This window comes from Cetorhinus maximus, chromosome 9 (genome assembly GCF_964194155.1).
Source record: "Cetorhinus maximus chromosome 9, sCetMax3.hap1.1, whole genome shotgun sequence".
Taxonomy (NCBI): Eukaryota; Metazoa; Chordata; class Chondrichthyes; order Lamniformes; family Cetorhinidae; genus Cetorhinus; species Cetorhinus maximus.
Window position 1 is genome coordinate 34657522 of NC_135887.1, and position 72089 is coordinate 34729610.

Genomic DNA, 72089 nt, shown 5'->3' on the forward strand with positions numbered 1-72089 from the left:
GTGCAGAATGACCTCAACCTCAAAAAGAGAGCAGAACAAGATCAGGTAGATTGGTTAAGATACTAACCCTGTGAAGTCTGAGATTTTGGAGGGAGATGTAGGAGGATGTAAATGTGATAGGGATAAAGACTTGGGGGGAGATGTAGAGTGAAGGGTTAACAGCAGAAGCATACATGGTGCTGATATAATAATGTCAGGTCACATGACTGAGAAGAGATTTGGAAGGAGAAGCTTCAACCTCATGTAGAGGTCCAAATGTGTAAATATTTGCTGTAAATAGTGTATTGGTTTTGAGAAACTACAGACTCGAGCAGCATACTTGGGAAGAATAGACAATCCCCAAAACCCCCATCGAGACCCCGATCACACAACAAAATGGAAGTATGCTCTGTTCTGCACAACTATGCTGGTGTTAGAGGAGGAGTCAATTGAACCTCAATTACAGGAGCCAGAGACAGGGATGTGGGAGATCTGCAGGATGCATCACTGAAAGAGCAGGAAAATCAGAATGCGTATCCTGCCTTTTACTCACGAGCCCTGGTAGGGGGCCAGACGTGGCCCTCCCTAACTTCAAATCTGCTGTTGTATTTCAGTTTATCATTAAATGTAACTTTTTTTTTTAAATTACTGACTGTTGCAAGAATGTTGCCTGAAATAATTAACTATATTTAGACATTTTAATAGCAATTTTTTAAAAAACTAGATCCTGAGAATTGTATTTTAATTACCAATGTTGAACTCTTTAGAGCTATATTTACAAAAACAAATTTTACTGAACATTACATGCAGTTTCCAATGGTACCTAACTTTGATTAATGTAAACTTAATCAAATGCTACAATTAAACATTTAACCTTTTGGATCAAAGATTTTATTTTGTGTAACAGCAGCAAGTGAAAGACCAAGATAGCTGAAGAAACAGGACATAACTGTGACAGTCATACTCTTCCCTCTTCTCCACTCCAACCCCTGCAATGGAGGAGGAAGAGAAAGGTTCCAGAGATGAGAATTATTTTCCCACTACTCCCTCGTGTTTACACTTAACAATTCGATAATCTCCTCTTCCCAACAGCCTGCAGCACAGATGTTTGTAAGAAGGGAATGTCGGAGCAAATGAAATTAATTAATTTTAATTACTTTGTAAGACCATAAGACGTAGGAGCAGAAGTAGGCCATTCGGCCCATCGAGTCTGTTCTGCCATTCAATGAGGTCATGGCTGATCTGATAATCCTCAATTCCATTTTTCTGCCTTTTCCCCAAAACCCTTGATTCCCTTACTGATTAAATATCTATCCATATCTATCTGAGCTAGCTAGCTATCTGAGCTATCTATCACTTATCTTGCATTTCCTAGCCTCACTCCAACGGAATTACCACCCTCCCATCCTTTGCCTCTCTACCCCACTTTTAGAGTCCTCCACTTTACCAATTTTGCCTTAAGGTGTTAATGTTCCAATATATTCAAAACACTCTGGCCTTATATAGTGATTTAACCCCTTTTATGTTCAAGTGTACGTTAATAAGGTTGATATAGGTGTAATCTCAGGTCCAACTTCTAGTGTGTGCCACTGCAGGAAATTGAGGACATTGAGCACTATTTTATACAGAATGTGAAGTCCTCTTGGATATCCTGGCCAGTAGTCCATCCCCAAATAACACCACCAATAAAAACCGATTGTTAATTGAATTGTTGTATGTACAGATTGATGTTTGTGGGATCCTACTTAAGTGACTGCAAAGTAATTCATTATATGTTGTGTATTTTGAGGCATTTGAATATAATGCACTGTATAAACGGAAAGACTATTTCTAATAAAAGACTTGCACAATGGGCTCCCAATTGCTATTGATCCTTAGGCAAAGTGGGGACAGGGAGTGGAAACACTTGTAGAGGAGCTGGAGTGTGCAGACCCTGGTTTTCTTGATGAAAAGCCACTTTCTAATGATACTTTGCCACAGGAGACTCACAGTTTCTGTTAATCCTCACTACAGCAGAGGTGCCTGTGAATGAACTGTGCTGTCTCGGTTGCAGCTTCATCTGATGAATGAAGATTACAGAACCGAAAGATGAATGAGTTGCTTTTATCTTCTGCCAGAACTGCTATTGTGACGGCAGGACGATTGGGAACAGTAATGAAAGGTATAAATTTTCTTTAATCTGTAATCTAATGGTAGTGATGATGTGAGAAGGTTTGAGCTTGTCTTAGTTTGAATATATCCAGTGCTGTTTTTAGTGCCTGGCTTCGCTTCCTGCCAAGATTTTTTTTCTCAGTATAAGAGAGCCTGCAATAGGAACACTGCTCCACGTTTGGTATTTCTGATTGTAAATTGATGGCTTTTGGGTTCTTTAAATCCACTGACTAAACTCAATCTTACTCACAACTGAGGCACTGAGCACTCAACAAGTGGCAATTCAGTGATACGCCAACCTACATTGGGAGGGGAGAAGTGTGACTACTTCAGTATTGTGTTTTCCTGTGTCTTTGTTGTGTTGGGACCAAGACTCATTGTACCATCTGTTGCCCCAGCCCACTCTTCACCTCAAAATTTCCTCCATCTTCCTGTTCTTTAGTTTGCTTAATTTACTCCAACGCAAAGAAGTCTCTTCTTCTTCCCCATTTACTACATCCTCCCATTCTCCAACAGCCTATTGATCTTAAAGGTGGAAGCTCAGTGTCTATCTCTTCAATGTTATCTGCTGCTTGGCAGTTTCCTAGTTTGGTCTTTTTTTTTTTTGCACTGTGAGCCTGGACTTTTCTCCTCGATTTCTCAGTCAGACGTATCCAGGCTGGTACATTTTATACTCTGTTGTTCATCCAGTAATATACAGAGGAGTAAAAGACAATGGGTAGAATTTTTTGTTTGGCGTGCGGGCACGTACCTGACACACTCAAGCTTGAAACAGCACGTGATGACATCGGGCAAGCGTCCCAACATCTTCGCGCACTTGTGTGATATTTTGGTCGGCAGGTGCACGCAAGAGTCAGCAGTTCCCCTGCCGACAATTAAGGGGCCTATTAGGCGGGCGGGCGAATCGGACAGTTGGCCTTTGCCTTTTCGAGGAAGCCTCATCCAAGGGTGGGATGAGGTTTCTGAGATTAATTTTAAAAAAGATTAAAATGTTTGGACAGAATTTTCAGCATCCATATGTTTAGGTGACTCATTCTGATGCGTGATCATTTTTTCGGCATTTTAAAATCTTTATCTATGGCTTTTGAATTCTTCAGCCTCCTGAGGCAGCTCTCTGCCTTCAGGGAGCTTTCTGTGAGTGCTCGCCCGCGCTGACTTCAACGCTCGCCCTCCTCCCGTCCCCACCCCGGCAGCGCTGAGTTTTTCAGCGGGCCTTTCATGCTCACTGGCCGTTAATAGGCCAGCCAGTGTGAAATCGTGGTCGAGGGCCGATTGCGGGTGGCGGCCCGGTTTCCCGGCTGCTCCCAGGCCCGCTGACCGCGCCAGCACACCGAACTCAAAATCCTGCCCAATGTTCAAATTGCACAGTGCAATTCAAGATTGAGTGCAGTGACTCCGTTTCGGAAGCATTTGGTCTTTTGCTGTTCTCGATGACACCAACCCCAATAACAGTGGAAAAAAAAAAATCTCAAGCTCAAAGCAGAGTTGTCTGGAGGAGCCCTAAATCCCTAAAAAGGGATTTCAACAATAGGAAAGAATTTAAATCTATCTTGTACAGCACAGTGCACACTTATAGCACGCCCTGTGAAAGTGTCTCAGTGGTCGTAATAAACAATTTCTTTATCTAGTATGGCACAGTAATTGCTTAACGTTTAGAGGATTTTCAATTGTATGTCACAATGTTCTATGCAAGCAGTAGTGAGTGACTTGTGTATTGATGAGTACAACTGATTTATCCTTTGAGTAACAGTTTCAGGAGGGACAATGCTTCTTAATCCTTAATTTATGGTGGGATATGGTGCTATGGGTGTGACAGCTCTCCAACAGTGTACACTGTATCTATCTATCGATTCTTCATCTTAAAGCTCAGGCAGTGAATGTTGGCAGGCTGTACAACTATGGAGGACATCGTAACCAATTACCCACCTTCCACACACACATTTTTCAGTGGGGGTAAGAACAGTAATGAGGAGTGGGAACGATGTTATTTCCCCGATCAAGAACAGTGTCACCCCTGGGCTGAAATCAGCTGCCCCAGCTCAGAGTACAGACAGCACATGAGATTTGGTTAGCTGAGCTGTGGCTTGCCTTATTTGGTATTGCTCCTGTCTCTCTCCATTGAGCCCAAAGCCAAAACTTAAGCACGTGCCTGGGATCTACATAGAGGTTCTCTGGCAGCAGATGGGTGAACCTCTGGAAATAATGGCATAAACGGCTTTGCCACATCAAATGTTATTGCAGAAAATAATAGCTCATGGTGTAGGGGTAACATATTGACATGGATAGTAGATTGGCTAGCTAAGAGGAAACAGAGTAGGCATAAATGGGTCATTTTCTGGTTGGCAAGATGTAACGAGTGGTGTGTCACATGGCTGGGACCTCAACTTTTTACAATTTATATAAATTACTTGGATGAAGGGACTGAAGGTATGGTTGCTAAATTTGCTGATGATACAAAGATAGGTAGGAAAGTAAGTTGTGAGGAGGACATGAGGCTACAAAGGGATATAGAGAGGTTTTGAGTGGGCAAAGATCTAGCAAATGGAGTATAATGTGGGAAAATGTGAAACTGTCCATTTTTGTAGGAAGAATAGAACTGAAGCATATTATCCAAATGGTGAGAAATTGCAGTGCTCTGAGACTCTGGGTGTCCTAGTGCATGAATCGCAAAAGGTTAGACTGCAGGTATAGCAAATAATTAGGAAAGCTAATAGAATGTTACCATTTATTACGAAGGCAAATGAATACAAAAGTAGAGAGGCTATGCTTCAGTTATACAGGGCATTGGTGAGATCACTGTGTACAGTATTGGTCTCCTTATTTAAGGAAGGATGCAAGTACATTGGAAGCAGTTCAGAGAAGGTTTGTTTTTATTCATTCATAGGATGTGGGCATCGCTGGCTAGGCCAGCATTTATTGCCCTTGTTCAGAGGGCACTTAAAGAGTCAACCACTTTGCTCTGGGTCTGGAGTCACATGTAGGCCAGACCAGGTAAGGACAGCAGATTTGCTTCCCTAAAGGACATTAGTGAGCCAGATGGGTTTTTACTACAATGGTGATCACTCCAGATTTTTATTGAATTCAAATTCCACCATCTGCCATGGTGGGATTCAAACCTAGGTCCCCAGAGCATTGCGCTGGGTCTCAGGATTACTAGTCCAGTGACAATACTACTATGGCACCACCTCCCCCATTTACTAGACCAATACCTGGAATGGGCGGGTTGTCTTATGAGGAAAGGTTGGACAGGCTAGGCTTGTATCTGCTGGAATTTAGAAGAATTAGAGACGACTTGATTGAAACATATAAGATCCTGAGGGGTCTTGACAGGGTGGATGTGGAAAGGATGTTTTTCCCTCATGAGAGAATCTAGAACCAGGCGTCACTAAAATAAGGGGGTCGCTCATTTAAGACCGAGATGAGGATAATTCTTTTCTGAGGGTCATGAGTCTTTGGAACTCTCTTCCTGAAAAGGCAGTGGAAGCAGAGTCTTTGAATATTTTTAAGGCAGAGCTAGATAGATTCTTGATAAGCAATGGGTTGGAAGGTTATTGGAGTAGGCGGGAATGTAGAATAGAGGTTACAATCAGATCAGCCATGATCTTGTTGAATGGCGGAGCAGGCTTGAGGGGCCGAGTGGCCTACTCCTCCTAATTCGTATTTTTGAATATAAAAAAAAGCACCACATCTTGTTTCTCCACGACTTTTTAAGATAATGACTGGTGGTTGGAAGAGCCTTGCAGATATTTCCCCTCACAAACTAACATTCCAGTGTTGTATTGAGGGATTACTGTATATTCACAGGTTTTAGATCATTGGAATGGATACTAAACAGAAATCCTGCCTGTTCTGGTAGTTCCTTAGAACTTTAGGAATTCCTTGGTATGATTCAACAAAAAGCCCATATCCTGACCAACATTATTCTCCAACCAATGTCACCAAGTATAGATTAATAGATTGGTCATCCTGCCCACTTCCATTTATAGAAGCCTGCTGTGTGCACAAAACGGCTGTTGTGTCTGCCTGTGTAACAGTGAGTGCTCTTCCCAGGTGACTGATTGTATGTGAGGCTCATTTGGAAACATTTGAAATGTGATGAAGTACCTTATAAATGTAAGTCCACTCTTTCTGTCCTGAACTGAATGGTTCAGTGCTGGACTGTACTTGCCCAATAAGCTGGTGCAGCTGAGAGGAGCAACAGGTTGTGCTTGTCACATTGCCTCCTTTTCACTGGTGTTTGCTGTAACTGTTTCATACAATTGAGCACAGGCTTGATCAGGAGACATGGCAGCTGCAGAATCTAGTGCTGCTCTCTTGCTGATACTTTTCATGGGGACATTACTGGAACTGATTGTATTGCCAGAAGGAGGCTTAATGGCCTTAATTTCACCAGTACTACTCTGAGTATGTCCTTTAAGAACACAGTCTTTTTCATCTAGCTATCCCTATTTTCCACACAGTTCTTCTTCAGCTGAGGCTCAAGTCCAACTCCAGAAACTTAAGCACAAAAGTCTAGGCTGACGCTCTAGCGCAGTACTGGGGGAATGCTGCACTGTCAGCAGTGCTGTCTGTCAGACAACACATTGAACTGAAGCCCTGTCTGTTTTTTTCAGTAGAAGTAAAAGATTCCATGCCACCATTTTGTGATGAGAGATATATTTTTTAAATTTTGGGGGGGATTATGTTGATATTCTGTGTAGATAAAGAGAGCTGTGTGTGTGTGTGTGTGTGTGTCCAAGGTTAAGTAAACAGGGGGGAGGTTGCTAGAGACAGGTTGTCTGTGAGGGCTCAGACATGAAAGGTTAAAGGTGTTAGGTTGATGCATTTGTAATGAGAGGTTATGGTGAGGCTAAATTACAAATAAATAGCATGGATTTAAAATGCGCGTTGTGAGATAAGTAGAAAACTTAGTTTTTTAGCTGTTGAATTTCAAAAGGGTTTTCGGCGGCAGCAAGGAATATTTGCATCTTACAAAGGCTTCATGTAAACAGGGGAAGGTATATTAAATTTTATTGGCTGGAAAGTAGAGACAAAATAGAAAACATGGAAGATATTTATGTGTGGAAAAGTTGAGTTCAAAGAGGCGTTTGAGGACAAAGGAACCTGAGATGAAAGAGGAAAAAAGATATTTAAGGAAGGATCTTTAACTGAATTGTGTGGTGGATGTGGGAATAAAGCCCTGAAGACCAGCTTCTTGGTAGGTGAGCCATTGAAATGCTGTGAAAGTTTTGAATTGGAGGTAATGACCCAGTGTAAAGCTAGGAAAGTCTGTTTTAGGAAACAGTTTGTTTCTGAACCTCTTTTGGAATTCCACATCAGAGTGGAAGTGTTTGAGAAGTCATGAGGTGTACCTTTATTAATGTGACAACAATTCCTTGATTTGGGTAATATTACTGGATTTTCATGGTTAAAATCTATAAGGGGGTTGTTGCCAAGAAGGTAGATTAATTGTGTACTTTTGACCGAGCAGGTTTTTTTGCAGAATGTTCTATAAGACTGTTTTAACTGTGTAGCTTGCATGCTTAAGTTTTTAATAAATCATTTAAGTTTTAAAGTTCTAAAGGTGTTATTAGAGCTCTATGCTTTTGAGGTAGGTAGCTTTTCCTCCTTGTTTTCACAATAAAAGAAAGCTTTATGATCAGTGAGATAGACTTCACTCTGGGGTGTGTCTTGCTCAGCAATAACATCTGCTGTGATTGTAACAATTTAAAAGAGGAGCGGCAAAACCACTCCCCCCGCTCACCAGCTCTCTCCCCACCCTGCCCCACTCACCCCCTTGTGACATGGTCAATATTTATCCCTCAATTAACATCACTTAAAAACTGGTTATCTAAATTTATATCTAAAATTGCTAATTAATTGTATTCTTAAATTGTTTACCTGCTCCAATTGGCATAACCAGATTATCTATACTTCAAAAGCCCTGGGGTTATGAAAGGTGCTATTTAAATGCAATTCTTTCTTATTCTACCATCTTGGCATGATACCATGATAACAGTTGTTGATCAATCATTGCAGCCAGTTTAGCTTACAGCTGACCCAGAATTGACACACGGAAAACTCCAGTGGTTCAGAGCTTTGGGAACCAGAAATGTAAATCCACCATTTTTCCTCCCAACCATGCTCCACTTACCACACATTATTTCCGAAATTACTCATATACCATGTCCCAAAATGGTTACCCACTCCAATTAGCCTGCATCCCATGGGCTTTTAATCCAACTGCTTGTCATGGGAGCAATTGCACAATTAGTATAAATCAATGTGTCTGAATTGCGCTTTCGTAGGCATTGAGTTTTCATTCCACTCCTGGCTGAAGGATTTGGATGCAGGAGCACTGCAGATCCTGAGTCAGATGCTGAATGCACAGGAACACCCAAGTTGTTTACCTTGCTGTTGTTTTAAATCTTCACTTTTGTCCTAAGTTTGCTTTCAGCATTTCTTGTGTTTCCATTAGTTGCCTTTAATTTTTGAAGGCCTTTGTACATTAGCCAAAATAAGCTTGATCAACACACTGGCTGCCTCTTGCACAATCTCTAACCACCATCTCACATCAAAAGCAAACACAAATACCAGGCAACCAAGGACACTCTTAGCCCTGAATAAAACATACATGATAGCCAACTTCTGCCATTTGATGCAATTTTGTTAAATATGCTTTGTGTATGTGGCATGTACTCTCAATGCAGGCTGTCCTCCCATGGCAAACAAGAACAGATGCTTTACGCATGGGAATACTATCACACCATACATTCATGTGACATCGTTAATTTACAGGGCAGATGGGTGCTCAGAGGCCATCCCAACAGTGCTGATTCTTAGTTTAGTTTTCTAAGTTTCTGAAGATTCCAGTGCTCTGGTGACTAGCACCAGCTGCGTGATCAACATAAATGTCTCTTTTGGTGTCCCACCAGAAGAGCTTCAGGATTGGTGACGAGTCCCAGGAGCTATGCCAATAAGTTCAAGGCAACTCCAGGTAAGTGCCGTTGATGCAATAAGATGGTCCTGGCGTGTGCCACTCTTCATGGACCCTGGCCTGTCACAAGGACAGTACTGGGGGCAGAGTGGGGTTATGTTCTACATCTTAAAGCTTCATTGATAGCAAAGAATGATTTAACATAGATGGTGCAAAGAAGATTCAGAGAGGAAAGGCAGGTATGGCAATGAAGTCAGACCTTTGAAAGAGGACAGTTCAAAGTACCAGTGACTTTAGTAATTAAGATTACTGTGTGAGAGAGAGCTCTTGAAGGCTGGAGGTGAGCAAGGTGCCTTGCACTTAAAATCATTTGTGTGCGGGCATTTATTTTGGCTATAGGTTAATGAGCTCCATACAGTTGTAGACTGATCATGTTTAGTTTGGCAAATGAGGTGGTCATGAGGCTGAGACCTAACTTTGTGAAAATGGTCTTTGCATTTCATTTCTCTCAGGAAATTGCAGTGCTGAAATGTTATCAGCACACATGATTAGTCTCTCAATAGAGGGATCCTTTTATTCCAGTTTGCCCATTAATAACTAATGAAACTAGCTCTGTTGTAACATAACCTTAGAAAAACTCCAGCACTGAACCGTGTTAATAAGAGATAACATGGTGAACAGAGCAGCTTTCAGAAAAGCTTGTTTTAAAGCCATGTGAGTTAAAACAGTTCAAATAGATTGGAAAAATACACGAGGGAAAAATCATCAAATGAAAATGGAATGTTTCAAAGACATATAGGAGAGGCTGCAAATTTAACATTTACAGTGTGGAAATACATGGTTTACATCAAAACGGAGACCTAGCTGGCTAAAAATAGTTGTTCAACGAAAACAGAAGTGCTTTTTAAACTTAAAGGAACCAGGAAGGCAAAGAATGGAAAATATATCACAAGTAATTCGAGCAATTTGTGAATGATAACTGTGGGTAAGGGAAACTAAACTGTCTTTACAGGCTACAAGCAATGCCATTCTGCAAACACTTAGGGCGGAAATTTCCAGCTGAAGAGCGTGAGGTGCCCGGATAAAATGGAGTGACAGTAGACAAGTGAGAGAACACCTTAGTGAAACTTTACTCCATTCGTGCCCTTCCTGTTCTGAATGGTTCTGTTCTATATGAGACAAAGTATTTATAACTCGTCCATCAGGGACACCGTACCCACCCCACCAACTTCTCCACCCAAACTCCCTTTTATTGAATTAAGGTCTTGAGAAGTCCTGTCTCAGAGAATGGCATTCATTTTGCTGCTTCTCTGCTGCCATTATCTGCTGGTTGAAATCCATGGTCATGTGAGCCAAGGTCTATTGCTCAGTTCCGGTTGTTAAACTGTTAAATTTATCTAATTTCAACAATTTTTTGAATAATTGAACTTACTGCAGTAAGTCAGTTAACACACAGTTGATTGAACAATAGTGCCTTTTTGCTATCAGAATCGATTACCAGCCATTTACTGATGTAGAGAGTGGCTGTGAATTGCAGTTATTTACTTTTATTTGGATCTTTTCCTGTTGACTATTGAGAAATAAATCATTTAGGGAGTTAGGAAAGAGTGGAAATTGCCCTGAACTCCTGCTCCTGATTTCTACTTGCTGACCCTTTGCTGGAGAATGCAACCCTAAGTTCAGGTTAGGACATGCTCGTGTTTGGATATAATGCCCTCTGTAGTAAACTAATCTGCCAAAACTGCCTGCCTCTATGGGTCCACATATGAATAGTGCCAATTGGGCAAGGTAACAGAGACAACACATACCTCAGCAAGAGCCAGTATCTTCTGGGGGTAGAGAAAGCGTACTGTGTCTTCCACAAAATGTTGAGCCAGTTACAAAATGGCTGATTAAATGTTCAGAGACAGATTGTGCAAACAGGTCATTTTCAAGAATCTGCATTCAACGGAAGCTCTGATCCAAACATAACATTTCTGGGTATACTGGTCATGCATTCATGAAGCACAAACAGTACCTATTTGGAAAAAGTTACATAATGTGTAAAATACATAAACATTGACAGAGACAAGCAAAGAGTCCTAGAGCGGAATCGTCCCAGATTTGCACAAGGTGTGGTAGCGGGTGAGTAAAACGATGTTTTACCTGCCGGCCACGATGGCGGGTTTTCACACTCGCCATATTATTTATGCATTCCCAGGAAACACGCTGTTTCCATGGTGGGCGGGCTCTGATTCGCCTGCCACACCATCACCTCACTGCTTCATCACGCCAGGTACCACATTTAAAGTATAGCCGCGCTCAGTGCTTCCAGCCCAGGACTGCAGCAAAGAAGACATGGCCCTGAAAGGCAAGAAGACTACAGCCCTCGAGCGCCCTTTGGCTGCCATGGAGGCCCCCTGTGATGTCCTCTATCCCTGCTCTGGCTGCAGGAAGGTCAGCAACGTTACCATTCTGGCTTGGTAGGCGATGGCAGTAGTGATCAGTGCCAATGCTGCACAAAAGAGGTTGACCATCCAATGCAGATAGAGGATGAATGATCTCATCCATGCAGCCAGGGTATGGCAACCATCTCATCACTCTAAACTCTCACACTCAAGCCCATTACACATTCATTGGCATCTCACACACTGACAGCTCAAGGGACATCACCACTCTCTCTCTCACACACACCCTCACATCTCCATCTGGCCTCATCTCTTCTGGAGACTGCCTCCTCAGCCCTCACCATCTTGAGGCCACTTGCACAGATCAACATGTGCCCCCACACACCCTGGATTACCCTCTGTCCCTAGTGCAGCCTCTCTCCTTGCCTGAGGCCACTTCTCCCCCATCCCCAAGCAAGCCCAGCCCTGCAGCCATTGAAAAGCCACCCATATATAGCTGATCTGGTAGGTAGAGACCTGCCATGAACCCCCTAAAAGTGATGTGGCACTGTCTGTGAAGCCTGGCACTGATGACTGCGAGTGCTGACTGAAGCAAGGTAGGCAAACAAACTTTGAAATCCTGAGCGGAGTTAGCCTGCCAGGTGCATATCACTTATGTGCTGTTGTGAAACAAGTTGGCGTGTTGTCCTGCCAGCATGGCCGGACGATCCACTGGAGGCAGGAAGCGATTCTGGCAGACTGGCCCAATAATGATATGTTGATGTATTACAATGAGGTTCCTGTTGTCCGATGGTGGAGATCACGGCCCACCACTGGTGGGCTGAGCGGACAATCGAGAACTGGTTTCACACCGTCGCGAAATCGATTGTGCCATTTTGTCTGTTCACACCACCAAACATGCCAGATGCCGACGGGCACGGAAAATCCCAGCTTTAGATTCTAATTGCAGGTCAAGGCCTATACTGATTGAATAAGTGACCCATCAAAGTATTGGAGTCTCTAACTTCATAGTGTGGACAATACCAACTATAACAATCCTATGCAGCTTGGCGAAATCCTAGTTTCATCCTGATACATTGCAGCACACACAGACTCCACTCCTTGTACGTTCTGATCACCTGCCCAACCTAGTCTCAAGGAATAAGGTTGTAATTATATAGTATCGTATCAGAATGGGGAGGGTGGAATGCATCGATGCTCTCACTGTGTCGCCAGTGCTACAACTTCTACAACATAATGCTGAGAGTCTCAGTAACAAAGCAAACAATCAGCAGCAGTATCTTTACCTGCTAAAACATTGGCATAATATGTCCCAAAGGTACATACATTGCAGCAAATGAAACAGGTCACAATGTCATTGCTGGATTTGACTCAGTCTGTTAGACACTTGATGCAAACCGTAGCTGAGCTACCTACATCCATAACATCTTAGACCATTCAAGTTTGGTATTTTCAAGATTGCAAGCATTTATTAGCCACCAGGAAAAGTGTGACGAAATAACCTACGTCCGTCTCTCTCACCCAGCTTCCTATGGGGCTGTTTTAGTAGCAATGTACAAGCTGGTGTTACTTACAATTCAAAGAAAGGGATGATTGTTCACAAAATTGAGTATTTAGTAATAACCTTGCCCTGTTCTATGACTCTAAACAACATGGCATCTTCTGCTCAGCGACATGGAGTCATGACTACTCCCCTGACACTTGAGTCACATTAATCAACACTAATAACCACCTACATGAAATGTTCTCAATGCCTTGCATATAATCAATACTGACCAACCCTTATCCATGGCAGCCTGTGTCTAACACTTATCAAAAGTGCAAGAAGCCCCCAGTGGATCTTCAGAGAAACTAATTGGACTTTGTTTATCAAGACTATTGAAGGAGCCGTTGTTACCATCCTGCGGAATGACATGCCAATCAAGGAAGTTTATCAGCGTTTTCATGGTGCCCTTTACAAAGCTCAAGTCCACATTTAGTTGTGGCCTTCACTTGCGTACAGATGCCTGGACATAGTGTATTGCCTTATTCGGACTGGACGAGGAAACTGGTGAGACAGATATTGCGGAGCACCTATTTGAATCATTTGATGCTCCCATTGGGATGAGTCAACTTCACAGGTGGACTTTACTCACTCCAGTCGGAAAAGCTGGAGGCTAATTCATCATTTGGGTCCTGCTAAATGTCCACTAGCACAGAGGAGGAGATCTCGGAGCCAGAAGCTCCAGGACTTGTTGACCATGGAAGGATTATTCATGACATGGCAAAACAAGTTGATAATCAGTCTGCTAATCCTTCAAACACTTTCCCAGTATTTCCCCAAAGAGAAAAAAGCATGTGGGGACATATGAAACAAACAAAACAGCTCATAGCCAGCCAGTGCTGTAACCAGTCACCTATCAAAGTGGCAAGAGACTTGCCCCACCACCCCCATCCACCACCACCTCCCCCACCGCCACCCCAGCAAAGTCTTTAATGGAAAGTACGTGATTAGTAGCATCACATACATCAAAAAGTTCCAAACCAGGCCATTTTGCTGTCAGCAACAGTGTGGCTTTCTTTGAGGCACTCAATATGGTTATTCTGTTTCCTTTGACTTTTCCTTCTCAAGTCGCTGGCATGAAGCTTGAGCAGCAGATGTTCCCATAAATCACCTCATCTCCGACTCTACAGACAGCTAACCTGCGTTCAACTGAATATGTTGCAGTCAGAAATGTCTTGCCTACTTTTAAATAGATTACAGTAGGGGGTCCTCAACTCTGTGCCTATGGAGCCTTCATGACCACAATATATTTTCTTACAGACACAAACCATGTCCCACGTCGTTAAAGTATGCCCACTAACCAAAGATCTACGAACTTTGCACACTTGTGATTACAATGCCATGTTTGCATGCACTAAATAATACAACTAGTCAAATGATGAAAAAGCTTACTTTGAACTAGTCACTTGTTATGTAGGCAAGCACAGTAATAGCCAGATTGCACACAGCAAGACCCCAAACAGCAAATGAGAGAAATGACCAGTAAACCCACCTTTGCCTGAGGAAGGAATGCTGACCAGGACACCTGGGAAACTCTCCGCTCTTCTTCAAATATCACCATAAGATCTTATACATCTCCCCAACCAGGCAGACCTAAGTTTATCATCTTGGTTGAAGGACAACAGTTCCGACAGTGCTGTATTCCCTCTCTTACAGTACTGAAGTATCAACCTGGATCATTTGTTCAAGTCTCAGGAGTGACACCTGAACCCATGATCCTCTGGGCTCGAGAGAGAGAGTGCTGTCAATGAGCCACACAGGTCTGCAGGATAGGAAAGCAGAATTGATAGAGGCTTGGGATGGGGGTGGGGGGTTGGTAGGCATGAGTGGAAGGAATCTTTTCATTCACTGGACTCCTCCTTGTTCATTCTTTGTGACGTTTGTTCTGTCCAAGAATAAGGGATACCAGTCCAGGAAACGATATACTTCCCTGCATTTTCCTCCAGTGTCAACAGCAGGTAGAGTACAGGCTTGCTAGAGATAGGCTCTTGTTCTGCCTCATCAAGCAATCTCTGGTCAGGTAGAGCACAGGTTAAATCAGCACCATCCTATCAAGAACGTTGATTCAAAGCAGATTAGAGCACCCTCTATGCAACCCAATTTAGCGCTGCCAGGCCATGTATAATATGAGTTAAATTCAATGTAAAATAATGTTTACTCTACAGTCTACGTTGGTTAAGTGTCTTCATCCTAACCTCAGACCAGCACCCTATTGCACTGTTTTTTTTCCGTTCCCTGCTTTCCTTGTGGCCTCTTTGTGTGAAATTGCCAATTTAATGTCAATCATTGCTGAATTATGGCAGTTTTTTGCAATGAGTTTTCAGCCTTCAGGGATTGGATTGAGCCCAGAGAAAGTGAAACAGTTCTTGATTTACACACAGGTGCTGGAGATAAAGGTCCGTGTTTAATCCAGCATCCAGTTCTCTGCCAGGCTCCTTTCCTCACTTTCAATGTATGCTTGGAGTTTCTGATATCTTGGGATGGTGACTCAGTTCCAGGGTCTGCAGCAAGTCACCATACTTCATCCAATTCTTGATATACGCTGACCCAGGGCAATGACAGTCAGCAACATAGTTTTGATCATACTTGGCATCTTTGCTGAACCCAGCCCAATCCTCAATTTATATTTTCACCTGTGCTTCCAACCAGTGGGTCACTGCCCATGATCAGAAGCAGGAACCATGGTTGATGTCACCCCTTCCGGGTTCAAGTTGCAGTACCCTAAGTCTTGCCTGGTAGAGACTGCAGACAGTGATTCAAGCCATGGTCATTCTGTTATGTCTCAGTGTTGCACTGCATTGTACCTTTATCCAGTACACCATTCAGGGATAGTTCTTACATTGTCCCTGATTTTTCTGCTCCTCTTTCCATCCTGCCACCTACACCACTCACCCCCCCCCACCCCACCCGCCACCCATCCTTTTCCCTGATAGCAGAAACCTGTGTTATATCCAACAATGGGATCTATGACTGGTAAACTGATAAGAACATCAGTTTAACATCTCATCTAACAGACAATATTTCCAACAGTGTTGAACTAGCCCAGCCTTGAATCCTGATCGGTACTGGCTTTGGTGATTGCTGGAGCAGCACTACAGATGCTTTTTCCCACCTATTTTAAAATTTATTTTGATCTATTGTTTCATCTCCACCTTTTAGCCCATTTCGATTCCTTCCCCCCCACCCACCCCCACTCCGGCCATCTGCCTCTAGCTTGTCCTGCTTGCTACCCTTAATGTCCCCATTAGCACATCCTTTAGATAATATCACCACTATCAACATCCCTTTGTCCATGACATCTTTGACAGTGTCTTCTTGGCCTCCACCTATCACTGGCCCCCTATCGAGCTCTACCTGTCCCACCCCCCTCTACCAGTTTATATCTCATCACGTTTCTATATTTCTTAGTTCTGATGAAGGGTCATAACGGACTCGAAACGTCAACTGTACCCCTCTCCGCAGATGCTGTCAGACCTGCTGAGTTTTTCCAGGTATTTTTATTTCGGTTCTACAGATGCTACATTTGGCCTCTGTGTGTGAAATAATGTGAGGAAAAATCAGGAGTTCCCAACCCTGGTGAAGGTCCAGTGACTCCTCCTGAAAGGACCTTGTTCAGCAACATAAGAACAGTATGCAATGCCTTCTATGGATGACTAGCCTGACCAACAATTGTTGTCTGGAAGGAGAACACCTGTATTTGCTACCTGACAGGAAGTTGTGTCGAACAGACTTTAGCTCAGCGAAGATATTTTATCCACTTATTTACCTGTTCTTTGTGAATATTTTTCACAACAACTTGGACAGTTTGTTGTTAAAGGGACATAAATCATCCAAATTTGCTGACAGTGATACAGCACCTTCTGGTAAAACCTCCAACACAAACTCTGCCTGTCTCCTCCACATCCGGGCCACATTACCAACTGGAAACCTTGCAAATCTGCTGTGAGGGACGCCTGCCATTGAGCAAGCTTTGAACTCTGTCTATTTATTATACAACTGAAGTAATGTAAATAATAGTGCTAAACACGCCATTTGATTCTGGATAGACCATCAAGACCGGATCTGAGTGGCTGAGAAATGTGATTCTAAATTCGATAAACACACGATCCCAGTCAGTCTCGGACCCTTTCACTGTTTAATATCAAAACTGCTCCTTGGCAGATCAGAGAACTATATAATGTATCTGCTGATGTGTTAAATTTGAGAACTGTACAATTCTACCCAACATCTAATGGGCATAATACACCTAATAAAAGGAATCTACAAAATTATAACCCCACATTCACGACTGCAGGACAAGGGGACAGGGTATAAACCAGTAAAGGACAAGTTCTAGACTGACGTCGGATAACACTTCTTCACACAAGAATATGAATAATGTCTGGAATAGTCTTGTAGGTGGGGTAGAGGGGATGGAAACTGTGGACTCATCCAACAAGAAATTAGATGCTTTGATGCTGTATATTGTTGTGGAATTAAGTAATCTCACCTGTACTTACTGTCATCTTTGTAATACAAGGACAGTTTATCAAACTCCTATTAGGCCAGGTTTTGCTGTGACAGTGACGTGGAGGCTAATAGCACTCACCATTATTTCTGTGTAACTCGGATAGCAATGCCTGGCCAGAAAAGCTGCACCAAGAAATGTGAAAAACAGAAGTTGCTGTCTGAGCTGCACCGCTCCTCTGTAAATGGCACAAAAATATCGGGCAAGCATAACCTCTGAGCTCCCCACCGTCATATTGGGAGGGGTGTACCCCAAAGGTGCGCTGGGGAATCCGCTTCAGAATCCCAGAAGTGCAAACTTCCCCTGGGCAATTGCCCTGCACTGGGAACCATCCGAAAATGCAATTTAAAAGGTTAGAAAGACTCCTAACTTCTGGGTAACTATTTTACAGACCAAGGGGACTCCCCTCACATCCCCAACTACCCCCTCCCCATGGCAATCCCCCACTCCCCTGACCCCCTCCCTCCCACTGACTACCCCGGGACAACAACACCAGACAGGAACCCCCCAATCCACAAGATTCCCTTTCACGCACAGAGACTCTTCCACCACCATCCTGCCAGGCCCAACTTTCACCCCAAGCCACGACCTGACCCAATTTCTGATCCCACCCCGCCCCCCACAACACCCACCCCCCCCCCCAGTACCGCCCAAACCCGACGCCTGCACCCCCTGATCTCCGAACACCTCCACCCCTGACCCCACCCCCCGACCTCCACTTCTGACCTCCCTCTCTCCGACCACCCCTCAACCATCATCCCCATCTCCGGCACCCCTCCAACCTCACTCTCCCAACCCCCAACACCCCAAACCCCTCAAATTTCCAAACCCCTCCATCTCCCATCTCCGAAACCCCCCAACCAACCTCCCACCCCCAATTCCCCCCCCCAACCTCCGACCACCTTTCCGACCTCGAACCAGCACCCCCAGTCTTTGACCCCACCCCCCAATCTCTGACCACAATCCTGAGCTCTGACACCCAACCCAATCTCCGATCCCCTTGATCTCTGACCCCCCCTTCCCTGACCTCTGACCCCCCTCCTGATCTCCGATGACCCTCCGATCTCTGACGCCACCAATCTCTAACTACCCCCGACCTCTGACCCCTCTAACGTTCGACGCCGCCAATCTCTGACTATCCCCAACCTCTGACCCCCCAACCTCTGACCTCCAACCCCCCACAATCTCAAACACCCCCCCCCTCCGACCTCCAACCCTCCCCCATCTCTGATCCCCCCCCAACCTCTGATTTTCTCCCCCCCCAACCCCCCAAATCGCATCCACTTACTTATGAACTTACCTTTTCCCTGGCCTGTCAAGGACCTTTAAACTTCAATGGACCTTTAATTTACCTGGTTTACAGCAGCTAGTGCCATAGAAATGGGGGCGTGACTTCCTTCCCTTGAACTCTGGACTTCAACACTAGGCCCCAAGGACGCGCTGTGTTGCCTAGATATTGCCCAGCCTGAGTTGGAAGGTCTGGCAAGATAGGATCAAAAAAGAAATTAAGGTAAGAAATTGGGAACCAAGTGGCAATCTAACGCAGATTGCCACTCCAAGGAAGTTCAGGCCCATCATCTTACTGTCTGACTTCTGTACTGAACAGCATGACATTCCTATATTGATGCAGATACAGACTAAACTCATCAAAATATTTGGGACTTGTCCATTACAGTCTTTTTAAAAAAATCATTCTTTCACGGATGTGGACATCGCTGGCCAGGCTGGCGTATGTTGCCCATCCCTAACTGCCCCTGAGAAGGTGGTGGGGAGCCACCTTCTTCAACCACTGCAGTCCATGTGGTGTAGGTACACCCATAGTTATGTTATGAAGGGAGTTCCAGAATTTTGACTCAGTGACAGCAAAGGAATGACGACAAAGTCCCTAGTCAGGATGGTGTTTGGCTTGGAGGGGAACCTGCAGGTGGTGGTGTTCCCATGCATCTGCTGCCCTTGTCCTTCTAGGTGGTGGAGATTGTGGGTTTGGAAGGTGCTGTCAAAGGAGGCTTGGCAAGTTGTTGCCGTGCATCTTGCATATGGTACACACTGCTGCCATTGTGTGTCAGTGGTGGAGGGAGTGAACGTTGAAGGTGGTGAATGGGGTGCCAATCAAGTGGGCTGCTTTGTCCTGGATGATGATGAACTTCCTGAGTGTTGTTGGCGCTGCACTCATCCAGGCAAGTGGAGAGTATTCCATCACACTCCTGAGTTGTGCCTTGCAGATAGTGGACAAGCTTTGGGGAGTCAGGAGTTGAGTTATTCACCGCAAGATTCTAAGCACCTTTTTAGTCTAAGTACCTTTTTAACTGTGTGGAAAGTCTTAGTTTCTGCCAAACATTATTTCTGGCACTGAAACCTAACTTCTATATGTCTGGAGTTTCATTCCTTCAGCTTTTAATTATTGTTGAAGGTTTAAAAAAATAACTCATACATTTTTTTCAACATTTTCTTTCTGTTCCCTTTCTCTCTCTTTAACCCATCTTTTTTTCTCTTTCTTTATTTCACTTTCCTGATTTGACATTGAATTCCATATCCTAACTGACACTTCTTGGATTAGACTCTGCATTGCTCAGTTATGATACAGCAATTTGATTTATAAGGAAGTTCCCAGTTGTTTGCTCTGTTCACTCAGATCCTGGTTGCCCTGTAGAAGGTGCTGCACTGTTTGAGTATCCCCTTGACAGCAACTTACCATGGTGATGAAGAGCCCGCACACTAACCAGTCAGTAAAGAGGAAAACATTCCCATGATCTAATGAGTAAGAAGAGAAACACAAGCACCAGCTAATGTTTAGGAAGAGAACACACTCACTAACCAATGAGTGAGGAAAAGAGAGCACCGATCAATGAAGGAGTGAGGGAGAAAACCAGTTCCCTGATTGTTGACTTTTAATTAGAACCTTTATAAATTTAAAACTTTCTAATTAAATGTCAGCAATCACGAAACAGTGATGTAAACAGTCTGTCAGCTGTATATTCATTCATTAGTGTCAGAACTCATATCTCAAAGATGCTGACACTTAAAACTTCATCTGGAACTCACTGAAGCTTACATAAGCAAGAAAACAGTATCAGAAAAAATAATGACATTAAAGACTGATAAATGCCAAGCACTTGATGGTTTTCACATCAGTGGTTTAAAGTAATTAGGGAATTGCAGATGCTTTATTTATAATCTTCTAAAGCTCTCTCATTTCAGAATATGTCCCTTTTGATTGGAAAAGCAAATGTAGCTCCATTATTTAAGAAAGGTGCAAAAGAGAAACCTGTAAATTCCAGTCCTGTAAGTTTACATCTGTAATGGAAAGGTTATTGGAATCTATAATTAAGGACACAGTAATTGAGCACTTAGAGAAATTTGAACTGGTAGAGAAAGACAACATATATTTGTAAAGGGTAGATCATGTCTAATGAAACTAATTGAATTTTTGGAGGAAGTAACTAAATTAGTAGACACGGCAATGTCTATGGATGTAGATAACATGGTTTCCAGAAGACGTTCGGAAAAGTTCCCCATAAGAGACAGTTAGCTAAAATTAAAGCTCATATAATTGAAATGATTGACCTGGGTTAGGAGTTTAGTTGAGAAGTAGAAGTTAGAGAATAGGAATTTTGGGTGTGTGCTCAAATTGGAAGGAAGTACTAATATTGTCCCACAAGAATTTGTGCTGGAGCCATAACTATTCACTATATTTATTAATCACTTTGATAACACAGTAGTGAGGTATATGTCCAAGTTTGCTGAAGGCACAGAGATTGAGTGGGGAAAACTGGCAGATAGATTCGAATCCAAATAAGGTCATCCATTTTAGACTTAAACAGGATGGATCTGAGTATTTTTTTTTAAATTGTGAAAAGCGAGGAACGATGAGGGCCCAAAGAGATTTAGAAGTCAGGTACAAAAAAAATCAAAAAGGCTAATGGAATGTTTGCCTTTATGCCTCGATGGCTAGAACATAACAAAGAGGAAGTTTTACTACTTTATACAAATTCCCCGGCTAGATCACATCTGGAGTACTATGCACAGTTTTGGACACCATACCTTAGAAAGGATATACCGACCTTGGAAAGAGTACAGTACCAGTTCACTAGAATGTTACCAGGACTCAAAGGGTTAGATTATGAGGAGAAATTACATAAACTGGCACCTGTATTCCCTGAGATATGGAAGATTACGGTGTTATTTTGAATCATAGAATCTTGCAGCATAGAAAGAGGCCATTCAGCCCAACATACTTGTGATGGCTCTTTGAAAGAGCTGTCCAATTCAATCCCACAGTTCAACGTTGTCCCCATACTCTGCAAATTAGTCCTCTTCAAGTATGTGCCTAAATTAATTGAGGCTTTTAGGATTTTGAAAGGAACTGATAAGGTAGATAGAGAAAAACATTCTTCATCTTCTGGGAGTCTGGGACATGGGTACATAACCTTAAAATCAGAGCCAAGTCAATTAGGACAGAAGTTAGGAAACACACATTCCTGTAATGGCTGGGAGAAGTATTGAACTCTGTCACACAAAAAGCAACAATTCTAACTCATTTCATATTTTTAGATCTGAGTTTGATAGATTTTTACTATTCAAGGGTATTAATGGATATGAAGCCAAGACAAATGAAAATAATAGCAAATAGGCTTGAGGGGCTGAATGCCATTCTCCCGTTTATATGTGCCTATCATACAAACTATATTTATTCTAAGTTTCTCTTTATTGACAGTGTTTGGGTGAGGATAGTGTCTGGGTTGGGGAGACGATGGTGTCCATTGGATTGAGGGAGGATGGTCTCTGTTGGATCGGGAGAGGCTGGCGTCTGTTGGATCGGGAGAGGCTGGCGTCTGTTGGATCGGGAGAGGCTGGCGTCTGTTGGATCAGTTGATTGGGAGTTGTGTTAATAAGGGGAAGCCACACCCCACAGCTGCCTTACTTTTTCCACAATATCTGCTGGATATATCATTCCGGTCCTTCATCTAGTTATGAATAGGAGCTCAGTGCTCATTTTACATTTTTATTCCACTCTGCACATAAATGTCATGATATTTACCTTATTACTGCCCTAGCTGCACTCATAAGTGTGATGGTATTCAAAATAACATAGAGAGCTTGCTGATATGCATAGCTGCATTGATTTAAATCCACACAGGAATGGGAATTCATATCTGGAAGGTACTTTTCGTAAAGTTGGAAACATCATCCATGCATATAAATCAACGTTTCTGCCCACCTAACTGGCTTCTCCTGCCCAACAATCATGGTGATACAAGTTGGAGGAAAGAACAGTAAAAAAAAATCCTTAGCTCCTCGCAAATATAGCTGGATGAAGATTTTGGAGACAGTTTTCTGGACTCATTTGAGAGTTTGTCATCTCAATGGATTTGTAAGATTTTGTTGAACTAAGTTCTGAGCTCATATTGCCTGCTGCTCCACAATGCTAATTCTCTCTGTTCCTCCTGAAAAGTCCTTTCTCCTTTTTAGTTGCTGCAAGTAGCTTCACCACCTGATTTCCTATCTCCAACTCATGGAGCTGCCTGTCAGGAGTGTTACACTCTGGCAGCCCACAATGGTTACACCTTGACTTCTTCAGGCAGTTGCTCTACACACACCTCGCCAGCCCGTTATCATATGTGAGCGAAAATCTTTCCCCATGTCCTTTAACATTGGCCTCGAGCAAAGTCCTCAATGAACAAGTTTTTCCGCCCTATATTCCTTAAACACCTTTCAGGCTATAAGGAATACTGAGGCTAGTGATAACAAGGGAATGAAATCTGACTGCTTTGCTCCCCAGTTGGGTTGCATAAACTTTTTCACCACCAATTAATACACCAAGCAAAACAAATCTGCTCATTTTGGAGGGGTGGCTTCTGGTATTTGCACCCTTCACCGTAATGAAACCTGTGCCAACATTGGCGGTCACCACTCATTCTCAAAATCTCTTATAAGAGAAGCATAACTTCCTTAAGTTTCCCTCATAAATTCCTGGCACCCAGAATTATCTTTGTTGTCCGTTGTCAAGAGAAATAACGTTCTTCCATTTTTCTGTTTTCAGGAGCTGAGTGACACTGCTAAGGGCTATGTTTTCTGTTTGATGTAACACACCTAAAGAAAGTTCTGTGATAAAGATCCCTGTGTTCAGATTTGAAATTCAATGCAAATTCATGGTCTCTTTTGTTTGCTTTTTGCTTTTGCGCTTGATGGAATTAGGCGTGGACTGAATGGGGGAGCCTGTTTGTTTGTTCTCCTTTTACCCACAGTCAGTACAAGAGATGCTTATTGCCAGGGAGAAATTCCTGAGCAAATACCAGCATATGTGCTGCATGATAAGAGCAGATTTTGAAGTGGGATAGGAGCGAATGATAAAAGTGCGGCCACTAGATGTGGTCTGTGATTGAGAAATCTTGCCAAAGCCCACATGATGTTTATCACATGTTGGATTCTATTCCACACGCAGAACCTGCAAAGATAATGGCAGTCACCAATAAACACTATGGCATACATACCTCAGTCTCATTTTTTTTACTTCTGGTTTCCTCCCCTTCTTTCCTGAAAGCATTGACTCTGAGAGTGCCCAGACCCAATGAGCCTTTTAACTACCCCAACCCCCCCAGTGGGCCATTTAACTACCCCCAACAGAATGACTTTAACATTACTGCCAGCAGACCAGATGAGCTACACTTACACAATATCTATGCTTCCCAGCAGGATGCCACTGAATAACGGTCAGAAGCAGAAACTCCAATAAAATTATTTCCTTCCTTATTCATTGAAGCGCTATTAAATGTGGTTGACTGCCACTGAAGAATGGGAAGTTACAGGAGTTCTGTATTAATTATATATGCAAGAGCATCATTTATCTCATCAATCGCATTGCTTCCACAGATACAGTGCAATCTGCTCCAACATGGAGTCTGCCCATTTCCTCTCTTGAGGTAAGGTTCCTAAAGTTTCTTCCTGAAGCCCAAATATAAATCAAGCAATTCAATACCTATCTAGATTATTCATCTTAAACCATGTTATGTTTTAATCCTGTACCTCTCTATCTATCTATCCTCTTTTAGGAACCTGTAAAGAAGAGCCTGTGCCCCCTCTCCAGCGACTTCCTCTGATTTATTTGCTGTACCCCCCACCTTTAATAATATTGTCCCTGGACAGCCCCTTTTTGTGGAGTTAATTTCCTAGAAGTTGTCAGGACTGCCCATTGGTTCTTTGTCATACAAACTTACAAACATTCATATGAACATACCAATTAGGAACAAGAGTGGGCCATTCAGCCCCTTGAGCCTGCTCTGCCATTCAATAAGATCATGGCTGATCTGATTGTGGCCTCAACTCCACATTCTGTCTAACCCCCAATATATGACACAGTTATTCATCAAGAATGTACCTCCACGGCCTTGAAAATATTTAATGACCCTGCATCCACCACTCTCCAGTGAAGGGGCTTCCAAAGCCTCATGACCTTCTGAGAAAAAAACATTCTTCTCATCTCTGTCATAAATGAGAGACCTCTTATTTTTAACTATGTCCCCTAGTTCTAGTCTCTCCCACAAGGAGAGCAAGCATTCATCCTGTCAAGTCCCCTCAGGATATTGTATGTTTCAAGAAGATCACCTCTCATTCTTCTAAACTGCAATGGATAGAGGCCCAACCTCTCCAACGTTTCTTCATAAGGTAACCTCTCCATCCCAGGAATCAGTCCAATAAACCTTGCTTAAGGTTACAATGAGCTGCTTCTAATGCACTTATATCCTTTCTTAAATAAGCAGATCAAAACTGTACACAGCACTGCACAGTACTCCAGATGTGTTTCATCACAATGGTTACTGTTGACACAACTGTGTTGGTTATATGAAGGCTATGACTAAGGGGATGCCACTTTAATACATTAAATCTATTTACTGTGTCACTTTTATAATAACCCTTCAAAGAGACACTGTTCCAATGTTCTTTTTGACTTCAGAAATACAGTGAGATCAAATATTTCCCTGTGGCAAACACCAGGACCCCATTCCTTGCTGCACTAATAAATATCGCTGAGATCCACAGTTCAGGAATCTTTTTTTTTGTTATTGAATAACTCAGCTGAAGGACTGAGACTGGAAAGTGCAGGACAGCACCAAAGATTGAAGAAGTGAGAGAAGAGACAAAGTGAATAAAGAAATAGTGATAAAGTAACACCAAGGCCTGGATTTTGTGCCATAACGATGTGTGCGCATGCAGTCGCGGGCCCGGAAGCAGATGCGATATTCGTTTCCGGCTGCAACTGTATTTGACATGCCATTTCACGCTGGCTGGCCAGTTAAGGACCGGCCAGCGTGAAACACACCCGGACATTGGCCCAGTGCTGCCGGTGGGGGCGGGAACATGGCGGGCACCAGGTCGAATGGTGACCTGGAGGGGGGTATAGAAAGAGCCCAGGCAGCTCCCTAAAGACTGCCAGGAGTTGGGGAGGATCCTCGGAGTTACCCACAAGAGACTCAAATATTCGGCAGCAGTGATGGCCTCAGCAGCCGGTGGCCATGGCAGGCGGGAGGGCAATGCTGGTGGGCACTCTGCCCCATGATTCTCAGATGAGTGTCTGCGCCCTCTAGTGGAGGAAGTGAGTTCCTGGCATGAAGTACTCATGCTGCGGGATGCCAAGAAGAGGCCACCCCACCAGAGGAAGAAGGTCTGGACGGAGGTGGCTGCCCAGGTAAGCAGGCATGAGGCTGTGAGGATCCAGTACCAGAAACAGTTCAATGATCTTATGCTCTCCACAAGGATGAGAACCGCCTTGGCATGGAACTGAGTATAGATGTCTTGGAGGGTGGCCGTTATTTGTGGTGGTCAGGGGTGTGAGATGCAGAGTGCCAAATGCACCTGCCAAGGGTGGGAGATGTGCCAGCATACCTTGTGTATATAGTGACGGGCACCTCAAGCTGGCTTTCCTGGGGGTGGTTGCGAGGCTGGAATGCTGTTGCAGGTCGAGGATGGACTAATGAATGCACTTGTGTACACACAGGAGAAATGAAGCCATAACGCGCTGGAGTGCGCACGAACGGGTGGCGAGGGTGCCCACCATCCTGGTCCCGTCCTGCTTTGAAATGGATGCCCTGGACATGGAATGCGAGCAATGTCCACAGGTCTCGGAGAGGAAGACGGTAAGAGTCCAGTGGACAGATGAGAGACTGGGGAACTGTGCAATAAGTGTAGGGACATGGCATCTCCAATGAGAAGTTCAAATCCAGAGTGCCCATTTCTTAACCAGTCACAGTGCCTCAGTGAGGCAGTTGTCTGTTGTGGCAACCAACCGTCGTGCTTATGCAGACTCTTTGTTATGATGTTCCTAACTGATATATTCTGCTCCTCCCTCAGAAGAGCCATCTTCCCGATGCACTGTTGACCCTGAGGTCCCCCCCACTTGACACCCAAAGAGGAACCGCCGACCGATGCACCCACGTCACATCCGCTCTCTGCACCAAGTACCAGCACAGATACAGGCAAGTCAGTGGGCAATAGTGTAGCGGCTCCCTGCAGTGCTCTGTGGTGAGAGCACATCACACTCGCTAGAGGAGCTGGTGGAGGCAGAGAGTGCCCAGGGCAATGGCAGTCGGAGGACTGCTGGAGACCAGGACCATGCTGAGTCCAAGGCAGATGACAAGCTTCTGGAGTTGTCCATCAGGTGGCACATGCTGGTTGTCTAGCGGGATGTGCGGGAGGATCTGGCAGAGATCCCCGGGGGTCTGTGTGGCATGGTCTCTGCCATCTTTGAGGAGTCCACACGGAGCATGAGCACTGTGTTAACCTGGAGTTCCGAGCACACAAATCCCTCCATTGAGAGAGCAGCAACTCTCATGGAGAGGCAGCTTCAGGAACATAGTCAGGGATTTCTGGGGCTACGCTTGGAGCTGCAAGCCCACATACTGGCAGTGACCTCAGCAGGTCTCTGCCAATGTGAGAGATGGATGAGGCACCTAGACACTCTGCTAGGCACCCATCAATCAGTGGTGAGCAGGGAGGTACAAACTGATCTCATAGTGGCAGACGAGCTGCATGTCACATCTGCAGGCTCCTCTCAGGGCACTCCAGAATCACAGAATCACACCGTGCAGAAGAGGCCCTTCGGCCCATCGAGTCTGCACCGACACGTGAGAAACACCGGACCTACCTACCTAATGCCATTTGCCAGCACTTGGCCCATAGCCTTGAATGTTATGACGTGCCAAGTGCTTATCCAGGTACTTTTTAAAGGATGTGAGGCGACCCGCCTCCACCACCCTCCCAGGCAGTGCATTCCAGACCGTCACCACCCTCTGGGTAAAAAAGTTTTCCTCACATCCCCTCTAAACCTCCTGCCCCTCACCTTGAACTTATGTCCCATTGTGACTGACCCTTCAACTAAGGGGAACAGCTGCTCCCTATCCACCCTGTCCATGCCCCTCATAATCTTGTACACCTCGATTAGGTTGCCCCTCAGTCTTCTCTGCTCCAACAAAAACAACCCAAGTCTATCCAACCTCCCTTCATAACTTAAATGTTTCATCCCAGTCAACATCCTGGTGAATCTTCTCTGCACCCCCTCCAGTGCAATCACATCCTTCCTATAATGTGGCGACCAGAACTGCACACAGTACTCCAGCTGTAGCCTCACCAAAGTTCTATACAACTCCAACATGATCTTCCTACTTTTGTAATCTATGCCCTGATTGATAAAGGCAAGTGTCCCATTTGCCTTTTTCACCACCCCACTAACATGCCCCTCCGCCTTCAGCCGAAGGCAGCAGCTCCTCCGCCCCTCTGCCAGTGCCCATGGCATCTGATGAGGACGACTGAGGAATGCCCAGCCATGGTGCTGGATGCTCCCTCCCAGGTGGTGTCTACACAGACTCTGCTGGTCAGAGGACGCACGCCAAGGTCATCAGGGTTGACAGGATATCACAGTCAGCAGGCTACCTCTGATGCCGCTGCCAGCGAGGGGGTACTGGGGTGGGGGCACCAAGATGTAGCACTCACAAGCGGATGTTTAAGGCACTATAAACACAAGAGGAATTGTCATGGGTGATATAAATTAAGTTGATACGTGTTCAATGTGCAAATTGTGTAAACATGACCACCAATTAAAGATGTTATAAGGTGCCATGGTCTGAATGTGCTTCATGTTTCTCATAGGTGTTGGGTATGGGAATGGCTTGTAACAGACGGGAAGGGCTGCAAACTTTATTTCAGAGGTAGTTGGTTGACATAAGGGTCGCAGGACAGCCTCACCAGGAACGTTCAGTAAGGAGGCGCCATCCTTGCCCCTTCTTTTAAGCCATGAATTGGATGCCGAGCTGAATGAACGGAGAATCAAGGCCTCCCTGGTCTCCCTGCCTCCCACAAGGTTCATCACTTCCGCAGCCATGTCCTCACCCTGGGCCTCCTCCTGTTCCTCATCAGACCCATCGCTGAGTCAGAATGGTCCTCTCAATTACTGCCCCTGTAGGGGCATAACGTCTATAGTACCTCTCCTCCACCTCTGTCCTTGGGTGTCGGAGTGGTGTTATAAGCCACCTTTTCAGGGGATGCCTTTGTCACCCAGGAGCCAACCAACCACCGAGCTGCAGTGATGAAGAGCCTTGGTACCTGGGAGTGCTGCAGGATGTACACATCATGGGAACTGCCCGGCTGATGGAGGTCACAGTCTCCCTGGAGAAGTGGAGCCTCCTTCGGCACTGGACGTCCAACATGTCCAGGTAGCTGGAGCGCTGCCTGTAGACTCATGCTGCAGGATAATGGCATCTTCTGAGGAGCCTTCCATCCTGGGTTTCATACTGGCCCTGTTGCCCCATGTGGCTGCGCTTCTCTTTCCATAGGTTGCGCCCTGGGACTTTGCCTACAGACATCAGCCCTCCTCTCCCTTCTGGCCCTCCTCAGAGGAAGAGGAGGTCCCTCTACTGGGACAGGCAATCCTCATTTGCTGGAATACAGATGGCACAGGATAGAGTCCTTAAGGGTGCACTCGGCAGAAAGCCTCTAGGAAAGCTTGTAAGTCAAAGAGTCCTCCAGAAAACAGGAAATACAATGAACTGTCAGAAAAGTACCTACAACCAACTCTTTCCTAAACTCCTACCCACTCACAAAGCCACGGCTCTGATCAACTTTTATCCCACCCTGGATTGAGTTTGCATGAGAAACGGCTTGGCAACCTGCCCGTGTGGCTTGGGCGCCAACCACAAAATCGCACGGGCCACATAAAATTCTAAACAATTGGCTTTTTAATAGCCTTAATTACCGTTCTAATTGCATGAAGCAGAATCAACTTACTGGTGGTGCAAACTACCAATCGGCATTATTTTCCTCAGTGTGTGATTGGCTGAGTATCTTTGAATAATTGTGCAATGATAGCTCTGACCTGGATATGCAGTGCCCTGTGTGAAACACCCAATCTGCCTGCGTTTCCAAATGTCCTTTAAAGAAATTATTTTTTTTAAAAATCCACTTTCCTTTCAAAAATTGTTATGGATTCTACCTCCACCATTGTTTCTGATAGGATATCTCAGACTCGCGCACACGCCCGCCAACCCTAATATGGCGCGACGGCGCGATGACATTGGGACGCACAGCCAACGTTTTCTCACCCAAGTTCAGGTCAGCCATGCACCCGATTGGGCCACACAAACTTCTGGCCACAGTTTAAAAGGCTTAGGCCAGGATTTTACGACCCTCCCGCGGTGTGTGTCTCCCCCCCCACTCGGCGGATACGGCGAGCCATTTAAATCTCCATTCAATTCAGCGGGCGCGTAATATCCCGCTGGGGTGGGAGGGGCTGTAAAATCCTGGCCCTGGAGGTTGTTAAAAGGAAGAGTGAACTGAGCTTGGATATAAATCTTCACCTGGGGGAGCTCACAGAGGAAAATTGAACAGGTTCCATTTCCTCGCCACACCCTGAACGCCATTGCGTCCAACACAAAAGGGGAAAGTCTGCCCAGCAAGTCCCTGAGTTAGGGAAGAAGACAGTTGATTACACTACCTGTCTTCTTCAGACTGGATGAAACGCTGGATACACACCAGAACATTTTTGGCAGTGCACAGGGTCGTGAGCCTGTAGTTTAGACACATTGTCAGGATAATGTAGAGGGAGCTCTGCACTGCATCCAACTTAAGGCAACACCACATCTGAAGGAAAATGTGACAGCTTTCCTGGAAATCATTAAACCTGCTTCCCTTCATTGTTTACTGATTATCTTTCATGATATATTTCGTAACCTTACACCGAGACATTTGTACACTGTAGGTTTTCTGAACTTGGCCCATGAGATTGTCATGGTGAATCCCAATTTCTGGCATCTCAGATTCCAGGATATATGGTGTGTCACTGGGAAAGATAGGGGAAAAAGTCCTTTTCAAGAGTGTAGTAAACTATGGAATTTTCCACCATAAAGCTTGTTTGAAGTATAATCCGTAACTAAATTTACAAGAGAATTAGATAAACATAGAGATAAAAACAAAAAGCTAAAAGCTACTGCGGATGCTGGAAATCCAAAACAAAAACAGAATTACCTGGAAAAACTCAGCAGGTCTGGCAGCATTGGTGGAGAAGAAATCAGTTAACGTTTCGAGTCTTTATGACCCTTCGGCAGAAAAAACATACTAAAAACATAGATAAACATACTTGAAAAGGCATGGACTCAATGGGCCGAATGTCGTCTTTCTGTGCCATAATGACTCTATATAAACAAGGAGGGTTAAAGGGTGTGGGGAGTGACTAGGAGAGTAAAAATACACTGGACTTGGTAAGACAAAAAGGGAAAATCATTGCATGAGTCAGTGTATCAGTAATTAAAAAGCATAAGTTTAGGTCATCAAAAAACAAAGACGTAAAAGACTTTTTTATTCCATTATGAGCTGAAGCATGAGATATCCTATCAGAAACAGTGGTGGAGGTAGAATCCATAATAATTTTTGAAAGGAAAGTAGATTTTTAAAAAAAAATAAATTCTTTAAAGGACATTTGGAAACGCAGGCAGATTGGGTGTTTCACACAGGGCACTGCATATCCAGGTCAGAGCACAATAATTGCACAATTATTCAAAGATACTCAGCCAATCACACACTGAGGAAAATAATGCCTATTGGTGGTTTGTATTAACAGTAAGTTGATTCTGCTTCATGTGTATTTAATTATAATAGCCATGCAGAGTTGTAAAATGTTTGAAATTGCTTTCTTTTCTTCCTCCCAGAATTTACGTGGAAGTGCCAAAGGTGCATTCTAGCTGTGAAATATCCAACCTCATTCCAAGCCTGCACCCCTTCAGTTCCTCTGACTCTCGGTTACTCCCTGTCCTCAATCATCTCCCCTCCATTGGCAGTTGCTTGAAAAAGAGGGAACTTTAAAAGTATATTAGCAGGAAAGTCAGATTAGGCTGCTCTGTGGAGAAAGAACACCAGCACAGACTTGATGGGTGAAATGGTTTGCTTCTGTGCTGAAGTATTCTATGATTCCTTGACTAAATTAGAGCCAAAGCCATTTGTTTTAACTGATGCATCAATTAACCAATCTATAACTTCTCTGGGATTTCCTTGCAAAACCATTTTTTTATTGGCTGTTTCCAGTCAATGATTTCCACACAGATCCATTTACACTGTCAAGTTAATCAAGGGCATCCTTCCGACTGGCTTATCATAAATGTGGTATCAAAGAGTCTTAAGAATTAGATAGTCGATATTTTTCCCATACTGCTTGTACATCTGTTGGCTTACTATCACATAATTCCTGCCGCCAGAAGAGTAGGAAGGTTTCCTGCAATGATAGCACTCGTTCCCATTGTTTTCCTTCACTTATCTTTTGGAAGCTTGGGCAGGAAAACTAAGAATGTATCCATATATGCAGAGGTGCCCCACCTTGAATAACTGCTGACACACACTTAAGGATCTTAAGGACATCGTTATGAGCTTCACTGTCATTCATTAAACTGTGAGCTTCCAACAGAAGCACAAGTTGCTACCTGGGCTTTGAACCTGCCAGTGAGACACCTGATCCTCAGTCTAAGTTATAAGCAGGCTTAGCAGCTCACCTGTATTCAATGGGGAAGTCTGATACCTCACCATCTCGCCTCTGAATTACAACGTCGCTGGGGTATGTACTGTGCCTCTAAATTCCAATATTTCTTTTCCTTTCTGCCACAAGGGAGGTGTATCCCAATATCCTTTGCACTAAAGAAAGCCACCTATTAAACTGAAAGGACCTGTATGAATACTGAGATAGTCCTACCTCCTATAACTTCTTCTGCTTTCACCCATTCTCCAGCAAAACCAATCACTTACAAATCAATTGCCAGGTGGGTTGTAAGCACAAATGTGAGAGGAGAAGAGAGAATAAAAGAAACACAGAAGAATATGTTACCATCTCTTGATCACCAGACAACTTACCATTTTTCATATGTTAATATATCGGTGTGAGTGACCATCTCAGACATAGAGCTTGTGCTTTGGAATCTCCCAACCGAGATTGCTCCAATATTGCCTGTGCTGTGTACGGATGTTAGGTTGTATACCTGGTTTGTGTCTTTAATAGGATACAGATAATGTAATCACAGAGCAAAAATCACAGCCAAGTTTCCAAGAGATCATAAAATATTGGCAACAGCAAAAATGGATCATCTTCAGAGAGAACTGCTCCCTGTGTAATTATGAGCAGGATCCCATAGTGTGAGTCTACAGCCAATTCCAAAAGCATCGCTTGAAATAACTACGTCAGCTCTCCAGAGAGCAATAGCATGTGAAACTCACTAGATACACTTGTTCTCAACATATAAGCCAGACTGAGTGCTTCTGGATGTTTCCCTCTTCTCTTTGTTCATACATCAAGTTGAGGGGACAAGGCCCACACTGCAAGGCAGCCATCAAGGTGAAATTCCAAGGCCATTTTTGCAGGTCAACAGTTAGGTTAACATAAAAGTGCTCTAACTATGCTGTGGTTACCAATCTTCCAGTATTGGCGTGCGATTCTCCAGGAATTGAAGATCAACCTCCAGGACACGATAGTGTGGAGAAAAATCATAGGGACATTAAAAAAGATAGTTTTTAAAAAAAATTTCTTTGAACATTTCTCTTCACCAGGTATAAAAATATTGAAAATGGAGGGGAAAGGGCTGTTTGGCTGACAGTCAAGCATCATCGAATTGGGTAATGAGTCTTTTTCCTTTTCAATTGGCTTAGGAAGGCAATATGTCACGGTAATGGATGCGTTGGCTAACTAATGGCTAGAGCGTGGGGACAAGTCATGTGATAAAATCTCCAGGAATACATTTAATCACAGTTGATAACCCTAGAAGCTGTACTGGCTTAGGCTGTTTAATCCATATCATACCTGACCTGGGATTAACCTAACCATGCTATACACCTGACATGGACCGTTCTAACTATGATATGCCAGATTTGGAATTGTTTGATGCTGACAGATTTTCCTATTGTCAGACGGAACAATCCTGTGTAAGATTGGTGTAAATGTCTCTAGCAGCCTTCAACAGGTGTTTATCCTTTGCTTCTTCTTCACATTGTTACTTGGCTCATTGACACTTTTGCTTCTGCCTGGGCTTATTCTCCAGAGGCTCCAAGTGTAGCCCTCTTTTTAAGACCAAGTTATGCAGCTTGTAACACATCACAATGAATTGTGAGCCAACCAGAATATGCAACAGGACTCCTTGTTTCTGATGCTTGAAGCAAACCTTTGACATGCCTATTATGTTGTCAGTGATGATTCTGGTGGTGGTTCTTGGCTGTAGTGCTGGGAAAGCACACCAGTTTTAACTGCCAAGACTGTAGAAGATAATCTTCATCTCCTAGAAACCCTGACAGAAATCTGTCCTTCTAGGTTGAAGAGTGTTGTGGAATTCCTTAAAAGGAGGGTAATGAACATGGTACTTTCTATGGAAGTGAGCTTTCACTGCTGATCAAAATAAACTACGCATTGAAAAAGTTGTCTTCTTTCCTGTTGCAATACACCTGACCATTGATGAAGGAAATACCTATGGCCACATGGGTGCCATCTGTGACTGTTTGAACCTTGGGGAATCCTTCTGCTCAGTAAAATTGCAGGGCCCCATCGATCGCGGCAGCTATTCATGGGCAAGCAGTTTGAGTTCTGTATGTATCTGCATTTAATTAGCAGCTTCTCCTGAACTTAAAGAACACATCATTAAATGTCTTTTGTTCCAATCATTTTTTTGAAGGTGTTTTTCAGCCTGTCTTGTTCAAGATTGGGTCGTCTGCTTGAAGCTATCATAAAGAGAAAGACTGCATGGATGGTCAGCAACAAGCTGTGACCCAAAGGTTAATCCTCAAGCACCTTGTGCCTGGTCCAATTTACAGGACAGTTTGCCATAACAGATACAACTATATTATTTGTCTATTTTTGAGGTGTGATAACTAGGTCTATAATGATTACAAATCCATGCTATATCTATGCACATACCTATTTACTGTTTAATAAACCTGTTCTTAGCTTAAGCCATATTATGACGTGTTTACTCTGAAGTTGGGGAAGATTACATGGGGCGCACACAACGTAACCGGAACAAAATAGAGTCTTCAAGGTTTTCTGTTCAACTTTTGGACTCGCTACAGATCCTTTATATATTGGATAGATGAGTTCACAGTGCGGGTCAGAAGGATTGAGGGCTCGTCCACAGGAAGGGTCTGTGCCTGAGAATATTATGTGGTGTTGAAAGGAAAGAAAGACAGAGCCCATAAGGTTGCACAAACTGTTGTGACCATAAATGTTTCCTCTGATTGTTTAGGCATTTTCAGAGCCAAGCAAAACAAAGCTGAGACAATATGCCAGGTGAAACAAGCCTAGAGGCAAGGCTTTGATCTAAGGCCCCTGTCCTTGAAAACAGAACCTTTTCAAAGCAGAGGATTGTGCTGTTGAACACCAGTAGATGCAGATAGCAGCATTATCCCCAGCTCTATGATCTGATAAGTCAGCTCTGAATATGTTTTTGAACCTTTTCTGAAGAACAAAACAGCAAAAATAAACTTTGTTCTGAGCTTTAGATGGAACACACCATTCCAGTGTCAAAATATTCAAAGTCAAGCCTGCCTGAACATAAATCACCCTGCTATTTTTGTACTGGTATGTGGGAGGGCAGTGATTGTGCTGTATTTATGTGAAGTAGACGTTTTAGCATATTTCCGATATTAATTATCCGAGCTGTAATAAGAATCATGCAAACTGTCTTAGACTGTGCATAAAAACACTCCAGCCTGTGTGCAGCACATTCTAACCTGTGTTATTCTGTGCCTAGCATACTCCAGCCTGTGTCATCCTTGGTATAATATACTCCAGCCTATTACTATCCTGTGTGTAACGTTCTCCAACCATGTGCCCCAGTGCAGCACCAGTTTCCACCTTCACATTAATCGGCACTCTGTTGCTGGTGAAAACTCTGGCCTGAGGCTGTACTATGCTTAGTTAGGGCGAGGGAAGAAATTTCCGCCTCCCTGACCTTTGCCAGAGCAGCAAAACCCCATCCTGGTGGAAGTTCTAGGGCTACCTAATGCACCAATGGATGGAGTAGGATCGGATCCTTTGGAGTGTGTGTTCCTGGAAGGTTCACAGGGCTCTGAGTTCTGCTGATGTTGAATGCTGCAGTGAGGGCCCAGTTTGCTGCTCCTGGACTTTTGACATATCTGTAATAGGAAGATAAAGCCAGACGATAAGTCATGTTCATGCTGAGGCATAATGTTGGCACACAGACATAACACAACGCATTGCCCGGTGAAGCGTTGCTTTAAATCTACCGAAACACATTTGCACAGAGGAGGTTGTGATCATAATTATACTGGTAATGTGCCGGGTTTAGAAACTTTCATCCAGATTTAATAGAATTCTTTCTCCTATGGGTAGTGGAATATAAGAAGCATCAATTAAATAAGTACAGAGGAATCGTTTATACTGTTGTTTTTAAGAGAACTGAAATAATTTGCCAGGTCCTTGTTGGCTGAAATGTCTTCGTTGATTGAAGAACTGCACCCGGTTGCCCTGTAGATGGAAACCTAGCATCCAAGACCAATAGAGTAATGTTCAGGTAACAAAGAACAGTCTTTAGTATCCTGGGATACAACCCAATATTTTGCTCTGGAATGAATCTGTTTTAATGAACAAAGCTCACCTTCTGTTTTCAGATATCTTAAACCATTTAATTCTTTTCACTTTCAGGAACAAAGGATTTAATATAGGCTCGGGAAGCTTCTCTTTGTTGGGTTGATCTTGACGTCATTGTCTTCCTTACAATATCCCCCATTTCATTCTCTCTCCAAAAACACATCTCGTCACTCCTGGAATCCAACCAAGCCATCTCAACTCGCTCATGAAGGGCAGACATTTTGGTAGAGTTGCCAGAAAGCTTTCAGTGCCCATAAGAGTTGTAATCAAGCAACGAACCAGCAGCTTCAGACGGGACAAGGCAGGTAAGGAAGAAAGAATTAAAGGAGAGAGCATATGTCACACTGAGCAGTGGCACAGTGTGAAGATCAGGAAAGTTGATGTGGAGTTACAGTTACTGTGCATCTATTTAAATACTTTAATATTCTGGGGACTATTACAGCCACTACTGGCATTTGAGCAGTTTTATTACAGTAATATTAGTTTTTATTGATTATTGATATTGGGCTGTATCATCTGCCCAGGAACAGTATTAGCTGCCACCAGTCTGGGGTTTAATATTTGACCATATGAAAAAATGCCAAGAAGGGACCAATTGCTGCCATGCAGACATGATGCAGCCTATGTGCAACCTCAACTCTGACCTTCCCAACAACACTCATGCAATCTCCTGACGAGATCCAAGTGAAAGAGGAGAATCTTTATGGCAATACAAGGGCAAAGGACTTCTAGAAGGTACTTCTCTGATCCCTCAAGGGATGCAAGCTACAGGAGACTTTAGTTCATGACGACATGGGTCAGTGTTAGCCCCACTCAACCTGTCGAGCTCCCTTTTGAAGGCCTCTGGCGAATAAATCACTCATTCTCTCAATCTATTCCACAGGTCAATAATTCCACAAAACCTGGTGTCTAAACTACCTCTACGTTTTCTTATTTTGTACTGGTGTCCCCAGTCCTCCCCTCAATCCCTATCTACCTCAAATGATCTTTCCCCTCAAAAAGAGTCTACTCTCTTCATCATTTTAAAAATTTCAGGTTTTTTTTTATTCATTTACAGGATGTGTGGGGCTTCGCTGGCTGGGCCAGCATTTATTGCCCATCCCAAATAGCCCTTGAGAAGGTAGTGGTGAGCTTCCTTCATGAACCACTGCAGTACGTGTTGTGTGGGTACACCCACAGTGCTGTTAGGGAGGGAGTTCCAGAATTTTGACCCAGTGACAGTGAAGGAACGGCGATATATTTCCAAGTCAGGATGATGAGTGGCTTGGAAGGCAACTTACAGGTGGTGGTGTTCCCATGTACCTGCTGCCCTTGACCTTCTAGATGGCAGTGGTCGTGGGTTTGGAAGGTGCTGTCTAAGGAGCCTTGGTGAGTTTCTGCAGTGCATCTTGTAGATGGTACAGACTGCTGTCACTGTTCATCGGTGATGGAGGGGGTGAATGTTTGTGGAAGGGGTACCAATCAAGTGGGCTGCTTTGTCCTGGACAGTGTTGATGAGTGTTGTAGGAGCTGCACTCACCTAGGAAAGTGGAGAGTATTCCATCACACTCCTGACTTGTGCCTTGTGGACAGGCTTTGGGGAGTCAGGAGGTGACTTACTTGCCACAGGATTCCTAGTCTCTGACCTGCTCTTGTGGCCACAGTATTTATATGGCTAGTCCAGTTCAGTTTCTGGTCAATGGTAACCCCCAGGATGTTGATATTGGGGGTTTCAGTGATGGTAATGTCATTGAATGTCAAGGGGTAATGGTTAGATTGTCTCTTGTTGGAGATGGTCATTGCCTGACATTTGTGTGGCACGAATGTTACTTGCCACTTGTCAGCCCAAGCCTGGATATTATCCAGGTCTTGCTGCATTTGAAGATGGACTACTTCGGTATCTGAGGAGTCGCAACTGGTTCTATCCCCTCTAAAAATGCAGTTCTGCAATAAAAAGAGACTCAGTTACTTGAACCTATCATTGTAACTATGAGTTCTGAGACTTGGCTCATTCTCATAGCCTCTCTATGGACATTCCCCAGGGCCTTGATAACCCTCACCGTGAAATGATGATGTTGTGGAAATTCTTCACATGTTCCTTCCTTTAGTGCTTTCCAGATGTTGAAAAAGACAGATGATAATTTTCTGAAAACATTGTTTGTTGTACACGAAAAGGGATGTCTGGGTACTTCTGCCAAAAAATCTTTGTATATGCCTCTTTGATTTTCCCCAGTCAAATACTTATGGTCAATCTTCCACCCAGTGTATCAAGAGCAATTAGTGCCCAGTGCGCTCCCAAGCTGCTCCAAAATTCCAACCTCTTCAGTGCCTATTCTTTCTGTCAGGGCTCATGATCATAACACACACCCAAAGCACTCTTGGAGACGTTCTCTAAGGCAACACAGAGCAAGTCCTAGAGCTGCCTCAAGCTGAAAAACAGTGGCAACCATACCAGAGCTGGGACAGTGGAAATTTTTGAAACCTCAAAAATGATAGTTTACAAGAAGCAGGAATTTTATCTTGAAAGCTTCCAAGGAAGACTGGCAAGTGTTTAAATCCATTTATGCTTGCCAGGGTCTAAATTACCTGTCACTGGTCTTCATCTTTATTCAAAGGCACTGTTCCCTGTGAATGTCTTCATGCTGCTGCGTCATAGGCATATCTCTATGGTAACACTCTCACAAGAAAGGCTTTATTGTACAAATAATAGATAGTTCAACCAGAATCCTGAACATAGGAAGCCAGCACATTTCTCGTGATAGCACTGTCACCTTTACGTCAGAAGGCTGTGGGTTCAAGTCCCACTCCAGGGTCTTGAGCATAGAAACTTGGCTGACACTTTAGTGCAGTACTGAGGGAGTGGTGCACTGTCCAAGGGACCGTCTTTTGGACGTGATGTGAAACTGAGGCCACATCTCTATTATTGTGGGTTTATCTCCAGATTCTTGCTCCAGGAGAGAACTTGCTAGAGGCACTGGTCTTTTGTACAAAAACATTTATTTACATGTTAGTCATAACTAGTCACAAGACTAAAACATAACTGGAACTACTCCTTGAGATGCTGCACACTCATCTCCTCTCAGTGAGTGACATCACTGTGACATAGCTCCTTACCACATGCTCAGTAGTTATCATTAGGGTTAACCCTTTACTCTACATCATCTGCCCTCTAAGATGATGTAAAAAATTCCATTGCACTATTTCAAAGAAGAGCAGGAGAGTTCTCTCTTCTACCCTGGCCAATGTTTAACCCTTAACCAACATCACTAAAGCAGATTACCTGTTACATTGCTGTTTGTGGAGCTGTGCTGTGCACAAATTACACATTTCACAAATCCCTGTTTCCTCCATTATAACAACGTGAACATATTACATTTCAGAGTCCTCGCAGCATTCTGCAAATGTTCTGAAGCAGCTAAACCATTTTGTATTAAAATAGTTAACAAAATAAAGTAAAAACATCACCATCTTTCCCTTTAAATTGAATAGTTCCAGGCAGCTGTGGAATCAGTAGTGCCAGGATCCTATGGGGCAGTTTTCCCCTGACCTGCACCCAGTGGTATTACAGCTAGTAAATCAATGTTCAAAGGCCTCTGATGCTCATATATATGAGAATTACATTGCTGTTGCCCCTTCAGTACAGTCGGGTTCAGGCACCAGGGCCTAAATTCTATCCTCTGGGTGCGCCCGAAGTCGGCGCGGCCAGAAGTGGATGTAAAACTCGCTCCTGGCCAAGTTCATGCTGTGAACGTGACCTTACGCTGAGTGACCAATTAAGGCCCACCCAGCATGAAACGCGACTGCCAGATGTGTTTTCCATGCATGGGAATGCATCGGGCGCTGGTTCCAATGGGGACCCGGTGGGGTGTTCAAAAAACTGAAGAGGCAGCTCCCTGAATGCTGCCAGGAGTTGTGGGGGAGGCTGAGGGAGCTGTTTGGAAGCTATCCAACAAATGTCCTGGTGTGCAGTCATGGCCTCAGCACCAGGTGGCCATGGTAGGCAGGAGGGCAGGTCGGGTGGGCACTCTGCCCCCAGTTTCTCAGATGAGTGTCTGGGAGTGCTGGTCGAGGAGGCCAGTGCCAGGTGGCATATCCTAATGCCCTGGGATGGCAAGAGAAGGCCGCCCCACCCGACCCAGAAGGCCTGGACAGAGATCGCCGTCCAGGTCAGTGAGCACGATGTGCTGCACCGCAGGTGGCTTCAGTGCCGCAAAAGGTTCAATGATCTGCTGCGGTCAGCAAGGGTAAGTGCAGAAACAGCTTGGACCTGTGTGGAGAACTTTAGTCGGGTGCCTATTGCTCGGAACATACAGGGGTCTAAGAGTGTATACGCCAACTGGCCCTTAAGCTTGCCCTGCCAAGGCTGGGGTGTCAGCCTGACTGGCCTCAGTGCACTGCAGGGTGAGATATGCCACAGTGACACGGCCCACCTAATGCCCGGATGGGCAGGGGGTGGGTGGGAACCAGGAAACGACCTTCCGGGAGATGGAGCAATAATGAGGCTATCTTTCCCTTTCAGAAGAGCAGTCATGACGCTGCGGAGCGCCACAGAACAGGTGGAGGAGGGCCAAATCTGTGCGTCCTCACAAAGCACGAAAGCAATGCACTGGAGCTGGAATGCCACTGGCTAGCTGGCTCCTCTGGTCACAGTGAGGTGGGGGTCTTGGATGAGGGTAAGAGTGCAGGTGCCAGACGCGTGTGTGGTGGGTACTGGAAACATAACGGGCTCCACTCATCGGAAACTGAACTGTTGTAGGCTGAGAGCCCATTGAAGCTCTAATGCAGATAGCATCATGCAGCAGGTCTCCACTGTCTCCTCAGCCCACCTAGCATTCACAGTCACTGTGATGATTGAATGTACTGATCTTTTGCCTTCCTCCCACTGATGCACCATCCACAGGAGCTGCCGGCAACTCCAAGGACCCTCCCCATTGAGCCCCGAAGAAAACAGCATAACTACACCAGCGTCACACCATCTCTCTGAACCAGGCACCAGTGCAAACACTCACGTCGGTGGGCATTAGTTATTCGGCTCCGTGGGTAATGCACAGCAGTGATTGTACATCACACTTACATGAGTAGCTGGCAGAGGCAGAGAAGTCCCAGGGAGCCGACAATGGGAGCACAGCTGGAGACCAGGATCATGCTGTGTCCGAGGCAGATGATGAGCCTCTGGAGTTGTCCATCAGGTGGCAGATGCTGGATGTCCAGCAGGATGCGCAAGGAGAACTGGCAGAGATTCATGAGGGTCTGCGTGCCATGGTCTCTGTCATGGAGGAGTCCATGCAGAGTATGAGTTCTGCGTTGACCCTTAACACTGAGTTCACAGCCTCCTCCATTGAAAGAGCGGCAACTCTCATGGAGAGGCTTCTTCAGGAGCAGTCTCAGGGGTTCCAGGGGTTACCCTCGGACTTGCAAGCCCTCACACAGGCTGTGACCTCAGGAGGTCAGACGAGCTGCCTGTCGTCTCTATGCCTTCTCTCAGGGCGCTCTAGATGACAGCATCAGCTCCTCTGCCCCCCTGCCAGTGGCCACTGCATCTGATGATGCCATGATGACTGAGGAGTGCCCAGCTATGAGGCTGGATGCACCCTCCCAGGCGGAGCCTGCTCAGGCTCTGGCAGCCAGAGGGTGATTGCCAAGGTCACCAGGGCCACCAGGACAGCAGAGTCAGCAAGTGCCTCCAACGTCACTATTAGCAAGGGGTGGGGTGGCACCAAGACGCAGCATCAGCAGACGTAAGTTGAAGGCACCTTGAGCACAGCAGGGGCATGTCACGATTGACATTTTTTGCATTAATTATTTTGACACTTGTATTTGGGATGGACACTTTGTTCATGTGAAATAACATAAACATTTATTTGACGTAAATGGGCTGAGTTGGCTGGATGGGTGCCAGGTGCAGCACAGGCTTGTAAAAGTATGGCGTTGTGTGGTGCTGATGTAGTGGGTTGGGTTCTCATTTATTGATTGTTAGCAAAGGAGACTCTGCCATTGGTCTGATGAGGCATTGATGCTTTGGATGCTTAGCAGAAGGTTCGCTACATCAAAGTATCCCTGGTGTCCCTGCCTCCATGAGGGTTCCTGGCCTCTGCCTCGAGGTCCTCATCCTGCATCTCCCCAGGCTCTTCCTCTGAGCCATCACTTGAGTCCTCCTCCGTGGCCTATGGAGCTGCCTCGCTTTCCTCAGCCTCCAGTGGGTACCCCTTTGCCATAGCCAGGTTGTGCAGGGTGCAATATGCGACGACTATGAGGGCGACACGCTCTAGAGGATACTGCAATACTCCCCCTGATTGGTCCAGATATCTGAAGCGCATCTTCAGCAGCCCGATGGTCCTCTCCACCATCGCCCTTGTGGAGGCATGACTCCCGTTGTTTCTCTCCTCAGCCTCAGTTCTTGGGTGATGGAATGGGGTCTTCAGCCACCTCTTCAAAGGATAGCCCTTGTCACCCAGGAGCCATCCATCCACTCGTGCAGGAGCCACGAACAGCCTTGGTACCTGTGAGTGCCGCAAGGTGTAAGCATCGTGTGAGCTCCCAGGGTAACGGGCACAAACTTGGAGAATCTGTGTCCTGTGGTCAAAGATGATCTGAACTTTCATTGAGTGGAACTCCTTTCTGTTTATGAAAGCTCCTGACTCACCTGCTGGCACCTTGATGGTCACATGAGTGCAACCTGTTACACCTTGGATGCGGGGAACCCAGCCATCGCAGTGAAGCCTTGTGCCCTCTCCGCCTGGCTCACCTCGTCTGTCCGGAAGTGGATGGATGTGTCTAAAGAGAGCATCAGTCACAAGTTTGACACAACTGTGTGCAGCTGATTGAGAAACGTCACGCAGATCCCCCATTGAGCCCTGAAAAGAACTGGAGGCATTGAAGTTGAGAGCCACTGTGACCTTCAAAGCCACCGGCATAGAGTGGAAGCAATTTCCGGACCTATCATGTGACATATTGCTGTCACTGTGTCCCTGGACAGGCGGAGTCTCCTGCGGCACTGTGTCTCAGACATCCGGAGGTAGTTGGAGCGCTGCCTGAACACTCTAGACGCTGGGTAGTGGCGTCTTTGGCACGCCCTCCCGCCTTGGCCTCCCTCCTGGCCCTGCACCAACTGAGCCCATTCCTCTCCCCTTAAAGGTCTGTCCCTGGGACGCTGCCTGTGTCAACCTGGCCTCCTCTCCCTCCTGCCCCTCTCTTCCTTTTCAGAGGAAGATCCACCGGTGGAATACGCTATGCCCATTAGATCTGAGGCAGAGGAGCAGTGCATTGAAAATGAAGGAGCACTGTGCTGCAATACTCAGGGGAACCTTCCAGGAAAATGAGGACCTGAGATGCTGAAAGGCTGACTTGACAAACAAACGAGATGCCAAGAAACTCTGGGACAACTCTGTACTCACACAGCAACGAACCGGCAATGACAGAGCGAGTGCTGCTGCTCCGGGGGCCTTTTATCCCGCCCTGGATGAGGAAATGATAAAAACATGAATTCCACCCACTCGTTTTGCCCGTGTGATGAGCTGAAAATCACACGGGCAACGTAAAATCGCGGTCGATAGGCTTTTTAATTACCCTTTAATTGTCGGCGGGTGCTGCTCTGATTCCAACACTGACCTCAATATTGCATGTGTGCGCGATGACGTTGGGATGCACGCCCGACATCTTTTCGCGCAATTTTACATGCGTTCGGATCGGGCACGCGCCCGTCTTCAGAACGCACGATTCAGGCCCATGAAAGGCTATCAAGTCAGTTCAGATGGAGAGGACTATTCAAGAGCAGAATCACAGGATTAACTCATTTTTGCTCTGCAGTGCATTGTTATAGTCAGGACTCTGGTTGAATCAACTATTATCCATCAGGTGCTACTTAGAAGCAGGACAGAGGAGTCCACTTGGTGTGTTGAGTATACCTTTAATCAAAGATAGTCTCCAGTTAAGCAGTCTATCTTTTATTAATATTTTCTCATCTTGTTGCAATATTTTCTCAGTCAGTTGGAAGACAAGGGAGACCTATATTCTGGATCTTTCTGTGCCAACTATTCCTGCCAAGTGGTCAACCTGAATTCAGAATCTAAATTGATTTGAATTGGCTTTAACGAGCAGAGGAAGAGACTGCTGTAATTGGCTTAAACACTGCTATTTTGATTTCTCCACTTAATCGAGTGCAGACCAGCGGGATGCAAATCTCCTCAGTCAGTCAGTCAGTGGCTATTGAAACTAATTGGAAAAGACTAACCCACACCAAGTGGGCGCAGCTCCCCGAAACAAAGTCACTCAGAACAAGAAATGAATTAGCACTAAAGTGACAATTGGGCAAAAAGGCGACATGGATGAAGGTGTGATTCATCATAATGTCCTATTAGTTGCTGGTGTCAGGTGTATGTTTGGCTCAGTGGTAGCACTCTCACCCCTTGATCACAAAGTTACAAATTCAAACTTCACTTCAAAACTTACTGGGCTTAATTTCTACATTCAACTGTGGAACAACAGCATAAACTCTGTTTTACCAGAGTTTCCATGGCTCTTTCTTTGAAGTTATGGTGGACAAGTGGGAGATTCCCTATGAAAATTCACCCCATAATCCCGGTTGACACTTAGGCCAGGATTTTTTGGAGACGGCATGTGTCCCGTGAATCTGCTTTGATGGGATCCAGGGTTCCATTTTACGTGTGGGAATTAAGTAATTGACTGCCGCTGGACCTGCTGTCCAATTAAGGATGATGGCTCGCCCCCAAGAGCTGCCAGCCCAATCAGAAGATCGGCAGTTCAGCAGTGCCACTGGGAGCAGTGGCCACTGCTGGGATTACATGTGGAGGACAAGGGCACATCGATGGCCAGACACCCTTACAGTCAGGTAAATGGGATCTGGGTGCCAGTGCCAGCTAGACAGCCCATGACTGCGTGAGGGGTGGGGAATCGCTGAGGGCAGGTGGCATCGATGCTGTGGGGTGGCCATTGCCACGGAGAGGGTGGCTATCATGGGCCAAAAAGTGCCCAAATAGGAGGATACCCTCTCCAGTGCCCGCTGGGAGGCCACCAGGATTTATATGGCTGTCTCCACATGTAGCGAATAGTTATTCCTCATCCAACACCACCAAAAACAAATGAACTGATCATTTCTCTCATTGTTATTGTGGGAGCTTGTTATGTCAAATTGACTGCTGTGTTTACCACATATGAACAGTGACAACATTACAAAAATACTTAATTGGATGTGAAGCATTTTGGACTGTCTTGATTAGTGTAGTGACACCCTTCTAGAATGGGATATTGCTGGAGGAAAGTAACTTGCGCTCTACACTTGACCTTGATGCATTAGATTAAAAAGCATAGAGGTGGTTTTACCCCACATCTAACTCGTTACCTGGGAGTTCTTAATACTGAATCTAAAATGGACCCATCTCCCAATACCAACCCTCACTAATGAGCAGAAATAATTACCAACAACTGAACTTATAGGAAATGTACATAATTGCAGTTGCACTAAGCAACAAAGTACTCTTACGATTTGATAGCAGGTGACTGATGAACAGGAGGTAGCCTTAAGGATCGGGCTGTTGGACTAGTGTTTCTTTTTATTTCCAGTTTACTGCTGTCTGCCTGAGGGCACTGAAAGCTAAGCTATGGCTCAAGAGTACTGGCAATCCTCCAGTGCTTAACCCAAGTTGCAGTATGGTTCCAAGAGAGTGTACAGTACAGTGCCAGTACTTAAACCCAAGCTAGGGTATAATTCCATGAGTACTGGCAGTCCTCCAGTACTTAACCCAAGAGCTTGTCCTCCAGTAACTACCTCAAACTGGGATACTGACACTTCTCCAACTCCTAACCCAAGGGTTAGACTGCTTCCATGATTGCTGAGGGTGAGATTTTAACTCACTTAAAACCCATTCACTTACACGGAGCTAAAATCGGGCCCTGAGTCCTTAGTATTTAACCCAAGTATGCAGTGTGCCTCAGCTCCCTATATAACTATGAGGTAACTGAGAAATCCAATCCTGTTTTCACAAATGCCCATGTACACTTCACACAGGAATCATGGAGTAGCAGTCAGGAGGACTTTGCTTTTCCCTTGGTGAAGGGCACTGAGGCTAATTGCAGCTCCCCTTAATGCCATGGTAGCTGATGTCAGGCAATTAAGCATGAACTGCAGAATGAACCTGGATCTCTTGTTATATCTGGCTCAGGACTGCACCAGGGGATGTATTTATCCTCAGGGTCACAAAAGGCAGGAGGGTCCAGCTTTTCTGTCCTCAGTTCCAATCTACTGTATAGATGTGAGCCTGCCGTTGCTTTTCACACCTTAAAGTTATTAATGTTTGATTCCAGGTCCTTTAATATTTGTTTAACTTTAATGATTATAAAACCCAAAGCTGTGCTGTTTATACAGAAAGAGACTCCTTTGATGAGGAAACTGGCTGTAATTTTGTTTTTCCAAATGGAGCCAGTTTAATTTCAAACCGGGGCCATCTGCCCCCCGAGAGTATCCACCAACGCACTGCGGCAACTTCAGTCAGCTTTGGACAGGATGGTTGAGAGCTAATTAAAAAGGAGGAATCATCCACAGGTATAAGTGAACACTGCCTTATAGAAAGCTGCCATTGAAGTACCGGCCTTGCGCTTTCCTGTTGATCCGCGATTTCAGTGATTGGATCATGGCCTCCTGTGTGATGCGTTTGTTGGATTCTCATCGAAGTGAGTTGAATAGCTGAGGGAAACCTGCTAGATTGTTAGAATTCCAGCACTCCATGAAATGTAGACCACAGCCTCAAAACAAATCAAACAATCCCAGTCTCTCATCAAGTATGTATGATTTTTGAACTACTTAAATTCACATTAACAGATGAGTAAACGATGAGTGTATGTGATGGTGTTCACCACTGTTGCTGTCATGCTCTCTACACCACATAGTTAATCAAGATGCAAACAAAGCATTACAAAATACTTACAGCACAGAAACAGGCCATTTGGCCCAACAGGTCTATGATACGCGTATGCCTCTTGTTGATGTGATGTGTCAAGTGTGTTAGCATAGTGGGTGGTGTGTAATGGTTAGTCTGCTTGTCACTGTTGTGTTATTATAATGATATAATACCTTGGGCTTATTTACTGTACAAGACACAAGGCACCAATCGCTCATACTGGATTGGCAAACACATTGTAGGTTCATTTGTTATGACGAGGCACATGATAACAGTTATACATCAGTATAAAGCTTGAAGGCATCAGAACTGTAGGTGTGCGCTCTGCTCAAATCAAAAGTGAAACTAAGACTGGATCACATGATACATTTTCCTTCTAGTCGTGTCATACTGATATCCCTCATAGGCATATTACAACAGTCCTCTTGCTTTCAACTCTCTTGCCGGCTAGCAGTACAACTATTGTGAAAAGAGAGCCAAGTGTTCACGCTTCTCCTGCCAGTACATAGCCTCTTCACCAGCAAGCCCCATGTGGTGCCTCCTCATAGCGACATATGTAACTGAGGCTAATCTATAGGGGACTTGGAGGAGACCTGGCCCACAGACACATGGTATTCAGGCCCATCGGCGTGTGGTTACGCCCTGGTGCCCACGAACCAGACCCCTAGCTATAGGTAAATAGCCTCACTACCTTGTGGATGTCTCGGGAGAGAAGGCAGCTAGGGAGTAAACCCTGACAGAAAACCCATAGGCAGTAATCTGACATCTATCAGGCAGTTTTCCAGCAATTCCTGCAGCAGAGTTGGTACCAAGCAGTACTGATTTCATCCATTCCTTTGGACAATATTAGCAATGCTGAAAGGGGATACTGCTGCTTGGGTAAGTCAGGGTCTCCATACCATTTACCCAGGCCTGTGCCCTAGAGAGGATGCTCCAGCTTCATGGTTTATGTTGGTAAAAAACAGGAAGCAACAGTTACCGGGGGAGAATTTTCCCCCTGTTGGGGGGGGTTGTGCAGAGGTGAGCGGGAGGGGGCACGAACCCGATCAGCGATCCTGATCGGGTCCGCATCGCCATTTTATGTGGGCAGGCCAATTAAGGCCCGCACAGCGTGATGTGCGCCCGGAAGCGCTGTGCGCTCCCTATGCAAAAGAGCGCAGAAATCTCCCTTTTAAAAAAAAACCTCAGGGAGATTAGTTTAAGGTTTAAAAATTTAAATAAAGAAAATAAAATATTTTAAGACATGCCCCCTCATGTGACAGTGTCACATGAGCTGGGACATGTCAAGGAACATCAATGGAAAAATTTATTTAATTTATAAACCCTTCATGAAACCTCATCCTGCCCGTGGATGAGGTTCCATGAAAAATGCGAAGGTCACCTGGGCTCGTTGCCTGCCCACCAACCTTAAGGTTGGACAGGCAGCTCAGTTTATTACTTTAAATGATATTTAAATGGCCTTAATAGGCCTTTGACAGTTCGGCAGGCGCACAGCCGGACTGAAAGTCTAAATGACGCGCGGTGATGTCGGGACACACGCCCGACGTCACACTGCATCATTTTATCCCTCGGCGAGTAGGCCCCATCCCCGCTCGCCAAGCCAAAAATTCTAGCCCAGGATTACTTCTGGGAGAGAGCCCACCGGAAGGAAAAGGACAGCACCATTCATCTGTGCCGGCTGCAGAAGGGACTACCACTCGCGAATTGGCCTCTACAGACAGTGTCCAATCCAGAAGTGCCCAGGTGCAGCCCATCATCTCCCGAGATGGACAGATGCTGAAGGAATGATCTGCATGAAACCCCTCCCACCCAACTTCACCTGATCCTATCAGAATACTCTTCTATTCCACCTCCCTCATTCACTTATCCAGCTTCCCCTTAAATATACCTACGCTGTTCCACTTAACAGTTTCATATAATAGCAAGCTCCACATTCTAACCACTCTCTGGGCAATGAAGTTTCTACTGAATTTCTTCATGGATTTATTAGTGAGTATATTATATTTATGTCCTCCAGTTCTGGTCTCCACCACAAGTGGAAATATCTTCTCCATGTTCAGTTGTAAAACATTTGCTACAAACGTCAATAAGAAAATTTGTGTCACCTGTGGTTTCAACAAATATATATATATATATATATATCACCTTTAATGTAGTAAAATGTCCCAAAGCGCTTTACAAGAGCTTAATAAAACAAAATACGACAGCAAGCCACATAGGAGATGTTGGGACAGGTGATCAAAACGCATGCTCAAAGGGGTAGGTTTGAAGGAACACCTTAAAGGAGGAAAGTGAGGTAGAGAGGCAGAGAGGTTCATGGAGGGGATTCCAGAGCTTGGGGCCAAGGCAGCTGAAGGCATGAGCGCCAATGGTGGAGCAATTAATTGGAAATGCCCAAGAGGCCAGAATTAGAGGAGCGCAGATATCTCAAGGGCTGGAGGAGATTACAGAGATAGGGAGGGCTGAGGCCATGGAAAGATTTGAAAACAAGTATGAGAATTTTAAAATTGAGGCATTGTCTAACAGACGGGGGAAGACTAAGGCAAACACAGCCTAGTCCACCTGAAAACTCCTCCTAACTAACATCTAGAAGTTGTGATCCAATTGGTAGAGCTGTTTCATGGACTGGTCAAGCAATAGCCTGACATGTCATATGAAGTTCTTAATTCCAAATGCAGTCAAGTCACTGTGGGCAAGTGATGGGTAGGCAGGTTTAGGGAGTAACATTAATCAAAGCGCTGGGAATCCACCCTCTCAAATCTTGACATGCATGGCATGGGAGACCAAATGGGGTGGATAAATGCAATCTACTCTCTCAAACATTGAAATATTTATCTATCATTGCTTCCGAATGGTAGGGACACAATGGTTGTCTTTTTTGACCTACAGAGAGTACAGTTTACCTCATACCCATATCTGCATTGCTGTCCAGTTACCCCTACTGGAAAATATCTGTATATATACGGGATCAGATTCAGCTAGAGTCAAATAGCCAGCTAATATTGTGTCTAAGGTTTACACATGCATTGGTCTTTTGGATGAGGCATTGGAAGTGTCTAACATGCTGCTACTTTGGGAGAAGAAGGGCGAAGAAATTAGAGGAAAAAATCTATAACTGAAAATTTCATCTTTCTGCATGAAATAAAGTCAGCCCTTAACATCTGGAAACTTTGGTTTACTGGTACCATTAATGCCAGTCATAACACATAATGTATATAAAATCATGTCTGGGAACTCTACATGGTGTTTAGGGGTGGATTGTTCTGGCTCAGCTTTCCATAATACAATTTTTCATTTCAACAGTTTTGAAGCAATTCTCAGGAGCAGACATTCCCCCTTATGACCTGTAAATTGTACATTTGTGTTACTTGTTCTTGCAGGGGCTGTATTACCCAGGGCTAACAATAGTCCAATTAAAATATACCTCGCTTTGGGAGTTGTATATGTTCAACTCTGTACATTTTCTGCCACTGACAATGTAGAATGTTAATACAGACTTCAGAATTGTTAGGTCCCAGAATAACTAAAATGTTGCTTAACAATTTAAAACACAAATGCATCAGAATTCCGCAGTTTTAAGAATTAACTAGCAGCAATAAATAAACACTGCATTAGTTTAAAAGATTAAAACAAAAGCAAAATACTGCAGATGCAGGAAATCTAAAATAAAAAATGCAAACTGCTGGAAATATTCGGCAGATCAAGCAGCATCTGTGGAGAGAGAAACAGGGTTAATGTTTCAGGTCTATGGTTCTAATGAAAGGTCATCGACCTGAAGCGTTAACTCTGTTTCTCTCTCCGCAGATGCTGTCAGGCCTGATCAGTATTTCCAGCAGTTTCTGTTTTTAGTTATAAAGGTTAATTGTTTTCAATATATCTGTGCCTTCAGTGTTGAGAATGTCTGCCCCCCCCCCCCCCACCACCACCCCCCACACACCACCAACCCCCAGCCACACACATCTCGTGTCGAACAGTCAGACTCAGAATGGTTGCTTTGCTCACTTGCATTAGACATTGTTGAAGAATGCTGCCCCTAAAGCAACTGTCACCCAGATAATCTCTTCAGCTGCCTCAGCTTTCAAACTTGAGTCCTCTTGGGTTTCAGTATTGACCAACAAGCTGCATATTGAAAGGACAACGGACTAAAAACAGTTGGGTACAATGGATTGACTGAATCCAAAATATTAGGAGAGCTTAATGTTTTATGCAAATCTACCAATTCCTTGTCTTGAATCAAACTGCAGGGTCATATGGCCGGCCATTGATACAACTGCCCTCCAGATGTTTGCATCAACCACACTCATTAAATGTACGCTTCAAACCATCAACCCAATTCGACCACCTGATCAAAGACACACCACATTCCAATCTGCTGGGAAAGCAGCAGGATGGGACCCAGGACAGATTAAACTTTTTGTTACGTTCGCTTTTTTAAAAAATGTACAACTATCTTTTAAGATTATCTCAAGTAGTATGAAATTGGCTGCAAGCACATATTGAAGAACTAGCTTACTGGGATTGGGGTTTTACACTTAAATCTTACAGCAGCAGGGTCTGCAACAGAGTAGAATGGGATGTGAATGCGAAGCGATTTCTTTAATGCCCCAAGGCAGTGCTAAACTCAGGCTTGCAGTTATCTGGAGTCAATTGGATTCGCTCTGTCATATAAAGCACTACTGTCTCAATCGCACAGCCCTCCAGATAATAAAAGGGACGAAAGTAAAAACGTTCTCTTCATTTCTCATTTGTAGTTGTGTAGATCATCCTACAAATACTTTCATTTGGAATGTTTTTTTGAAAACATTATACCTTGGAATAGTTCTAGGCTTGAAATCTGTTTTGAATTTCACGGTGGATCTGGTGGCAGATTTCTTCCTTATTAAGTCCTTCCGAAGCAAAAACACATCCTTTCAATTTTTTATTTCTCCTATGTTTTGCTATAGGCTAAGCATAACAATAGCATCTGCCAAATCGGAAGCAATATAATCAGATTGGAAATAGTTCCACTTAGATTTGACTTGAAACATTCATTCACTATCTGAGCATGGCACCACAAGAGGCCCCTAGGTAGACGAGAACCTAAAAAGCTGCTGGAGTAAGTGAAAAACACTTTCCTTAATTCAGAGATTGACTTTGGACCATGAAAAGCCTTATATAAGGCCAGCGTAAAACTCATACTGCACATATTTCTGTTAAAAAACAAGGACCATGATTACACAAACAGTCAAAGCCAAATGCCTGAATTAATAAGGGCAACACATTGGCTTAGAATCGCAATCTCAAACCCAGGCCAACAAGTCATTAACAGCACAATTCAACAGGCAAACTGCTAAAGTCATAGAAACATAAACTTAAAACCCAGAAGGAGACCATTCGGCCCATCATGCCTGTGCTGCATTTTGAGCAGTCACACCTAATCCCACGGCCCTGATTTCTTTTCTGTAACCCTTAAAATTTCTCATCCTCAACTACCTGTCCAAGTCCTTTTAAAATTATCTGTGGAATCAGCTCCCACCACCTTTTAAGATAGTGTGTTCCATATCCCAACAATTCTCTGAGTGAAAAAAATTCTTCTCCTCTGCCCCCTAGATATTTTTACAATATTTTGAATCCATCACGTCCAGTTATTGACCCATTTGCCACAGGGAAATAGCTTTTCTCTATCTACTCTATCAAAAACTCTCTCTTCTTGAAAAACTCCACAGTCACCTCTTAACCTTCTCTGTTCCAAGAAGTGTGCATTTCCTCATCCCTGGTAACATCCTGGTAAAATCCTCTGCACCACCCAGGCCTAACCAATGATTCAGAAAGTTCAGTATGATCTCTTTGCTTTTATATTCTGTGCCTCTATTTATAAACCCAAGTTTATAAATCCAATGCTTCTTTTTAACTACCTTATCAGCTTGCTCTGCTGCATGACCCATCCGGAGGGCAGGAAGGAAAAAATATATATCTACGTCAACCTGACTACGCTATAAAATTCCTATTATTTTTCTGACTAGCCATGACTCATGCCAGAGGAATTTCTAACCTTCAGAAGCCAGCAGGGACCCCATTATCTTTAAAAAGGCGCTAATGCCCCTGTGACTGCAGAAAATCAAATTCCAAAGAAATGCACCAACACTCTTTCATTTCTAAGGCAGGGCTGGCCAGCTGAGACGGCATGTCTGCAAGGACAAAAGGGATGAAAGCAAAATACTGCAGATGCTGGAAATCTGAAATAAAAACAGAAAATGCTGGAAAAACTCAGCAGGTATGGCAGCATCTGTGGAGAGTGAAACAGAGTTAATATTTTGAGTCCGTGTGACTTCTTCAGGCCAAAAGGGGCCCTATCCCCTCTATTAAACTCCTCAAGATTCCAGACCTGGGAAAATACATCCTTTGTCCAACACCCAGGAGAAGAAGTACTTCCCACATGGGAGGTATGTCACAAGGCCTCTTCCAAACTGCTAGAACCTGTAATATTGCCATGTGGAACTGACCCCAGGCAGTCTACTATTCTACCATCTAACAGGCAGCAGCAGAAAGAGCTCTGTCTAGGTCAAGTGTCTGGCTCTAATCTAAACTGTGAACTACTGGAACATTGGAACTCCTGTATCTGTGCCTATAAGACTCATTTATCTCTATGTTCCATCGGGAAGTCATCACTCCTGGGAAAACAGATCATCCTGCAACAGTTTCAGCCTGCTGATCTCTGAAGGAACACACCACTGGACTTTTGATTTTGTACTCTGGACTCACATGAACATTATTTTTATCGTGGTCTTGTCCTGTACCCTTTTCTTTCCCTTATCTTTTATTGTATGAGTGCAAAAAGGGTTGGACATTTTGAAAACCCCTTCCCGCGTTTTGTATGTATATAAAATAAACCAAACCTCTTATTTTACCTTATCTCGAGTTTGCTGTGGGGTTATTACTTCAAACTGAAAGGTTGGGGAAAACACGCCACCACTTATAAAGAGGGAAATCAGAAATCACAAACACCTTTCTGTTTATGGGCGGGTAACGAGAGAGAAATCAGGGCTGTTTAAAATAATCCCCCTCTGGTCTGTAACAGAAATTGGGCGCTCACATCCAAGATTGATCCAATTTGAATTTGGCCCGAGTCCAAGTTAAGAGACGAGCCAAATTAGAGGTAAAAGAGTCAATTGGAAGCCAAAAGAGGGAAAACACTGGCTGGAACTAATTTTAAGACAAGTATCTCACCACAGCAAATTCCTGTCCTAACACTAAGAAAGTGGCAACATTTGATGCCCACAAATGTTTGTTCAGCAAGAGAATTTAAGCAGGGGAAGTTTGGAGCCCATTAGCACAGATCAATTGAAAGCTGTAGCTAGAGAGATACAGTTCAAACTGCACAGCAAAATCAAAAAAAAAAACGAACTAATCCTGGTGTTGGTAGAATGTCTGGATTTGACGTTACCAGATGAAGAGGCTCAACCATGACTCTGAATATCCCCTCCCCCAGCCCATTTCGAGCTGGAAAAGCTTAAGTTGGAGCTAGAATTTGAGAGGGAAGCTCAAGAGGGGGAAAGAGAGAAAGAGGGAAGAGAGAGCAAGGGAACAAGAAAAGGGCAGAGAATTACAGCTCCAAAAATTGGAAATGAAGCTAGCAGCTCAAAGGGAGGGAGAGAGAGCGAGCAGACAACTAGCCGCTGCAACCTCTTTCTAACCGGCAGCATCCAGTTTCCTCCTAACCCGAAACCACTCTCTGAGGCCCTCAATTATGCGAGATTCCTTCCCAAAATTGAAGAGAGTGATGTGGAGTCATTTTTATCAGCTTTGAGAAAATAGCAGGACAGCTAAAATGGCCCTCAGAGATCTGGACATTTTTAATTCAAGGGCAGTTGTCAGGCAGAGCTCAGGAGGTCTACTCCATGCTGCCTTCTGAGGTGTCCATAAATTATGAGCAGACTAAGGCTGCCGTCCTAAGTACGTATGAGTTAGTCCCCGAGGCATAGCGCTAGCAATTCCAGAACAGTCAGAAGAAGCCAAGCCAAAGCTCCAGTGAGTTTGAACGGCTGAAACAAATTGCGTTCAACCGATCGATAAGATCCCTAAAAAAGTCTATTTCAGATTCCAGGGGCCTTCTCTGGACCCCATTTAATTCTACAGGCCTGGCTTCAGCCATGCTACCTTCAAGCAGCTCTCACCCGAGGTCTATGGGTGCTATCCCATCCTTTTTGGGTCTCCTCCAGTTTTCTGGCTTTCTGCAGGTTTCTGCTGCTTGGTCTTGGTCTCTTTACTTTCACTGGCTAGCACTTGGCTGCCAGCCAAACCATTCTCAAGGAGGAAATCAAATACTGCTACTGGTCGCATAGGGACAATCCTGACTGTAACAGGACCTGAAACAGGGTCACACTCTAGGTGGACCTTATGGAGGGGTGCAAACACTGATTCCCCCTCCCACTCCACTTATCAGGGCTTTGGTCTTCAGGGTCAAAGGTAGGGTAGGTTTAGGTTTCCCTCTAACATTAAGGACTGGGCAGCCCCTGTGTCCTGGAGCAGCTCCACAGACTTGCTCACATCTTGGGCCGGGTGGGGGAACACTGTTCCTGAAAGGACAAAACTCTGGAAGCTCTCTGGGAGTCTGCCCGGATCAGATATGCACAGTGCCATGTCCTCCAATGGGTAGGTTTCTGTAGCGAGAGGCTCTGCTGCGCTACCCATCGGGCATCCTTCGGGGGACTACTCATGTGTGAAGCCCTACTAGACCAACTGGCTTGACTCACAATCTCCAGCATTCGTGTCTGGAATGGTCTATTTTGTTGTAATGAGAATACACCGGCCCCCAGGTCCTTCTCGCACCCTCTTTTGTGTTTTCCTTTCTGGATGGGACCCTTTCCTATTTAAATCACACTGCTTCTCTTTCCAGTGTTCATGGGTGCAGCTTGGAAAGGGTCTGCCTGATTTATAGGCCTATGGGTGAGGTCATAGCTGCCTGCTCTGACTGCTGCATCCCTAGCAGTGAGGATTCTCTGCTCCACTAGGTATATTTGCAGGTTGGAGCCTGAAAGAAGTTATTAAGCCTGGAACGGAAAAAGTTAAGGACTTGTCTGAAGTGTGGCTGGCAGAAACCTTCTTTCCGGCATTAAATATGGATAAAGGGGGTTCCCAAACCAATAAGTAGATAGGGAGGGAGATGCCTCAGCCAGTTGAAAAGCCACCAGAGAGGGTAGCTGGAACTGCACCTGCGCTCAAAGGCAGTGGTGTTCCAGAGGACATGGAACATGTTAGGAGAGCACCCCCTCCAAAGCCAAAGGCCCTGGCCAGGAAGGCAGTGATTGATTTCACTGACCACTTTATGGCAAATTTAAATGTGGAGCCATAAAAGTTCCCAAATTGGCCCAGAAAGCATGAGGGTGATGCCTCATGTAGTTGATAAGCCACATGGAGGTACAGCAAGAGCTGACCATTCCCCACAGTAGTGTCCCAAAGGACACTGAACCTATCACGTAACTGACCGGCAGAGGGACCCTAACCAGACTGGACCCCATGCTCACCCATGATCATGCAGAATTGCAAAAAGACCGTCAGAGTTAACCTCCCCCTTTAAAATGATCCGTAACCTCCCACGAGGCTACAGACCTGGAGCCACATCCGGTTTGGATGCAGGAGAGGCCCCATTCAGGAGGCCAACTTCCTGTCATCCCGGCCCAGAAAGGCTGGCTCAAGTTCAGGGACCAACTGCCTGCCTGCTGCTGTGCCAACCAAAAGCAACTAGCACCAGAAGCTGGAACTCTCTGGTCGTACTAGCACCCAAGCCGGACACTGAGCCGGTATCCCCTAAAGAGGCCAAGGCCCCTTAGCCGAACCCCAGTCTCTTTAGCCAAACATCTGATCCCACAGATTGCCAAAGTGGACGGGCAGGAGCTAGCTGGACAAGAGCAGATCAGCCCTATGATCCCAGGGCTTGGCACCCACAGAGTGAGATGTCCAGCATTCCTCTGCGGATTGCCCAGAGCAGCTTGACCATCACTCGCCCCCAAAGTACTAACCACCCTGTAAAACCCCCAGATCCTTTTTGAGAGTTTTTAATCAGGAGCTTGGAAAGCCTGACCCCACAAAAGAGGAAAGTCAGAACTCTAACACACCACCACTTATAAAGGGGGAAATCAGAAATCAAAAATACCTTTCTGTTTACAGACAGGTAGTGAGAGGAGAAATCAGGGCTGTTTAAATTAACCCCCCTCCTGTCTGTAACACACTTTTAAGTATTTGCATAGATGAACACCAAGGTCTCTCTGCTCATCCACACTTTTCAAAATTCTGTCATTTATAGAATACTGTCTTTTCCATGTTAGTCCTCCTAAAGTGCATCACTTTACACTTCTCCACATTGAACTCCATCTGCCATTTCACCATCCTGCCTGAGTCATTCTGAAGCCCATGGTCTACTATGTCAAGTTTGGTATCATCTGTAAACTTTATAATGCTGCTCCCTACAATACTTGGACCAGCTGTTGGTGCCTGTTACACCTCTACAGGTAGTTTGCTTGTAGTACATCATTGAATATCAGCCTTCTAGCCTCGTCAGGAGAAGGAAAGTGGAGTTTCAATTGTTGGGGTGAGGGTGATGATGGAGTACTCGGAAATCTGGAAGGCCACTCCAGTTCTTTCTGGTTCCACATCAACAACTTGGACGTATAGGTATCTTTTGGATGCAGGACATTGGTCCCTGAAATTATCCCTCATTCCGTGCCCCTGAACCTAATGAAGAAAGTACAATTTCTTAAATTACGCCAATGGGCTTCAAAAATATTGTAAAGTACTTTGGGATGTCATGAGGTCATGAAAGATGTGATCTAAATACAAGTCTTTCTGTTCTTTTTCCTTTGCCCCAGCGTATAAAGCACTACCTGCTCTGGTGTAGAAGGGTTAGATAGAGATTAAAGCTTCTTTTACATTACCACGTAAACGAGCCTGAGTCCTCAGGAAAGCCCTCCTACTGCAGCAGTGCAGCAGTTTTTCCAGCTTTTTCAACAACCAACCTGTGATCTGTCTGAAGGGATTGTTGATTGGTATCAGTTTTGTGCCAAGTCCAATTGGAACTGGGTTGAAGTTGGTGATTTTACCAATTAATTTTAATGAATGGAAACTCAATCTGCCTGAAAGGGTGGTAGAGGCAGAAACCCTCATAACATTTAAGAAGTATTTGGATGTGCACTTGTGATGCCATGGCATACAAGGATATGGGCCTAGTGCTGGAAAATGGGATTAGAATAGTTAGGTACTTGTTTGACCGGTGCAGACTCAATGGGCTGAAGGGCCTTTTTCTGTGCTGTAGACCACTATAACTCTATGACTCTATGACAATCAGTCCCAGTGGGCAAGACTTCATGCCAGTCAGGCCCATGCCTTTACAGTCATCAAAAAGGAGATCTTTATTAATAGGACTTTAGGAACAGGGGTAGGTCAATCAGTTTGCTCTGCCATTCAATCAGGTGATGGCTCATCTGCATGCCAACTCTATTTTCCAACCTTTGCTCAATATCCTTTAGTTACACTTATGTAACAAAAATCTAACAATCTCAGTTTACCAAGCTCAGTCTACCAAGCTCAGTCTATCTACCAAGCTCAGTCTACCAAGCTCAGTCTACCAATCTTAGTCTATCTACCAATCTCAGTCTACCATTCCCAGCCTATCTACCAATCTCAGTCTACCAATCTCAGTCTATCTACCAATCCCAGTCTATCTACCAATCTCAGTATATCTAGCGATCTCAGTCTATCAACCTCAGTCTATCTACCAATCTTAGTCTATCTACCAATCCCAGTCTAGCTACTAACCTTAGTCTACCAATCTCAGTCTACAAATCTCAGTCTAGCAATCTCAGTTTATCAATCTAATTTTAGCAATCTCTGTGAACTGAACACAGGGAATCTTCCCTGCACTGGAACAGATTGACCTAAGGCAAGTCCTGTAACACCTTTCCCCTATTACAGCAGGTCCCCATCCACTTCTGTCAATGAAGTACTTTTGAATGTAGTTATGACTAATACAAGCAGTAGATGTCCCCTGCAGTGTTCTCAGTGTGACTCTCTCATCACTCGGGCACTGTTCTGACACATTCTCAACACTGCAGTTAGATTTTTTTTGGCAGTTCCATCGTAAGACAAGGAAACGAAAAATTATTTATATTTCTGAACAGAGTTAGCATATTCCAAGCCACAGATTCCAACAGCAATATTACAAAAAGAACATGTGGAATGATGAGCAAGAGCCTCGTGTTACCAATGCATGAGGGCTTACATATCGGGTTTTGACCATTCAATAATGGCTTTAATATTCATGTAATAATCATAAGGTGTTCTGAATAGTGTATAATTAAACTCAAATAGAAAAACAAAAGCAAAGGCAACCTTTCTGTGTGCAATATGAACTGAAGACTTAAATGTGCTCTTTTTGAGTTTTTATTCATGGTTCTTGCCCTCAAACATTGTCCTGGCACAAACTAGTCAAATATTCTTAGCACTTTCCTCACCCTATGCCTCATTGACTATGTGCATTTCCTGTCCACCAAAGAGTGGCTACAAAATGATCTCACCCTCAGAGATCCCCTCTGTGCACCACTTTTGAGATCAGGACAAATAGGACCCAAAATATTCTTAATATAAAAGCAAAATACTAAAAATGCTGGAAATCTGTAATAAAAACTAAAAGTGCTGGAAATACCCAAATTTGGTCACATCTGTGGAAAGAGAAACATTTCAGGTCCAATATATCCCAAAATATCCCTGTCTCATTGACTGACCAAATTAAAATTCGCCTGCACTATTGGGATATAATCCACACTTTTCTTTCTCTCTAGTCGTTACTGTTTTAATATGCATCTTTCTCCAAATTGTGCGACAGCAAGGACATTACACCAGCACAAAATCAGCTAGTAGGAAGTCAGATGAAATGGACAGTAGCAGTTCCTTATACCTCTCCTCCACCATGCTTCTCAATTAAGCCACCATCAAGAAATCACAAATCTCACTCAACAAGGGTCAACTGGCAGCCCAACTACGGACTCATATCCAACTGATAGAGGCAGGATTAACTGATCAGTTATGCTATGATTTGATTCTTACTGAGAAATCAGAGTAGAATGACAAAATACCCAAAAAATCAATATCCAACTGAAGTAACTAGTTGGCATGGCAGGATTGCCAATGGGAACTACTTATCAGCTCTGTAATACTTCTCAATATAACAACATAGCATAAAATAGGCAAAGTCGTAACTAATATTCGGTGTAGAATCTATAATAATAAAACTTGTTTTTTATCTGTCTGGACTGTTTTGCTTGATCAGCTTAAAGGGCACACCTGTTGGTGGGTTTATTTGGTGGACGGTGCCTGGCACTCATGCAAGAACGTGGGGGATGGGGAGGGCTGGAGCACATGACACATGTGCAGCTGCCAATGGTTGTTGGTGGTGGGCAGGGTTAGGGGGGTGTTGGTGGAGGGTAGAGAGGGATAGCATGGGATGGGGATAGTGCAATTGGTTATATTGGCAAAATGGCAGGGACAATGATTTCATACAATTTATTATTTCAGAGCTATTCTTTGTGCTAAAAATGAAGATTCACTAAATTTCCATGAAAATGTTTTAGAAAGGCTGTCAGATCAATTAAAAGAATACATTAGTGTTGATTCTATAGATAAAGAAGTTGATAATAGCCTACTCCCTCCAGAGTGTTTACACAGTCTAACTCCAATGGGCTTGCCATCATATAGACTTAGGCTTAAGGAAGGAACAGTCATCCCAGGTTTGCACTAAGTGCGGTAGCGGGTGGAAAAAATGACGTTTTACCTGCTGGCCGCAATGGCGGCTTCTCACACCGTATCATCCCAATCCCGCCAGATTAATTATGCATTCCCAGGAAACACACCGTTTTCAAGGTGAACAGGCTCTCATTTGACTGCCACGCCATCACCTCGCTGTTTCAGCACGTCGGGCGCCATATTGAAAATGCAGCCGCACGCATATCTCTCAGTGCTTCCAGCCCATGACTGCTGCACGAAAGACATAGACCTGAAGGGCAAAATGACTGCAGCCCCAGGTTAAATGATGCGTCCCTCAAGCGCCTTTTGGATGCATTGGAGGTTCACCTTGATGTCCTCTACCCCTGCTCTGGCTGCAGGATGGGCAGCAACATCACCAAGCCAGCTTGGGAGGTGGTGGCAGTGGTGGTCAATGCCAATGCCCTGCAAAAGAGGCTAGCCACCCAGGCTGCACAGAGCACAGGGAGGAGGCCCCTCTCACGTACACACTGTTGGAGGCCAACTATGGCATCAGTGATGGAGTTGAGCCCGTACAGCAGTACAGGAGCGAATTCCTGGACCAAGGTCTCCATGGCAGCCGCCATCCTGCCAGTGGTGACCTCGTTACATTGCAATGCTGATGCTATCATCTCAGAGTGAAGGCGGACAGGCTCCTCCATCATGCTTTGCAATCTGAGGACTGCAGCGGACATCCCTTCCTGGTGTCCCTGAGTTTGCCTTTGTAGCTCCAGCAACTGTGACATGACTGAGTCCAGAGGCTTGTCATCTGACTCAGACTCAGCAAATTTCTGGCCTCCGAGTGCTGGATGCCAGAGAGGTCCCTGCTTCCGCCTGCTGCGGATCAGACAGTGCGATGTGCTCATCTGATTGTGATCCCAAAGCTATTCTAAAGCTAGGTCCCACCGAGGTGTGTGTCTTTGCGCTGGTGGAGGGTGTGGGTGTGCACTGTGACGGAACTTCAAGAAGGGCGCCTCCAGATTCCTCTTCAGAGGTTTCTTCGGGATTTGATTGGAGGCTCTGGTCATGGACTCCGTCGGCTGTTTCCCAGATGTGCCTGCGGAAGCAAGGGTACATAATTAGAGCATGGCAGTGGCCTGTGAAACAGGACACATCACCCACAGCATGGTTGTCTGATGGATGTTGCACTGCTGGATCCTCACTTGGTAGAGCACCGCCAGTCTCACCATCAGCACAGGACCGGTCCCAATTGTTGCTGGCCATTTGGATGGCTCTGTTTTCAAAGTCTGTGAGGACCTTGATTTCAGGCATTCCTCCACCAGTCTGCGACCTCTCTCTGTTGTTGGGTGCCAGCTTGTCCTGCATGAATAGGGATGGAGAAATTGTAAGCGGGACGCCTGTCAAGCCAGATGATAAGTATAAAAGCAAAATACTGCGGATACTGGAAACCTGAAACAAAAACAAAAATTGCTGGAAAAGCTCAGCAGGTCTGACAGCATCTGTGGAGAGAATGACAGAGTTATCATTTCGAGTCCATATGACTTCTTCAGAACTAAAGAGTAGAAATGTGGTGAAATATATACTGTTAAAGGAGGGTGGGACAGGTGAAGCTAGATAGAAGGACAGTGATAGGTGGAGGCAAAGGAGAAATTGCAAAAGATGTCATAAACAAAAGGTGGAAGGGGTATTGACGGTGGTGATACTGGCTAAAGGAGGTGCTAATGGTGACATTAAGAGTAGAAAGCAGGATGAGCAAGTGACAGATGGCCCAAGTGGGGGTGGGGTGGGGGGAGGGGACGGTATGGGAGAAAAGATCGAAATAAGTTTAAAGGTGGGGATAAAACAATGAATGGAAACAAATTTTAAAAATAAAAATCGAAATAGGTGGGAAAAAAATATATATAAAAATAAAAATAAATATTTAAAGAAAGGGGATCAAAAAGGGGTTGGGGATGGAGGAGAGAGTTCATGATCTAAAATTGTTGAACTCAATATTCAGTCCGGAAGGCTGTAAAGTGCCTAATCGGAAGATAAGGTGCTGTTCCTCCAGTTTGCGTTGGGCTTCACTGGAACAATGCAACAGGTCAAGGACGGACATGTGGGCATGAGAGCAGGGTGATAAGTTTGCCCGGCCTGTCTGGATGGTGAGCGGTCCCATGCACAGGATAAGGACAATGACAGTGTGTGTGAGAGAGCGAATGGTGATGTCCCTTGAACTGGCAGCGAGTGAGATCACTGTAGATGTGTGATGGGTTGTGAGTGTGAGTTGAGAGTGATGAGAAGAGTGACTTACCCTGGCGGAACGGAGGAGATCATTCATCCTCTTGCGACACTGGGTGGCTGTCCTCTTTTGAAGGGCGTTGGCACTGCCACCACCTCTCAAGCTGGGTTAGTGCCGTTGCTGCCCATCCTGCGGCCAGAGCAGGGGTAGAGGACATCCTGGCGGGTCTCCATGGCATCCAAAAGATGCTCGAGGGACGTGTCCCTGAACCTGGGGGCTGCAGTATTCTTCAGTTTCAGGGCCATGTCGTCTGTGCAGCAGTGGTGGTCTGGAAGCACTGAGGTGTGTGCTTGTGTCTAAACTTTAAATATGACGTCCGGCGAGATGAAGTGGTGGGGTGATGGTGGGTGGGTGAATGAGAAAAGGCGTGTTTCCCAGGACTGCATAAATAATGTGGCGGCTTTGGAACGATACAACATGAAAACCCACCATCACACCCGGCGGGTAAAACATCGTAGTGAAAACCTGGGGAAATTCCTCCCTAAGTCTCTGAGGTGCTTTCCTTATTTGGTTAGAGTGGTGTAGCTCTACCATTTGAGTTTTTTCCACAGGGTTGACATTGTCAGGAACTCCGGCACAGGACACATCATTAGAAAGTGGCAGTTCCGGGTTAGGCAACTCTATAGAGACATCTGGTTTGTCTTTTCTAGGTCAATCTGTCAGCTCAGAGATTAATGGTTCACTGGAATAGTTAGTTGTTGGAATGTCTCTCTATCACGAATGTGGTCCACGTGTTTTCAAACAATTTTGTCTTCCACTTCCAGCTGGAAGGATAAGGGACCAGTCTCTGAGACAATGGTTGCAGGAACCCAATAAGGTCCACTTCTAAAATTCCACGCGAATACTGTGCCTCTTGCAGTGAATGTGTGAGCTTTGCTATGAATATCGTGATTCAATTTTTGATGACTCTCTGCCTTCTCCTCTTAAGTTTGGAAACACCAGACTGTATGTAGGCAGTGTTTCATCAATAATTCAGATGGTGTTGAACCTATAGTTGAATGAAGAGTTGTACGATAACTGAGAACAAAGCAGGACAGTCGAGTTTCCAGAGTACCTTCAGATAACCTGTGTATTCCAAATTTGAAAGTTTGCACAGCTCTCTCAGCTAAACCATTTGATGAGGGATGGTATGGGGCCATTTTGATATGTCTGATTCTGTTTAAATTCATGAACTTCTGAAACTCTGTACTGGTAAAGACTATACCGTTATCAGAAGCAATGATATCCGGTTGGTCATGTATGCTAAAACAATGACGCAGCTTCTCAATAGCTGCACTCGATGTTGGTGATCTGACTTCATATACATCCATCCATTTAGAATGTGCATCTATGATCAACAAAAACACGGTACTTAAGAATGGTCCTACGTAATCGATATGTAGTCAATCCCGAGGCCGACCAGGCCATGGATGCAGTGGATCTGAAACAGGCAACTTCTGTTGTTGCTGACAATGGAGACAGTGCTTAACCACGCTTTCAATGTCACTGTCAATGCCTGGCCATCAGCCATAGCTTTGTGCAAGCATTTTCATCTTTGATATGCCTGGATGTGCACTGTGAATCTCTGTAAAGAGTGGCTCTCTTCCTTGCGAAGGGACGACAACTCTTGACCCCAAAACAAAATTCCAGCTTGACAACTTAACTTTGTTTTTCAGGCATGGAGTGATCGCATCTTTTCAGATACAGGTGAATTTGACCACCCTTGCAAAACAAGTTCTCTGATTTTTGACAAAATTGGATCTCTGTTCATCCAATTTCTAATTTGCTTCACATACACAGGCGAAGAATCCAACAAATTCAGTACTAGCACAACTTCTTGTGGCACTGGGGCATGTACAATTCTATCTGATAATGGGAGACAACTGAGTGTGTCCGCATTTGCAATGTATAAGCCAGGACGATGCATCAAGGTATACTCATGCGCAGGTAATATCAAAGCCCAACATTGTATTCTTGCTGATGCTATTGGTGGGATGGCCTTATCCTCACTTAATAAACGCATTCATGGTTTACGGTCCAACACAATGGTGAAATGTCATCCATTCAAGTACTGGTGGAATTTCTTCACTCCAAATACCACTGATAAACCTTCCTTTCCTAACTAGGAATAACCCCTCTCATCTGTGGAGAGGATTCTAAAGACATAGCCAATGGGCCTTTCTGACCCATCTTCCATTCCGTGTGATAACACAGCTCCTACACCATAAAGAGAGGCATCACATGTTAATACCAATTCTTTCAATGGGTTGTGGTGTACCAATAAACACAAAAAATGCAGCAGTTTCTTTACTTTCACAAAGGCTTCTTCCTGTTGTGAATTCCATGACCGACAGTGATTCTTTTTAAACAAGTGTAATGGTGCGAAAACTGTTGATAAGTTTGGGAAGAAGTGGCTATAGTAATTGATCATACCCAGGAAAAACTTAAGTATGGTTACATTGGACGGTGAGGGCACATCTTTGATTGCCCTAACTCTCTCTTCTACTGGATGCAAACCCATGGTGTCCACCCTGTGACCCAGGTAAGTAACTTCTGGCACTTGGAATGTACATTTTTCTTTCTTTAATCGAACGCCGGCTTCAATGAGTCTTCTTAGCACTTCCTCCAGGTTGGCCAAGTGTTCGGTCTCGGTTGACCCTGTGATCAGAACATCATCTAGGTATGTGACCACTTGGGGAAGTCCTTACAAAAGACTCACCATTGTCCTTTGGAAGATTACACATGCAGACAATACTCCAAAGGGTAGATGAGTATACTGATAAAGATCCTTGCGTGTGTTGATGGTCATGTATCCTCTAGATGTGCTATCCAGCTCTAATTGTTGGTAAGCATGGCTCATATCCAATTTTGTATAGGATTTGCCTCCAACTAGCTTTGCACATAAGTCGACCATCCATTAGCTAGTTTGGCTGCCTTGTTTACAGTCAATTTATAGTCCCCACAAATGCATATGGTTTGATCAGACTTAACCACTGGAACTATGGGTGCTGCCCATTCCGAGAAATGGACAGGTGGGATGATGACCAGCATTTCTAACCAGCACAGTTCCGCATCCACCTTCTCCTTCAACGCAAAAGGCACAACCCTGGCCTTAAAGAAACATGGTGTCGCCTGAGGACCCACATATATTTTTGTTTGCAAGCCTTTTAACTTCCTTAATTAGTCACGAAATACACGTTGTGTTTCCTTAGCAGTTCAGGATCTCCTGTCTTCAGGTGAAATATTTCAGAACACTCAAGCTTGATTATCTGTAACCAGTCTCGGCCCATAAGACTAGGTCCTTCTGTCACTATTATCACTGTAGGCTGAGCTGTCTGTTGCCTATAAGACACTGGTACTGTGGCAATGCCCTTTACCTGCATAGATTCTCCAGTGTATGTCTTCAATTTAGTGGTTGTCCACTCCAGATTCAGTGGCAGCGTGCCTTCCTTCAGGTATTTAAATGTGTGCTCTCCCACCACTGTGGTTGAGGCTCTCAAATCCACCTCCATTATTAGTGGCTCCCTATTAACTTGGATTGTGACAGTGATAGGTTCAGTTTTTACAGCGGTGACATTATACAGGGAATAGATGTCGATATCGGCAGTTTCAGGTTCTGCTGTATTTTTCAATTCAATCATGCTTTACGGGCTGTTTTGACTTTGCCCTGCATTGCCTTACTATGTGACCTTTCTTATGGCAGTAAGGCATTCTGCCTCCTTCAATCTGCAGGTGTCCGACCTGTGATCACCCCCACATCTATAACAGATTAGCCTTGGAGTTGCTGCTGAAGTGTTTCTACTAGGCCTTTTCATGTTTCTAACAGCAGACATTGCCTCTCCCTTTGGTGCTGTGGGTCTGGTTTTCACGCCGCACCCGGCAGTAGGTTCCCGCCCCACATGAAGAATGTGCCACGTTGTATGTGTTGAAAAGCCTGCGAGTTCTTTCGCAGCACTTTCCATGGTGAGGGATATTTCCAGGGCACGCTTCAAATCGATGTTGACCTCTGCAAATAAATGGCATTGAATGGCATCGTCATGAACTCCACAAACTAATCAGCCCTGCAGCACACCATTTAGTGTGTCCCTGAAGTCGCAGTGTTCTGTTAACTGCTTCAGCTTCACTACATAGGTTGCGATGGACTCTCCCGGGGCCCTAACTCTGGAATTAAACTTAAACCACTGCATTATTATGGATGGCTTCGGCTGGTAATGCATTTTCATGAGGTCCATTAATTCATTAAAGGACTTAGAATTGGGCGCGTTCGGGGCCATCAGGCTGTAGATGAGATTGTATATCTTACTACCACATACATTCAAAAGGATTGCTTTTTCCGCAGTAATTTCATTCGCTACAAAGTAAAAACCAAGTGTTATGATGCAGCAGATGATGTGTGCCAGATGGACCAAATCCACGAGGAAAACTTGGCCGTGCCATCACAGCGGTTTTGCAAGTTGTATTTATTTCAAGATACATGCACTGAATTCAGAGGTAATAAGTCCACCAAGACTTTTGGAGATTTTTTAAAAATTAAATTAAAATATTTATTAACAAAAGAAAATATTTCAAGCACATACATAAAACTACAATTACTACTATAATAATTCCTAAAATTCCAAATTAACCTGACTCCCAGTTATGCCCACTTTAAGGCAACAGTCCAAAAATAGATTTTAGGTTTTAAACAGATCCAGCAAATTAACACAATACCTGAACATTGGAATTCTGAATTGCTTTCCTCTAGCTTCAGTTTCGGTAGACAGCAGACTTATGCACAAATACTGGAGGCTTCATTAAGGCTATTTCACACATTTCTGTTAGAACTCACATGACCTTCTCCTGACGCATAGCTTCATTCTCCTTTATATATGTTTCTCTCTTTTAATATGTAAATTCTAATGTTTCATATGTCTTTGAAACTGTATCTTCCTCACAATATGCCACTATTTATCGTCAGTAACCTTTGGGAAAAATAAGCACATTCCTTAACCTTGCTTATCTGGCTAGTTGTAAACAGACTTAAATCCCTTTGAAATCCAAATCTCCCTTCATCTATCTAAAAATGCAAATTTCCTTCACACCTTACATGCTAAGCCAGCATTCATGTTTACTCATTAGCACGTCAAGCCCCAGGCTTCTTTTGATGATTTAAAGCTTGCAGTCTACTTGACTCCAAATGTAATTAAATCACACACAGACAGACCCAACTATATTTACCCCCATAAACCTAGTTCACAATAAACCAGAAAAATATTGTGAAAATTATGATACTTTTATGACACCAAGGCACTCTACATACTGGCTCCAGTCTTCCATAGTCGCATCGTAAGGGTCGATTCTGCTGAAGAGTGGCCTGGCTGGTGAGTAAACTTTTCTTTTTTTTTAAGATTCAACACATTCTTGTTAACAAGGCGAGGTGCAGTGTCGGAGCTATCCCATCATTGTCGCCAAATGTAATGACTTGACGGTCCGGACAGCTTTCAACGAGAAACAGATAAACTTTATTATAGAGAGCTTTTCAGATGCTACATGCTTGATGAGGACCCTCTTTAGGAAGCCCCTTCCTCCCGGATTACCCACGTTTAGGGGTCATGGGTCGGAGCCTCCACGAATATCACATGACCCCTGATAGACAGCAGGAGAGACTATACCTTAGTTACTACATTTATGGAGCTTTTTTCAGACTGAGAAGCTTTGATTCTGCTAAAGTGTAACTAGAAATCCTATAGTTAAAGAAGTACTGTTCCAATAAAGATAGTAAGTTGACCACAAATCTTTTGTGGGTCTCTGGTAGTACTTTAATGGTCATGGGGGAGGTTGGGATGAGGTCCATTTAATCTCATCCATCCAGAACCCAAATGCTACTATATCCCCATTACATCATCCAACTCTTTCCTAACTGAATTCAGTATGATCTCAATTATCCTTCCTGGTAATCCAATATTGAAGGAATGAATGACAGTAACAATAAAATAATTACTTGCCCCATTGTGTCAATAACGTATTCAGTGTGGAAAACAACCCCAGAATGAAGCAAGGATCATCAGTAAAGTCAGTCCTGGTTAGATATAAGCTACTGAGTCATTTCTAGTTACTGAATTAAATGGCGAAAACTCTTTTTTAATGCGTTTTGGTAACGTAGGTAAAAGAGGGACTTCAGTGTCCTGATTATTGGGCTCACCTAATTTCTTGCTTACCCAGTCTCCCACCAAAATCCCCAATATGTGAGAGGACGGAGAAGCTCACAGGCCAGTCACTGCAAACTCTCAATTCAATTCACCCTTGTGCCAAGGATGCCTCCGCAAAGCAGTACAGCTGAGATTGACTCACAGGAGAGAGGGGAGGCTGTGTTCTTTAATGTGCTGTGAACAAGATCAAAAGAAAAGCTAGCATTTATTTCACACCTTTTACAACCTCAAGATATCCTTAATTATTTTACAGCCAATGAACTATTTTTGAAATGTAGTCACTGTTCACTGTTCTAATGTAGGAAACATGGCAAAGTCCAACAAACCGCAACATGATAATGACCAGATAATGTTTACTAAATTTGACTCCTTAGTGGCCAGTTTTTTGACATTACGAGGACCATTTTGGCTTCAAAATGGTGTCTGTGATGCCCGCGTACAATTTTAACACAACAGATGCCATTCTGATGTGGACATTATTGCGCACACAGGGAACATCTGCTGGATGTAGCAGAGTAGGCAGATTGTGACATCAATCAGAGTGTAACGCTGATTTGATGACAGCAGCGGCATTTAGAGCTCAATGATTCAGCTAATGCTGTCCCCTCAACATGTAAGCTAAACCCACGTCAGCCACAGGAGGAACCCATCCACTGGCACTATTTAAAGGGATAACCAACTACTTCCAGGTGAGTTGTCGATTGATTTCTACTGGCTCTTGCCGTAGATTGTAGATGTGTTTGGTGGTCCTTAGAGTTCTTTAAAGTGGCTGAAGTCTAGACTAGAGGGAGTGGTGTGGCATGTGCTTAAGGAATTTGTTCTGACACAAGAGCCTGGATTTTGCTGTGGGCTTCGGGACTCCAACGTCCGGACCACATGGAGGTGCCAAACCCACACTTGCTGAAAGCGAGACTGACTGAGCAATCTTTCATGAGGCAGCCTCCAAAATGGCCACCTCCACATTCATTGTCCTATTAAGAACAGTGGGCAGGGTCTTAATGCTGCAGGCTCAAACAGGGGGAACCATGAGGGCGATTCAACATGGAGGCTCCCTCACTGGGCTGCACAGCAGTGAAGAAATAAATAAAACCTCAGCTGCAGGTCCAGCAGGGTGGAAGGGAAACCTCTCTGCTGGATTGGAATCGGCCATGATTTTTGCCTTTCCTGCTTGCAGCCCCCAACCTGCTGCAGGGAGGCCTCCTCCATTGAGCTGATGGCTTCCACACACAACGCAAGGAGAGGCAGAAAAATCCTGGCAACTGCTAAATCACCCCTAAGTGAGTAAGTGAGGCTTTAATTAGGGTAATTGGCTGCCCTGCTCCGTGTGGCTGGCTACCCATGGGAAAGTTCCCCAGCGGTGGGAATGTGTCAGCAAGCTATTCTGACATTCCGTCACATGCCCCATTCCACACCCCCCCCCCCCCCCCCCACCACCCCAATATCTTTTCAGTTCCCATTGCCTCCAAGCCCACCATCATTTGGCCAGGAAAATTCAGCCCAAAGATTCTGCTCAAATCACTTGCTCCCAGACATGTATGCAGTAATAGGTATCAGTAAGGATGCCCTCACTAAAATCTGCCACATTCTGCTGCCACATCTGTAAATTCAGGGCAGAGCAAGGACCTCATTCCCAGTGGCTGTGGTGATGAACTTTTATGTGTTTGGCTGGAAGTATTTGCAACATTTCCCAGGTTTCCCTCTGCTGTTACATAATTGAGAGGTCACTGAGACTATGTATTTTAAGAGGGCTAACTACATTTCATTCTCTCTTCGCAGAGAAAAGGAGGAGGAGTCAGCACATGGCTTTGTGAGGATTTCAGGCTTCTCCATGGCGCAGAGTGTCATTGACAGCATGCATTTTGCTTTGCTGATGCCACATGTCAGTTCTGTGATAGACCTTAACCGAAATGGATTCCACTCTCTCAACATGCAGCTCATTGTTATGGACAGGTGATAGACAATAGGGATGGTTCTCCTTTTCTCACCTCTCAGCTGACCAAAGACAGCATTTTTTTGCGTGTTTTAACCATCCTGAGAGCTGTAACTGACAAGAACAAACAATTGATAGGCTTTCTCATAAGCTTTAAAAGAAAGATAAATATTAATTATTCGATATATGCAACCACACCCATTTATACACACACACACACACACACACACACTCTCAAAAAAAGACTGATTACAAAAGGTAGCATGCATTTAGATCTTAAAAGTTCAAGAGTTCTTTGGTCATACTTGCTTTTCCCCAGGTTGAAGACTTGAAAACAATGCAGGTCTGTAATCCTTCTGGTCCATTGAAGAGGAGTCTGGAGGTTTAGGAAGACAGATTCGCTATAGTTTATTGCTTGCAGTAGCAGATTTCTCTTGTTTCTCTCTAGTCAAGGCGCAATCAGAGCTCTGTAATAAAACCCTGGTTCAGTT

The 72089-nt window shown here is 44.5% G+C and overlaps 1 long non-coding RNA gene across 3 annotated transcripts; it reads left to right on the top strand.

The window, feature by feature from the left end:
- Window positions 1–2036: 2036 nt before the first annotated feature.
- Window positions 2037–53787, top strand: LOC144684185 (uncharacterized). Of its 3 annotated transcripts, XR_013577437.1 has the most exons (5): window positions 2037–2140; window positions 9045–9106; window positions 36652–36902; window positions 50793–50835; window positions 53392–53787. It is a non-coding gene; the product is annotated as an uncharacterized LOC144684185 (long non-coding RNA). The 3 variants fall into 3 exon arrangements; XR_013577436.1 differs by lacking the exon at window positions 2037–2140 and having other exon boundaries at window positions 8808–9106; XR_013577438.1 differs by lacking the exon at window positions 2037–2140 and having other exon boundaries at window positions 8808–9106; window positions 53492–53787.
- Window positions 53788–72089: the final 18302 nt, after the last annotated feature.